The 60,948-nt window shown below is 40.3% G+C and overlaps 5 protein-coding genes, 1 non-coding gene and 1 pseudogene across 7 annotated transcripts; 4 read left to right on the top strand and 3 right to left on the bottom strand.

The window, feature by feature from the left end:
* Positions 1-2,940: 2,940 nt before the first annotated feature.
* LOC126796037 (probable serine/threonine-protein kinase At1g54610) lies at positions 2,941-6,713 on the top strand. Its single transcript, XM_050522800.1, has 8 exons — positions 2,941-3,393; positions 3,950-4,234; positions 4,601-4,918; positions 5,255-5,482; positions 5,808-5,905; positions 6,023-6,131; positions 6,217-6,495; positions 6,585-6,713. The coding sequence occupies exons 1-8, from the start codon at positions 2,941-2,943 to the stop codon at positions 6,711-6,713; spliced, it is 1,899 nt and encodes a 632-aa protein (XP_050378757.1).
* Positions 6,714-10,711: 3,998 nt separating this feature from the next.
* Positions 10,712-13,604, top strand: LOC126796047 (F-box/kelch-repeat protein At3g06240-like). The gene is made up of 2 exons (XM_050522814.1): positions 10,712-12,119; positions 13,273-13,604. Exon 1 carries the CDS (start codon positions 10,866-10,868, stop codon positions 12,075-12,077), a length of 1,212 nt encoding a protein of 403 aa, XP_050378771.1. The 5' UTR covers positions 10,712-10,865; the 3' UTR covers positions 12,078-12,119; positions 13,273-13,604.
* Positions 13,605-16,002: 2,398 nt separating this feature from the next.
* LOC126795785 (F-box/kelch-repeat protein At3g06240-like) lies at positions 16,003-38,777 on the top strand (annotated as a pseudogene).
* A 1,320-nt stretch (positions 38,778-40,097) lies between these two features.
* Positions 40,098-43,841, bottom strand: LOC126796039 (pentatricopeptide repeat-containing protein At1g66345, mitochondrial). Of its 2 annotated transcripts, XM_050522803.1 has the most exons (3): positions 41,809-43,841; positions 41,180-41,305; positions 40,098-40,597 (listed from the first exon to the last, which is right to left on the bottom strand). In XM_050522803.1, exon 1 carries the CDS (start codon positions 43,722-43,724, stop codon positions 42,159-42,161), a length of 1,566 nt encoding a protein of 521 aa, XP_050378760.1. In that variant the 5' UTR covers positions 43,725-43,841; the 3' UTR covers positions 40,098-40,597; positions 41,180-41,305; positions 41,809-42,158. The 2 variants fall into 2 exon arrangements, with proteins under 2 accessions (XP_050378760.1, XP_050378759.1); XM_050522802.1 differs by having other exon boundaries at positions 40,098-41,305.
* On the top strand, positions 41,249-41,350 carry LOC126796531 (U6 spliceosomal RNA). Its single transcript, XR_007672375.1, has one exon. It is a non-coding gene; the product is annotated as a U6 spliceosomal RNA (small nuclear RNA).
* A 177-nt stretch (positions 43,842-44,018) lies between the features above and the next one.
* On the bottom strand, positions 44,019-47,572 carry LOC126796056 (uncharacterized). Its single transcript, XM_050522822.1, has 3 exons — positions 47,165-47,572; positions 45,774-45,916; positions 44,019-44,803 (listed from the first exon to the last, which is right to left on the bottom strand). Exons 1-3 carry the CDS (start codon positions 47,421-47,423, stop codon positions 44,165-44,167), a joined length of 1,041 nt encoding a protein of 346 aa, XP_050378779.1. The 5' UTR covers positions 47,424-47,572; the 3' UTR covers positions 44,019-44,164.
* A 1,926-nt stretch (positions 47,573-49,498) lies between these two features.
* On the bottom strand, positions 49,499-51,347 carry LOC126796061 (60S ribosomal protein L13a-4). Its single transcript, XM_050522826.1, has 4 exons — positions 51,019-51,347; positions 50,583-50,699; positions 50,379-50,466; positions 49,499-49,750 (listed from the first exon to the last, which is right to left on the bottom strand). The coding sequence occupies exons 1-4, from the start codon at positions 51,288-51,290 to the stop codon at positions 49,607-49,609; spliced, it is 621 nt and encodes a 206-aa protein (XP_050378783.1). The 5' UTR covers positions 51,291-51,347; the 3' UTR covers positions 49,499-49,606.
* Positions 51,348-60,948: the final 9,601 nt, after the last annotated feature.

The raw sequence follows: 60,948 nt of genomic DNA, 5'->3' as shown, positions 1-60,948 counted from the left end.
GATTTTTATATAATATATGTGTGGATTTTGGACAATGAAGAGCCATGATTTTGTGAGAAAGAGAGAAAAATAATGTAGTTAAATCTCAACTAAAAAAAATGAGATCTAATTGTGATATAACAATGTGTTGCTCCTTCCTTGCTCCTCCATAAAATTAGACCGAAAATGTATGGCACCACCAAAAGTGGTGGTGCTCAGAAAATTGCCGGAATTTCACATTTTTATTTTCTTGTCAAGATATTCGAGTTAGGAATTGGATTTCCCTATATTTCTTCTCTCTTCTTCTTTATTCCACTTCAAAATACCTAAAAACAAATAAAGGTAATTAAAAATATAAAAGTATTATAAAATAGCTAAGTAAAATGAATAATTAACACAATAACAGTCACATAAATATGTGATTATCAAAATGCAAAAAAATTGACTAAGCAATAAACAAAAAAAAAATTTAATTTAGTCTAAATCTAACCCTAGGGGGCGCTCTAAACAACCCTAGCCTCCAAGGTAACAATTTGTAGACGAGAGCCTCCCACTGTTCCGTCACTGTCGTCGGCTTCTCCACCACCAAATTTACTACCGCAATACCCCCATCATCATCTCCTTCGCCTGAATAAAGAAACCAAAAGGCCGGGGAGAGCTGTTTGCACACCGGTCTCAAAGTAACTAGGTCCAACGGTGTTGGACTTTTCGACAATTTTTTCTAGTCCAAAATATATTTGTTTTTAATGGAGTGACGTTCTTATCTCAATATATAATGATATATATATATATGTGGATTAATATTTCAATACATGTCTCAGTGTAAATTTGTAATAGTTATTCTGAAAAGAGTATTTTTTACCAACAGTCCCTCAACTATGGTGTACCTACCAATGTGATACCTCAACTCTTAATCGTACCAATGTGATACCCAGACTCTAGTATTGCTATCATTGAAGTACTTCCGTCAGTTTTTTTTCAACTTCTCCGTCATCTTGGTGACGTGGTAAGTACGTGAGGCCCACAAAGAGGGTTAAAAGACAAAATTAACCCCATCTGAGAGAAACAATATTTTTTCGGCCCTTTACCTTGAGAAAGACACCCAACAATTCCAATTTTGGCGCCAATTTTCCCTCCCTACTCCTTAATTTGTGTCTCTTATCTAAACTAAAGAACTACCGCCAACCAGTCGACCACAATCTGATAAAACCTAGATCAATCTCATTTTCTATTTTTACCCTAGCACTTGTTAAACTAACAGAATAAATATAGAATTTTATATGGAACATCTCATTTCCACAATCTCATAAGAATATAGAAACACATAATTTAACGAAATTCAACTACATGTTTAAGTACCATTAGTTCTTACAAGCAAAAATCATGGCAGATCAACATAAAAGGTGGCAACTAATGGTACTTAACACATGTATTTGAATTTCGTTAAGTTATGTGTTTCTATATTCTTATGAGATTGTGGAAATGAGATGTTCCATATAAATTTCTATATTTATTCTGTTAGTTTAACAAGTGCTAGGGTAAAAATAGAAAATAAGATTGATCTAGGTTTTATCAGATTGTGGTCGACTGGTTGGCGGTAGTTCTTTAGTTTAGATAAGAGACACAAATTAAGGAGTATGGAGGGAAAATTGGCGCCAAAATTGGAATTGTTGGGTGTCTTTCTCAAGGTAAAGGGCCGGAAAAATATTATTTCTCTTAGATGAGGTTAATTTTGTCTTTTAACCCTCTTTGTGGGCCTCACGTACTTGCCACATCACCAAGATGACGGAGAAGTTGAAAAAAAACTGACGGAAGTACTTCAATGATAGCAATACTAGAGTCTGGGTATCACATTGGTACGATTAAGAGTTGAGGTATCACATTGGTAAGTACACCATAATTAAGGGACTGTTGGTGATAAATACTTCTGAAAATGAAAACGATATTAATCATATGATATATGATGTATGTCATTGGAGGGAGTAGTGGTGGTCGGGAGAGAAACTGCATGGCACGTCTGTCTTTATTTAGAGACTAGAGAGCTCCGCAAGCAAGCTCTCCCTTCTCGACTCTCTCTCTCTCTCTGGCAACAAAATATTGCATCGCTGGAGAGAAAGAGATAGAGTCAAAGAGAAGGATCTTGGTGTTGTTGGGGGGTCAACTGCCTCAGCCACCTTTCCGTTCCTGTCATCTCCCAAAAACCGTCGGCCTCTCGCATTTTCCGGGGACAAGTACGCCCGAAAATCTCTATCTCTCACTGCCCACCCCCAAATCACAACCCACACTTTCATTACCCTCTATTCTGTTTTCTTTCCCTTTTTTTTTTGATTTTTTGGAAATTTCCATTCATGTCCTCCTTCCTTTCTCCTGAGATAGTCTCTCTTGAAATCAAAGAAAATATTGTATGTTGGCGTGTAATTATTTGCGATATTGTCAATAATTAGGGGAAAAAAAGATTAGGGTGAATTTCTGCAACCCAGAACCGCCAGCCAGAACTCCTGCATTCCAAGACAAGAACTTCATTTCTCCCCCTGTTTTCTCCTGGTGCAGGAATCTCTGGTCTGGGTTTTGAGTCTCCTAGTTTTCTCTCATATCTCTATCCTATCCTATTCAAGTCTTGCTTGCACAACAAGTATTGAGGTTACGCCCAAATCCATAAAGTTGTATTCTTGTCTTCCTTGTTTTCCTTGCACATTGTGGAGAATTCTGTATTGTTAGGGACTTTTGGGACATGTGGGCAGAGCTACATTGATCATCATGAGGCTTTAAACATGTGACTCAGGTTGTTTCTTGTGGGGGTTCTAAGAGACCCAGATTGAGAATTTGAGGAGGGGTGATGGATTGAAAGGGAAACTCTTGGGTTTCCCAGGAATGCAGATTACATTATTTGTTTAGTGCTCTCATATAGTTGCAGATAAAGGTGTGAATTGGGAATCTATAGGGGATTTCTGGGGTGACAATATGGGCTGCATTTGCTCAAAAGGAACCTCAGAACCAGATCATATACAGGATTCTAAGAAAGTGGAAGATAATTTGAAGGATTCGGTTCAATTGGTTGCTCCAACTCCTTCATTAAGAGAGGACTTTGTAGTAGATGCTCGTGGTGATGCATCAATGCGTTTGTTATCGAGAAATGCTTCCAGGGCACACGGCAGAATTAGCAATGTGTCTAAAGATCTTGAAGATAAATCAAAGGTCGAGAAACCTGGGATTGCTAATCATCAGAGATGGGCAACAGTGGAAATGGCAGCCAATGAAAAAAAAGCGGCAATGTCTAGGTTAGTGAGCTTGCCGCTCGGTGCAGAAGCCGAATACGCAGCTGCAGGATGGCCTTCGTGGCTAACTTCAGTTGCCGGAGATGCCATCCAAGGGTGGGTTCCTCGCCGGGCAGACACCTTTGAGAAGTTGGACAAAGTAAGTTCTAACTGCTAATTAATTGCTTCCTTCATTGCATTTCAAATATTGCTAGATATACATGCACGATACAAAATTGTTCTGGTTTGTGCTTCATGGACTTGTTGTGTGATTGTTAGATGCCTGAAACTCTTATGTTTATGTTGTGTGTATATGGATGACTCGTAAATGGATTTCACTAGCATTTGCATGTTCATGTGTGTATTTGTATATGCTTATTGTATGTGGAAATAAAAGCAATATGAGAGTATGATGTACACAATCAACAATTGGTTAAAACAGTATCTTAAATTATATGAATCATAAGATTGTTTTCCCATCTGCCTAAAAGTAATTATCATGCTTGGATTTCTTCAAAAAAAAAAAAAAGGATATAAGAACGGACTAGTTCATGAAGACAACACTATTAGATGATAAGGATATAAGAATCCAAGCATTGTTTTGGTTGGTAAACATATCGGTGTTTGATGTATTCTAGAGTTGTTGAACGAGTGTCTATCTTATGGTAATTTAGCCAAATCATACAGAAAATCTCTAATTCATTATGTCTTCGCAGATTGGACAAGGAACTTATAGCAGTGTATACAAGGCTCGTGATCTTGAAACTGGTAAAATAGTTGCATTGAAGAAAGTACGGTTTGTAAATATGGATCCAGAAAGTGTGCGCTTCATGGCTAGAGAAATTTATATTTTACGCAAACTTGACCATCCAAATGTAATGAAGCTCGAGGGTTTAGTTGCTTCAAAAACGTCATGCAGCTTATATCTTGTGTTCGAGTATATGGATCATGACCTTGCAGGTCTTGCAGCAACACGTGGCATCAAGTTTACTGAACCACAGGTACACATTACTTTGCTGTCAAGGATATATCTATCATTTTTACTATGAATCTGTTTTGAATCAGGTCCTATTGTTTTACTTGTACCATCTATGAATTATACAGCGATTGTTTTAGAACATTAGTGTAGAGCTCTTTCGTATCTTGTTTAATTTGCCTCCTTTCTGTACTCCTTCTAGAACAGAGGGAATGTGTATTCTAGCTATACTGATTTGTGAACTGTCTTACAACTTATGACCTGTTCTCTACTCTTCTTTGCTTCTATGGAAATCATTGTTTTTTTATCCCTTTTTCTCTATCATTCCAGTTGGACCTTGAATGGTTGCAAGAATAAAAATAATAATAACAATGCTTGTGTGCTGCTGCAGATAAAATGTTTAGCACAACAATTGCTTAGCGGCCTTGAACATTGCCACAGTCAAGGTGTCCTGCACCGTGACATAAAGGGTTCTAATCTTTTGATTAATAATGATGGAGTTCTCAAGATTGGTGATTTTGGTTTAGCTACGTATTATGAGCCTGATCAGAAGCAGCCATTAACTAGTCGCGTTGTAACTCTGTGGTACAGGGCACCTGAGCTTCTGCTTGGTGCCACACAGTATGGCCCGGCAATAGATCTGTGGAGCACAGGCTGTATCCTTGCGGAATTGTTTGCTGGAAAGCCTATCATGCCTGGTAGAACAGAGGTAAACGAGTTATTCCAATTATATTGATAATCTGTATAAGTTATCTTTATGTCCCTTGGTTTCATCAGTTAATAATTTGCTGTAATCAAGTGCCTCCTGCGAGAAGTAATTACTTATATGAGCAATAAATTTATGCTGTATGTCAGCAAAACAGATTAAGCTATCAATACGTCTCTCAGCCTTTAATTTTCATATATAGGCATCCAAGCAGCCAAAGTATCTATAACTTTGTTGCACCAACTGATCACTTATATTAGGTTTTTAAAGCTTCATTGACATGAGCTAAAAATTGTACCTTAACTTTTTAGGTGACAGTAATAACACCATTATTTTCAGGTGGAACAGATGCATAAGATTTTCAAGCTCTGCGGTTCACCATCTGAGGACTTCTGGAAGAAAACAAAATTACCACATGCAACCAGTTTCAAGCCTCAACAACCTTACATGCGCCGCCTTGCTGACACCTTCAAAGACTTCCCTGCTACAGCATTTGCTCTTGTCGATAAACTCCTCGCCATAGAAGCAGAAAATCGAGGATCTGCAGGTTCAGCCCTTCGAAGTCAAGTAAGTTTGTGGTCTCATTTCAGCCAAACAGTCTTGAGTCTAGTAGAACTTTTTCAGACTTGCTACTTATTATATCGTGTCATTTAATATCCATATATCTTCAGAAACATGCTTTGATATAAAAATGGGGGGGGGGGGGGGGGTATGGTTATAGACTCTCACTCTCAATGAGTGATTTTGAATAAACGTTACGAAGACAATAAAAAAAGGATTCAATAAGTGCTGTGTTGAGTTATTGCTGACAATAATAGAAGAATTTGGCTTATGAATATGGTCCTTGGGTAAATATTACATATTTATCTCTAATTTGTTGTTTATATTTCAGTTCTTCACCACGCCACCCGTAGCTTGTCATCCATCAGCTTTACCACAATATCCTCCAAGCAAGGAGTTCGATGCGAAGCTTCGGGATGAAGAAAAAAGGTATTTCTTGTTCTGGTAATTGATTCTTGATGAGGAAGGAACCTTCCTTAACATATTTGAAATGGTATGTATTTTACTGTAAATATTTATAAAATTAACCTATTGTTTGTATTTCAGGAAAAGAGAGGATCCTGTTAAAGGGCGTGGTCCTGAATCTGTTAGAAGGGTATCAAGAGTTGCCAAGGTAGCGCCAACACCAGATTATAATGCCCAAGGAATTATCCAGGTACATGAGTGGCTTGACACATCTAATTAACCATTGCCTCATTCTTGTACTACTTGTCACATACTTGTTTCTAACATAAAAACAGCAGGGTAAAAACCCGAAATCCATGGGTTACAAGTACATGCCTCACCAGCAAGATAGTGTCTCTGGCTTTGCAATGGAAGCACACAGAGGAGCTAGACAGAAAGGTTATTCCCATTGTAGTTCAGTGGTACATCCTAGTAGCGCAGTAGGATCATCATTGAATAAGACGACAGCTTCTACAAAAAATAAGCCAGAACTAAGAGCGCAGATATCTCACAAGCCTCAAACGGCAACAGACTTGTTTAAGAATGACAGATTGTTTGTCAAAGAATCAGGAATGGTGAGGAACTCAACTTCACCATAACTTTGTTTTTCAAGAAAAACATGAGAACTTTTTATATCAGAAACTGAACTATTCGTATATCTCAGGGCTACGTAACAAAGAGCAGAATCCATTGCTCTGGACCGTTGGTACCTCCAGGGGGCAACATTGAAGACATGCTCAAAGAGCATGAGAGACACATTCAACAGGCAGTACGTAAAGCTCGTGCACGCTGACAAGACTAGTACCAATAAAGTGCTTGGATGCATGATATCGGTGATTCTGTTCCACACCAATCCTGCTACAGAAAAACCGGTTTGCAGCCAACCGAAGACCTTCGCTAGTTCAGTACTAAAGCCAAGGGGTAATGCTAGCATGGTGTCTTATGAAGGGTGGTTCATACCAAACGAAGAACAAAATGTAAGGTGATTTGGACTAAAAGGAAACAAAACCAAGGTGTTATATGGTCGAACTAAAAAGCAATGGATGGGGTAGATGATAAATCCTTTTGTACTGTAAAGTGTGAAAACTGAGAAGGATAAATGTGTGGAGCTATATATTGGTTACACAACAAGTATAGATTTGGGGCTTTCCATTTGTATAGAAGATGCAGGACGGATGTTCTTTATGTACATTGTAAAATATTCATTTTATCTTGCTACATGATTCATTTTTGTACCGAATACACTAGATGAATCGTGCAATAATTGTTTGTGTATTAGGCTACTTGACTGGTAACGGAGAGAACATGATTAACTGCAATGCTGCATAAAAGCCTAAAATCATTGTCAATGATACGTTCCTATTTTCCTCCGTTTGTTTTAGGAGTCCTTCAAATCACAAGGCACTTGGCTGTGTAGAGCATTCCCTACTATCCACAAAAATGCTGGCTAGACATACAGAAAGCTTGAATCAAACAGTGACGCATTATCGAACATGCCTCATTTGTGCACAAGGAATAAGATTGCATGTACACCCACCTTTGAGCTATGTTTTTGTTTCCTTCCCAGCAACTTCCATCGAGAAGCAATTCTGTAGGATAGACCCCAGTATGCTGAGAAAAACTTGGTATCATATACAAGTATTTCTCTGTCAATTCCATTTTCTCCCTCATAGTTATTCATACTGTCAATATCCATGTACCAGTTTTGTTAGATGCAAGGCTGATTAGCGCAAGGTGCAATGACATCTAGCAGGACTGGCGTCCATTTTCTGGAAAAACAGAATAACTCCTCAGGCAAATCCGATTCGTTCACTCAAAGGAAAAGGCCTAATAAATTGCAGATAGTGGACCAACGATCTTTTTCATTGCTTTTATAATTTTTTAGAGAAAATTAGAGATAAACTTAATATTGGAGTGCCCCTTTAAAATTAAACCCATTCCCAAATGTTTTTCAATCTACACCCAAATTTTTTTTATACAACAATCTTTTTCATTGCTTTTAAAATTTTTTAGAGAAAATTAGAGATAAACTTAATATTGGAGTCCTCCTTTAAAATTAAACCCATTCCCAAATGTTTTTTCAATCTACACCCAATTTTTTTATACAAGTCTATTTTGCCCTTTTGATTATTTTAATTTGCTTAATCTTAGCATCTATTTATAAATTTTCATTTTACATGTCTAATTCAAACTCTTCAATAATTTTTCATTACATTAAATTGCTGATATAAAAGTTTCTTTGAGAAAAACTTCTTTATATAGCTAATATCAATGTTTCAAATCACAAACACTAGTCCAACTTTTATAGATCCTATGAGAGAATTCCAAGCTAGCTTGTTGTGTATTTGTATCATTTGTTCGTTTCAATTTTTTGAATATACCAATAAAGTACGTATGTCGGTATCCATGCAATATGTATGTATATATACTTTCTCAAATCTTTTCTTTTCGTATCATTGTACATGAACTTTGTATGACAATAAACATTTGTTCTAGGTTCAACTTTTCATTTTTTTTTTCACTTTTTACTGATACCTAATAGATATAAGTATGCATATCAGTATAAATTGCAAATTCAACCTATGAAAAAGATCTTTGGAATGATAGATACCTAACAAAAAGGTTGATATAAAAATTCCTAGAAAATATGTAAACATCCATATAGATACAAACCTAATCATTAGGTTGTAATTAAAAATAAAAAAAACCTACTAGATAGGGAAAAAACTTATATATATACTTCAAACGTAGGTTGCATTGTTGTTCATATGAAATCTACCTATGAAATAGAATATTTACATTATTCAAAAAAATGGAAAGTTTGTGTCACCATTAAGTGATTTCGATATTGAATTGATTTAAATTTGAAAAGCTTATGTAATCTAGTTATGTAATTAATGAATGTTCCATTATTTCTAAATTTATTATTAGTAAAAAAATTAATTATTAAGGGACTATGAAAATCTATAATTAAGGTAGTAAATGAGAGCATAATTTGTTTATTAACTAATCAGCTTTTAATAGTGACATTTTGTAATTAAAATTTAAGAGAGTGTCAATAATTCAGTATATAATGAAGAAAAAACTATGTGAATTTCTTTTAAAAGAGATTTCAAAATTGGGTGTATAGTGAAATACCCCAAATTTTTAATGGCCTTCTTCGCCAATCACCATCATCCAATGGTCTTGCAATCTAATGCAGATGGGGGATGATACAGATGGAAGATGAACACACAACTACCAATCTTAGTATAGTTTCTATCACCAATAGCCTCGGCACGAGCAGGATCCTTTCTTGAAATGATGGAAGCGACTTGGATCTCTCAATATGATTTCATGCTCAATAATCATGGAGATGTACTTCATTGCAGTGTGGCAATCACCACAAACACGCAAGTTCTTGGTAATTCTGATAGGCGCGCCTGGTGGGGTTGTTGTATTGCGTAGGCCAGAGCTAACTTCTCACTGTGTTAAGAAAGAAGATCTCCTTTCTCCTCGTCATCAACATCATGAAGTGCAAAGCTTGTTTCAGGAACGTAACCCATGCCTTTGATGCGTTTTATCAAATCTGCAAGGAGCTCATATATTTTCTCAGACTATGAGTCCTATCACCCACAAAAAAAAGTTGTTGTGCCTTTCTTTCCTTGCACCCAACTGCATCCTGGCCTCTTTGGATGCCTGCATGTTTCAACAACAATCTAATCCTGGAAACATCCTTCCAACGCTTGGCATTGGCATATATGTTTGAGAGCAATGTATATGAACCGAATTCTCTGAGTCCAACTCTGTCAACCGATCTGCAGCATATTCCCCAAGTTCTACATTTCCATGGAGCCTGCAAGCAATGAGTAAGGCCACCCATACAATTGGGGTCGGTTCCATAGGCATGCTCTTGATCAGGTTCATAGCATCATCTAATCGACCCGCACGCCCCAACAGGCCAACCATGCAAGCATAGTGCTTTGGCCAAGGAAAAATGATTTCACACACTTGGTCAATGTGATTAGAGAACTTGTCAGGTGTATGATGAATTAACTAAAACGTGATGCGCATCATTTGTGATTAGCTACACTAGTAGTATCATGTTAGTTATTCAAGTGTTTGTGTTTATTCTAGGTCATTACAAAATGTTTATTGGGCTAATCTATCATATTGTTCTTCTATAATGTTTTAGTAATTAATTTGTTATTTTATATAATATATTTTTAGATATAAATATATATTATTTTATTATGACGCTTCCAAAACGTAACAGTTTCAAAAAAAATTCAAAAAATTCGTTTCTACGCTTCCACGTACACGTACCTAATTTCATACAGTTTAGTTCTGCACTTGCCTTTGATTGCGTTTGAAGTTTATATTGTTCTGCAATTTTCATTATTCGTTGTTCATATTTCGTTCATAATCATGTAGTTTCAACTTAATAGGTGTGATCAACACATTAGATTAACGTGTCAGTTACTTTTAATTCAAGACTACGACGATTAATATCATCACACGCACAAAAAAAATGGCCTCACATGTTTCTTGTAATAAAGATGGTAAAGTATGGTGTCAAGTTGAAACATGATCATCTTCTGAATGAATCATTTATAAAGACATTTTAATAAGTTTAGGAATGGCAGTGTGATATCTACTTTGGAGAAATAAATGAGAAATATTTTGAGTGACGATAGCTTTAGAAAAAGAGAAGAGTCATCCATGTCTTGAGCCAATAAGTGACCTTGTTAGTTGTTAATCGACCACTTATCATGTTTAGCACAAAGGTCGAGGTAAGTGATAAGTCGGGAACGAAGGTGCGACATCTTTACTTGACACGACCCCACTTGTGTGGTCATCTGCTCTCTTCACTCTTGAGAGTTCAGTCCCCATTACTTGCCTCGACATAAACCCTAGCCACCACTCTCCTCCGCTTGATTTGTTGCTGTCCTCCACGCGAAGGGCCATGTCAGACGAGCCGACAAGGGTCTGCAGTAGCTTCTCGTCGGATATCATATCCGACATTCTCTCGCGGTTGCCAGTCAAGGACTTATGTCGCTTCAGGTGTGTTTCCAAGTCTTGGCTTTCGCTAATCTTAGACCCCCAATTTGTGAAGATGCATTCCAAAAAAACCATTGAAAATGAGGATCTGATGTACCAGAGAAGAAAACTCTTATTTACTGATGACAAATACGATTCACTTTACTCTTTCAACCTTGATCAGTTTCTGGATCATTACAAGGATCATCCCTTTCTGAACGGTACTGTTAACTGTAGTGGTGATGATGATGCTATAGGTGATGATTATGATGGTGATCTAGTTGTTACTAGAATCAAACTGCCTGGTTGTTTCGGGGATGCTGAATATTGGCGGGTTGTGTCTTACTGTTGTGGCCTAGTGTTGCTGTTAGATCAGTTGACAGAGGAGTTTGTTGTGGCTAACCCAGCAACTAGGAAATATAAGAAATTGCCATCTGTGTCTGCACAGTTTGGTGGTAAAACCCTCATGTGTGACGATGGGTTCTGTTATGATCAATCTGCTGATGATTTCAAAGTGGTTAATTGGACGTCCTCGGATGATGGAATGGATGTATTTGTCTTTGCATTGAAAACTGGTTCTTGGACTAGAATGATGCGATTACCCTTCAGAACTGGTGGTTTTAAAAGCACTGGGATCCTGCTTAATGGATCACTTCATTGGGTGATGAAAAGACTGGATGATAACACACGGGTGATTGTGTCTCTCAATGTAGCGGAAGCAGTGGTTCGGGAAATTCCACTGCCGCCTGATTTTGATGTAGGACAAAGGGATTTACTGAAATTAGTACTGTTCTTCAATGACAGCCTTGGTTTCACTACTTTATATGGTACTGGAACGGTAGATGAGATCAATCTAACAATACATAGTGAATTTTGGGTTATGAAGGAATACGGGGTGGCAGAGTCTTTGACTAAAATAGAATTCTCCTCGGACTTGGAATGTTTTATCTTGCCTTTCGGTTACTGGAAAGAAAATCATGCTCTCTTCTGCTCCCAGGAAGGTGAGCAGTTGGTAATGTACAATTCTAATGATTTGAGCGGTCATGGTCTATCAATTCCTGGATATCCAACCATTACTGGGGCTGGTTTCTACGTTGAAAGCCTTGTATCACTGGATGATAATCGTGATTTTAATTAGCATTTCCAGCTTGAGAGGAATCTTAGCTGAAAACTGGAGGAGGTAAAGATGCTGAACTTAACTCTGTTTCTTGTTTGCTTACAAGTGTTTTTTTTTGGTTGTTTCGAAATTTCTTTCAGTCACCGTTTATGCTTGTTTCCCCAATTCTATTTTCTGTTAGCATCTGCTTTTCTACTGTTACATTTTTGCTGGTTGCAGATAGCAGAACCTCTTTCATTGATGCAAAAAGTTATAAATCTTATTTTCTAGCATGTTAATGAGGATCCTTCAATATTCTAAAGCTAATTTTATGTCTCTTGTTGGAGCATAAACAGTAGAAGAATATGTTTTGACAATCTCAAGCTAGTTGGTTGTCTATGATTGAAAAATAAGCAGCAGCGTTTGTCAAACTTCAGGTTTTCTGATAACTCCATAGGCTTATGAAATTGAGATGTAGAAAAAGCACCAGGATAATCATGAGAAATATTTCTGAATTCTACTTTTATCAGTGGCACTATGTGTATCAGTAGATATATTACATGAGTGGTCTGTGTTTTGTAAAAAGGATTTTGGTCCGGTAGAAATGCAGAGTCTATTGTTCTATGACATATATAGAGGATAGGCATGTTTTCTTCTCATGTGGTGACTCTAAATTTACAACAAAACAGGTTGTGTTTCAAATAGGTTTGCCAGTTATTTGATAATTATAATTTCACAAATATTAGCAAACGTTTATTGGTGTTTTTTTTTTACCAAGTGAGCTATTCTGATAGTCTGCAATAGATATTTGACATTCAAAGGGCATTGAGCATCTGAGGTGAATTTTTGTAGGTCCAGAACTTTGTAATTTAGTATAGTCTGTAGTGGTGGTAAGTGTTGATTTTCCAATATAGCAATCGGAACCAAGAAATTTATCCATGAATAAGTTTTCAGACTTCTTTGCTCTAGTTTCCTAGCATACTTAGGCATGCAGCACATTTAGAATCTTTTTGATTGTCAATACAAAGTGATGAATAAAATGGACGTGATCCCTTAAAATGCATATTTTCCTCATCAGTTTTACATATATAAGTAAATTTTTCTCATCAGTTTTACATGAGAGATGCTCGGAACATGTTTGTTCATTATGAGCAAGCACTCGTTGCTGCTTTTATAATGGGAATGAGATTGTGTTTGATGAACTTTGACATTTTTTCTATATTTCTTTGTGGTTCAGGTGCACTTTCGCATATCAGATGCTGAGTTTTGTGACACCTGATCAGAGTTTATGTTTGGTGTAGCTTTGAGGAATGCTAGTTTCTGTAGAAGAATGATGAACATGAAATTGACATTTGAATGCTCTGGTCTTTGAAACATGACATTTTTATCTCATGTGACTCGTGTCTTTGGGGGTTGTCTTGTGTACTATATTGCACTATTTATGTGTGCTCTACTGCACAGAATGGGATAGCTATTTTCGATCTGATTCCCTTTGAAGTATGTAATTGTAGTTGGCCAAAAAAAAAACCTTATATTCTAAGACCAAGTAATGCAGGACTTTTAATTTCTGGTTATTTTATAAATTGCTATTTACAAAGTTTTCAACAAGATTGTAGATTAACCCAACGGGAATGATGAGCTTGACAGGTCTCGCGAATGATGATTGTTCAATTTTCTTTGATTTATTAGTCGATCATTGTATCGGGGGCCAAATAATTTAGTAAAACAATATTAAGGCTAGACAGTCTAAATGATGGTCTCATTAGTGATTTAGTAGTAAAATTACCCCCTTTTCCATCATCAATCATCACGAGTAAGTCAGTTTTATTTTTCCGATACAAACAAAAGAATAACAAAACTAGGGGTGTGATATGCCCTGAATCTTTTACCCTTCCATCAAGTTTTATCCTTATCTTATACTCATATCAAGAGTTGTATTAAGTGTACCGACTGCTGCCATTGACGTCGAAGTTGCAAGCTTCTCTGGTGCATTTGAGGCTCATGGCTCACACTCCTCGACCAATCTTTCCTCTCTAAGCTTGATTCTTCTAGCCTTGGACCCTGTTTTTGGCTACATCGCGATTTTCATTCTTAGGGTACTATTCCGAGTTGGAGTAACACTTTCCGGCCACTTCCCGGCTGATTTGGGCTTCGCTATAGGACGACGTCCGGATACATGTTTTGACGAGAATCTGTACATGGGGCATTTCTAGTTATACATTTGCAAGAAAAGCTTGAGGAGGTCGAGAGTACCTGAAGTGAGGCAAAATCATCCTTACAGCTTCCGCTAAATTTAGCTGTGAGATTTTAGTACTGCCATGAGAACCTTAAGTTATTTAGTATCGTGAATTGAGATTATTGGTTGTGGTTGTGGAGTTTGGGGATTTATAGGGAGCATGGTGGCTCCAGGAGTAGAGGTTGGACTTGAGATTATAGAAGTGTCATTTTTGTGCATGTAAGATTGACTACTTTCAAGAGAGGCTATGCCGAAATTTTGGTATACTTACTGAGATAGTGGTCACCGCACGACTTACCCTAAATATTAGGTTGTTATTTTGGATGGGTCATGTTAGGGTGGGTATAAATTCTCGTAATCTCAAACCCGTTCCGAAATTTACTCGGATGAGATGGGATAGAACTAGGAAAATGTCAATCCCATTCTGATCTTGTCCCATTTGATTACGGTGGGATGAGTTGCGGGACTAATAGTTCAAGTTCGGTCCCACTTTTAATAAAAACTTTAAAATCATTATATATTAGTGCCAAAATGAAAATAATTCATGTTCTTAATAACTTTGTAGTTAAACCATCTATATAATGATGGTAGTTGGTAGTACTTTAGAATATTATGTGCATTTTTTTATTAAAATTTCATTGTTGAATGTTAAATTTGTTGATGAAAAATAAAGATATAGGTTTTTATTCAAATTCCTATGATGGTGGAATTGAGCTTGTCCCGTCCCGATCCCGGTGGGATAAAATTTAAAAAAATGCAAGGCCCGTCCTGAGTTTAAATAGTAGAACATGCCATAGGATTATCACAATCTCATCCCATGCCCACCCCTAAACAACACTATAAAACGAAACCTCTATCTACTCCTTTTCCAACAGATCCAATTAGAACATTGGAATATAGAGTGGGACAAAGAAACCATATAATCTCAGTTGCATGATTGATGAACGAAATCCACTAATCGATCCGCTACAAAGTTAGTCTCAAGGTAAAGTTAGAGAAGCAAATGGAGTACGTAGCATATAGATTAGCCATTGCTAGTAGAAGTAATATAGATGATTATTGGATGGGTAAATTACTTTTTTCACCTTCAATTAAAGGTTAAAATTAATTCATGTTTATTTTTTCGCAAACGATACAAAGTGATGAATTGGTACGTGATAGAAATTAGTCTTGAACCCATAAAATTCTATTTGTATTTTTATTTTGATAAATAATATGTAAATGCCATTTTTACCCTCTATATTTAACAAAGAAGTCAACATAAAGTACCAAATTGTCCTATTAAACCTAACTTCAAGTACCAAACCATTCTCTTTGAAACATTAGGTACTAAATTGTCTGATTTGTCATATTTCAGGTAAAAAGGAATTTACCCTTATTGGAGAGATGATACACCAGATGTTATTCGAGATGTCCTCTTGGAGGATGATTGTACGACATTGCGAGATTTAGGCAATATGTCCCTCTCGGTGTCCTAACCCGATATTATTAATAATATGGTTGAGAATGATCCTCTTACCTAACGGGTCTTCCCGTTTTCAGAAAAAAAAAAAAAGTTAGTGTCGCGGTAAATATATGCAAAGATAACATAATCAAACTAAGAGCGGAGTCTTCGTATTAGACCACATTGACTTATTTTGTGCAAAATATATACCACTCGTCAAATTGACTTTCGTCAGTCTTCATCTCACTTGTTTACCCTAACAGAAACCCAGTGTTGTCTCGAAGGCCATGGCGGACGAGCCGACAAGGGTCTGTCATAGCTTGCCGTCGGAGATCATACCTGAAATTCTCTCGCGGTTGCTAGTCAAGTCTTTATGTCACTTCAGGTGTGTATCCAAGTCTTGGCTCTCTCTAATCGTAGACCCCCAATTCGTGAAGATGCATTTTAACAAAGCCACTGAAGATGAGCATCTGTTTCACCAGAGAAGAAAACTCGTATTTATTGTTTACCAACACGATGCATTCTACTCTTTCGACCTTGATGAGTTTCTCATTCATTATAAGGATCATCCCTTTCTGAATGGTGTTGATAATAATAATAATAATAATAATAATAGCAATGTTGGTGTTATTGGTGATGATTACTATTACGAGTGTTAAATCTGGGGGACCTAACTTCTCGTGGCTTTGTATTCTAATGTGTCAGCCCAGTGAGACCTGCACACAACATGTGTCAAGTCAAAGGACTAGCGGTGCGCCAACCTTCAACCCTCTGAAACTTAAGTTAGAATTCATAACAGATTTTATGTTCGAGAGTTAAAGACTTAGAAATATGTTACCATTTTTAGGTGATCTATGTGGACCTTTTATATGCACATTGAGAGAAGTGTTGGGCTCTTCCTTCAATGTGGGAATGTGGACTAACACAAGATCCATTTATTGTTCAGGCGACCGACCTTGGGTGGTGTCAATGACGAGGTTCAGATCAGAGATGTTGCTACATTGCTAGTTGTCATAACACCCGGCGTTACCAGGTTGCCGGTCACTGGTTCGGCGACCGAAATCAGAAGAGATTTGGCCGGAAATTACCCCGTTCAGGGGAAGATATTAACAAGTCCCCTAGTCTCCAGTCGAGGATATTTCTTGGGTGGGGAGTTTCATATTTTTATTTTCGGCGCAAATTTCTAAGTTCAAATCGCTCGAGACCCGGGCTGACCAGTTGTGTGGCGTCGAAGCTCGATGTCAGGCTCATGGGTTAACTAACACTCAGAGCGTCCATATTCGGAGAGTAACCTAGGACCTCAGGGGCTAACCTTGGGTGTTATCTATCATCTGGAGCATCCATGGATCCGAAGTGTGACCTAGGATGTCGGGGCTAGGGACGATGGTTAACTATCCCCCGGACATCCATTGATCGAGTGGTCAAAGACTTTTATATCAGTCATATGGGTTAACTGAATGCTCGAGCATCCTCACAGCTGGAGTGTGGCCTAGGACCTGGAGAGTGGCCTAGGGTCTCAGTGTTAGACACACGGGTTAACTAACAGTCGGAGTTAGACATGCGGGTTAGCTAGCCTCCGGAGCACCCATAGACCTGGAGTGACCTAGGATCTTAGGACTAGGCACGTGGGTTAACTAGCCGGGTCGGTGATTTAATTCAATTCGGCGTATGGTGGTCAACCCCCAAAGTTCCCAGTCAAGGGATGTATGTGACACCCTGACCCGAATTAATAGAGATTAATTGGAATCAAGATGTTCTAATGTACCACTATCATTAATCTCACACAATTTATTTTTAGAAAGATTCCTCAACGATTTAAAGTCCCACACAGAACGCTAAAAGACATGACCAAAGCTAAGAAAGGCCGCAAGGGTCGATTCCATCGAAAAACAACGATGAACAAGAACCCAGAAAAGCAATAATTGAATTAGTTTAAAATTTGATTAATTTACAAAACTAAAACCACCAGAATGGTAAGGACGACAAGAGGACTGATTTTCATACCCAAAGCTATCGAATTGGCGATTGGAAATGCATGTGTCACTTTAAAGTTTGTCACTGTAATTCTTTCTTCACGGTCACCCATCGGAGAAGCCAAATCTTAGAGGGTATTGGCAACGCCGAGGTGGTCCAGAAAGAGACGTTGCGCGACCGGAGGTGGCCTGACGGCGGCGCGAGGTCGTCAGATTCCTAGGTCGGCGAAGCTGCAGTCGAGTCGGTTTACTGAGAGAGTGAAGCGTGTTTCTCCCCCGACATGAGATATGGACTCTTTTCCTTAATTTGGATATATATCCCTCTACCACCGTCCTCCTGGGATTTTCTTCTTTATCCTCGATATATTGCTATAGACATATTTCCTAAATGACAACAACTAGTTATTAAATTGTAATAGGTGAACCCAATATAATGTCACCCATTACACTACATTCACATTTCTAATACAAACCAATCTCAATTTTATTTCGTATCTAAGTTGTCCTCTTCATGACCTTTAATTCCACAAATATTATGTACATTTATCTACGTTTTACCGTATGCGAACTATTACTTGATACCACTATAAAAACTAGCAAATTTGATTGTTACTAATATCCACCACGTATGAATATATTTCCAATCCATTATATTTTATTCAAAACATAAACAATAGCCATTACTTTACCCTTGAAATATTCAAGATATTACAATGTCCCAAGTAAAACATACCAAGCTTCCTGGAGCAAGTGGTCAGCCCGCCCTGGGGGCCTAGCATTTAATGCGAGGGACATGAGTGGGAACCATACTGGGAACGAGGCGTAGGCAGGCATGATGACGCTAGGGGAAGTGAGGCGAGTGGGGTCAGTTATGGTTGTATGAGGTTATATGCACGCGTGGGGCGTATCGGTTTGGGAACCAAGGTGTTCTGTGGGTAGTAGGGCATGTGTCGGTCATCCGATGGGTGCTGACTTTTGGGTTCGACGGCCTAGATGAATTGAAACGCGTATAAATAGAGGGAGAGAAGACTGGGTTTCTTTTCGTTGTTGTTTGAGAGTGGAAATATAAAACGAAAATTGAAAGCAGAAGAGAAAGAGGATAGAGAGAGAGAGATTTCCGGCGGTTTTATTCAGAATACTGCAAAGAAATCGGCGTTTGCAACCATCGAAGTCAACTACAACTCCGAAACCAACCATCAGAGGTATGCTCTCGAACTAAATTTTGGTTGTTTTGTGTTTGGGGTAGATATTTAGAGCTCTGGGATAATGTGTATTGATCTGGGGGTTATAGCAAATGGGGAAGTCGACCAGAGTGATTTGGAGTGGGGACGATGTTTCATCGAGCGTTCCCGCTTCAAACATGCTGGAGCAGACTGTGAGTTGGGGAGAAGGCCACACCAGGAGTATGTCATTTGAGAGTGATGTGAGGTCGTCGAGTAACCTGTTCGGTCTTTTGTTTCAGGTAACTAAGAAATGGCAGAAAGGAGACACACTGAGGCGGGTTCCAGTGGGGCACGAGAGGAAGTGTTTTGGTTGGGGGACCAATGTGTAAACCACCCCGGGAGAAGCGCCATGAAGTAGGGGATAGCGGCGATGCGGGCGCTGTTAAAGATTCTGGAGGAGGTCGTTCTGAGACCCCTGCCAGAGGGGGAACTGGCACACGATTCGCCCACGGGCACGTGTTGTGTGTCGAAGCATGCCCTAGTATGCATATTATCTTTCCCATTACCTCAGTGTGTGCAGTACACACTGTCGTGCCTCAATATTGCCCAGAGATAGGTGACCCCAACATGTGGAAGCAGTTGCTGGGGACCATGGTCATCTTCCGGGCTCTGAGGAAACATAAGCCGTGTTGTAGGGAGTTTCAGAAAATCTAAGGGCTCAAGTACTCCGACAAGGCGGGGAGAGAGGGCTGCATGAGGTTAGCCACTCGCGGTCAGAAGTACTCCCCGTTAGTGAATAACCTGCCGAGTGGCACCCCTGGCCATTGGCGAAAACAGGTGTTCATCATGGACGAGGCGTGGCAGAATTTGGATACGCATTTTATTATGCCCAGGTCATTTTAGCCGATAAGTAAGTGTATCCCCCTATCCGTGGTATTGTGCATTGTAAAGTAACACGTATTTTAACACTTGGTTGTTTTTGCAATTTCGATAAAGACCAATCTCACCCCGCGGATGGAGAAGGGGCTGACTAGGTGCATTATAACGTTTCCACCGACGGACCGGTCGACCTTCTGGTTGTGCCGGCCGAGGGTTTACAAGTTCTACTGTATCGAGAAATAGCCTGATAATTCAACACTCCGCAGTCTGGCGTGATTGCTCGGTTTTTGTGATTTGTGCTGATAAGTTATTGTTTTTGCAAAGGTGTCAGTGGAGGCCGCGATGCCCCGAAGGAAGAACCCCGGTCCCTATGACCTTCTAACAGACGATAAGGTCCATGTGGCCCTGGAGAAGCAAATTCGATGTGGACGTGAAAACCTTACAAACATTTCCCGCAGCGCCACATTTGTTTGACGACAAGGTGTTCTACCAGATACTACTGTTGGTGGAGGAGTACTTGGAATTTTCGGAGGAGGTGGTGACGTAATGGGGATTGGCGATTACCAGAGAACCATTTATGGGTCCGGAAGGTGTGGTGGAGCCGGCTCAGGTCCGAGGGTTGTGTAGGGACCTGTGTCGGGTCACTAGGCGAGAAGGGAAGTGGTGGAGTTGGAGTTTGAGTCGGAGGGGGAGAGAGAGATCTTTGGGGAGTCATCCATATAAGAGGTTGTGCCGGAGGAAGCATTGTCTTAGCACAGTTGGAGGGGGATGAGCGGGCGGCTGATGCAACGTGGGAGGAATTGGGAAGGAACATGGATGGTGTGGAGGAATATGAGGCGGTTATTGATGCCCCGGAGGCCTCGTCAAAAGAGGTGACGTGGCGAGGGGTTGGACCAAGGGGTAGGAGAGCCAAAAATCAATGTCCTCCAGTGGGGAGATCCGGTCCAATGTCATGGCGAGTCTGGCCGGGGCCGGGGAGCTAGCACCCCACATGCACCGCATGGTAAACACATGGGGAATATGTGCCAGGGGCCCACCCTTCGGCATAGCGAGGACCCAGCGGAGAACATCCCGAAGGTTGAGAAAAATTTGGTCCAGGTACGTCCCTGTTCCCTCCCTGGTTCTTGTCCCCAGTTTTTTTTTTTGTTCTAAAGGTTGTCATTTTCGACTGGCTGGTTGTGGTCCTTAGGTGGTGGAGTCGCATGCCCGGGGCAAGGTGGAGGAGAAAGAGAGGACCATCAAGGAGTATGTGGCGGCGAACCAATGACTCCTGATAAGGGTGAAAGAGCATGAAGATCAGCAAGCGGTGTACTCGATGTAGTTAGCCAAGGCGAACTTTGCGGTGGAGGAACTAAGGGTGGATCTCCAGAAAAGTAAGGAGTCTGTCACTGCTAGCGATACTAGGGTGGCAGACCTGGTCGGGGAGCTGGCGAAAGTGGAGGAAGAGTTAGCGACCATGAAGGTGGAGAGTGACATAAGGCAAAAGTCGGTCGCCACGATGGAGGCCCGGTTGAGAGCTTAGGAGCAGAAAAGGACGCAATGGGAAGAGGTGAAGAAGGTCTTTGAGGGGAAGCATGCGGCGGCTTTGAACAAGGAGATCAATGGGCTGAGAAGGCAACTGCAAGCTGTCGCGACTGCCTAGCTAAACATAAGGCCAAAGGTGGAGCAAGAGCGTGTGAGGAAGTTGTGGGATACCTGGGAGGATGAGTTCTTGAAGCGGGTCAAGGAGGAGAGGTCAAGGTGGGATCTGTCGATTTTGACAAGGCACAGATCTACCTCGAGGAGATTAATGCCCATGCGGCCAAGATGGAAGAGTTGCAGAAAGGTGTTGAAGGAGAGAGACCGGAGAGCAACAATCTTCCGGCGCCGAGCCTCTGGCTCGTGGAGGTGCGAAGAGACAAAGAAAATGAGAAAGCGTCCAACTCTGGAGCCAAATCTGGGCAGTGCCAAGCTCCCGGTCCCAAGTCCCTGGGCCAATGCTTCAGTTCCCTTTCCCTCCGGGGGTTTGGGGCATGGGGTCATGCAAAGAGTGGTCACTTCCTTCTCCGGGGTCCAGATTCGGGCGAGTCTTCATCCGAAGGGCGGCCGGCCTATGATGGGGCAAGGTCGAGACCGCGCGAGGGGTTAAGCGGCCGAGGTGGAGACTTGTTTGCTTTCCCCCTTTTTGTATTTTACTTTTTTTTTTTTTGCACAAGTGTAACTACCGCCGGCTCGGCCGGATCATTTGAATGAAATAGTTGTTTTTGCCATATGACTTGTTCTTTTATGATTGACCTGATGCAATATGTGTAAGTAGAACTTGAATAGGCGGCAAAATCTGTAAGACAAATAGCCTAATAATGATATGGAGATCAATGAAAATTGAGAATAAAATGGAGATACTAAAGGCAAATACTGTCTGAAAATAACTTTTTTGTTTGACCACATCCATATGACAAATAGTACAATAGTAAATCATTGGAGAAAAATAAACTTGGCAAAACAAACTTGGAAACGGGAGATAATATACCGGGCCACTGTTGCTTCCGGGCGACTTGTTGACCTGTCGCAAACTACTTGGGGAAATAATAGAGATGCTGGGCGTTCCATGGGTGTGATCACTTTCGGCCAAATGTGTCCCGGAGGTAGAACTTAGCTAGGGCAACAGCTTCAATAATTTCCATGGGACCTTTCCACTTGGGGTTTAAACCTAGAGGTCGGGGTATAACTTCCTTCATGACCCAATCACCGATCGACAGTGGTCAGGTGTACCCTCTTGTTGTAGTGTTTGGCGATGCGTTGTTTATTATTAACGTCCAAGGGTTAGAATTTTCTCGACAGTTGGAGTGGTTCGGAGTGCCCACAATACCTCCGAGAACTTCAGGGCCCAAAGTCTTGTAGCCTCATCGAGTTGCTTCTTCAGGTTTTGCTTGATGAGTTTGTTTATAGCCTTGACCTGACCATTGGTCTGAGGGTGCGTTGGCGAAGCGTAAGAAACGGTGGTGTCGTTCTTGTGAGCAAACTTTCGGAATTTATTGTTATCAAACTGGGTGTCATTATCTATCTCAAATGCCTTGAGGATCCCGAAACAACAATAAATACACCGCCATAAGAAACTTGTCACCTGGTCTGTGGTGATCTTGGACATTGGCTCGGCTTCTATCTACTTACTGTGGTAATTGACCGCCACAATGACTTATTTGAATTGTCTCAGGGCGGTTGGTAGTTCTCTAATCAGATCAAGTCCCCACTGTGCAAATAAGACGGGAGACACAATGACAGAAAGCGGGACCGAAAGGTAGTGGGAGTAGTTAGCGTATTGGTGGCATTATACGCACGCCTCGACTATAGCCTTTGAGTCTGCTTCCATGGTGGGCCAGTATTAACCGGTCCGGAAGGCCATCTAAGAAGACGATGGGAGTTGTTCAATGAAGAAAATCTTCAAATAAGTCCTGGAGATACATGGTCGGTCCAAGGTTTCTACATGAACCCCTGGCGTTGTCGTTCTGGGCTCGGTGGTGGCTAGCCATGCTAGGGCATCCGCCCTATATTCTTGGCTCTGGGTTTCCGCTTCATTTCAAAAGAGTCAAATTTTTGCAGTAACGACCCGGCCAGATTCTGAAACGAGATGAGCCGGGGTGGTGGGATTGGTAGTTGCCATCAACTTGGTTGACCAACAGCTGAGAGTCTCTGATAACTCGAGTTCTAGTGGCCTCTAACTCTCAACATAGTTGTATCTCGGTGATCAAGGCTTATTGGAGGGCGTAAGGGTACTCATTCCCTTCCGGATCAATGATAATTATTCATGCTCCACTGAAGTTCTTGTTGGCAGAACTATCCATATAGAAATCTCACGCTAGTACCGATTCAATGGCCTCAGTGGTATTTTCATCTATGGTTCCCTATGGTGGAATTAACTTTGCATAAAATCAGTGAAGGCTTGACCCTTCAGCGTTGTCCTAGACTTGAAGTGGATGTCAAATGATAGGAGCACTTTGTGCTGCGTTTTAATATGTTTTTACCTCCATTTATACTTTGCTTAGCCCTTATTGTTGTAATATTGAGTCATTGAGTCACAATAGGTCTAGAGTCCTACTTTGAGTATGAATCCTTATAGGACTAGGAAATCTAGTTGGATTAGAAGTCGTCATCTTTCTACGTTTTGGTCGCATTGGCGATATCTTGAGAGTCATGTTTGCATTAGGAATCCTTGTTAGACTAGGAAACGTACCATTTTGGAAAGTCCTACTTGAACTCAAACTCTTATAACAAAACTTTCCTAAATGAACTTTCATGTTCTAGTAACTACTTATTCTAGTAAGTTTTCTTTTTGCAAATTAGAAACTTTCCTAATCTAGTTGAGCTCATCTATTACATGTGTCTTTTTAAGACAACAAATGTCTAGATTAAGATATAATTTTCGAAAGAATTATCTCTTACTTATGTTTTCTTTTCTTATTTTCAGATTTAAGAGATAATTGGATGGGAAAAAGAATCCATGCCGTGCAAGAGGAGAATAGATTAGATAATGCACGAATTAGAGAAGAAAAAGGAGTCCATCCCATGCCGTGTAACCCTAGAAGAAATAGGAGATAAGAGCTTGTTTTACAAGGAAGACAAGGAGAGCCATTCGATCAAATTAAAGAGAAAAGATCACAGCCGTGTAATCTCCTTGATCCAGCCCATAAAAAACCCTAGCAACCTCTCCTCTCCTCCTTCCTCTATATAAGGCACGGTCTCCCTTCATAAAAATCATCACCATTCTCTCATAAACACAGCTGAATTGCTGCCCAAAAATACCCAGAAAATTCGAGCCAAAAACTTCATCCATTCTCCACTTTGCCGTGCCATCCTCTTGCCTCTTCCACCACCGAATTCATCTTCCTCCATCCTTCAAGGTTTCTAATGTGTAATTCATCCATGGCTTATAAATTTTCTTTTGGTTTTCTGCAAATTTCGAATTTATTGTATGAATCATTGGATGTTATTTTCGGTTTTATATATGAAGAACATAAATTTAGACTTATTTGGTTTTATGTTTTGATTGTATAAACTCATGAAAGATGTATGAATCCGTGTATAATAGCTATGGGCAGTAGGGTTTCGAAATTAATTTAGGTTTTATTTCAATTAATTCCTTGAACTTGTGCATCTAAATCAATGCTTGAGGAAGCCAAGGTCATGGTTCTCCTAAGGTTGCGATTTCATTCACCAAAGTGTTATTTGATTGAATATGCACTTCGTGTTTCAATTATTGATACTTGTTTAGGGTTGTGATAGTTCTAAGAATTTGCATGCTTAATCAAGATGAGTGACGCCATGCTTGCTTACATGTCTCCAATTCGACTTAATGTGCTTATGTGCTACTTTGTTGTTTAACTAGAACGCTTCGTTATGTTGAACTCTTTTTAGCATATGTTTAGGATTGAACGCTTCGTTGATTCTAAATAAATAAGAAGTCTTAACGATTAGATGAACCGCTTCGGACTCTAATTAGAATTGGAATTGAAATTGAAATGGACTTAGAGATAATCGAAATACTTGTTGCCTATATGTTGTTCTATACGTGTCATACATGTTTCTTGAGTAGAATTCGTGTTTTGGTTATGTGATGAATGGTTGATCAATTGTATATAAGTAATTTAGGATTTATTTACGTTGTAGTTTTAGAATCCAAATCAAATCCCCCAATAACATGATAAGTGTTAAGGCCCTTTTGATTCCCCGGACTGAACGATCCCTGCTTATTCTATACTAACGATGATGTTTTTCAGGATATTTTATAGACGTTCTAACAAAACGCTCTATCATCAAATTCCCCAAGCTCAATAGCTCACCTTACTAGTCGCCCCGAGGTCTCTGGCTAGCACCGCCCAGTGGCGGTTTGCCATCGAGATAAGAAGTCTCGGAGACTTTCATCTCTCCCCTGTTGTATTTTGAACAGGGAGTTAGTATCATGGTGCACATTGGCTTGCAGGATAAAGCGGTTGAAAAACTTCTCTGTAAGCTGAGTGAAACTGTCTACTGAACCCAGGGGCAGACTGAGAAACTAGCTCAGGGCCTCATCCGTTAGTATTTCTTAGAAGGCATGGCACGACTGGGCGTCTGTGTAGTGTGTACTTGCCAATGTCGACTAGAAGTTTTCTAAGTGCGTGTATGGGTCAGAATGCCCGTTATACTTGGTGACCTTGAGCGGCTTGTCCCCCGACGGGCGTTGCTTCGCGTGTACCTACGGGGTAAACGGGCCAGCACGGCCTCCATACCCCCCATGCAGCGGACGAGGCACATTTCCGGTATCAATTTCATCTACTTTGGTGGTTAAACGTTCCAATGTCTCATTCATCTGGAGCAAGAGTCGAGTTTGGAGTTCCTGTACTGGCTGAGGCTCCGCCGGGGCCTCCTGGCCGTTCTCATTCATCCCGGGATCCTCCAGGTCCATGTACATCACATACTGGGGGGCGGCCTATCAAAATGCAAAGAGCATCAATTACGTGACTTGCTGTTCTGCGTTGTTGCCCCAACGGTAGCGGCGCCTCAGAAGTTTTCGTCACAGGCGAAATCCATGGCATCGGGTTGAGATACCGTTGACGTGCTATTTCCAAAGCTTTGTCCATCCCGATCCAGCTTTCGAGAGCCTCCCGGAGGAGTTGCTCTTCCTTCTCTTTTTCGGCTTGAACCCTTGCAGCATCCTAGAGCGCCATCTCTAACGTCGTTTAGGGGTCAGTGAATGGGATCCAGGACAGCCCTCCAGTCGTTGGTTCTGAATCGGGAAACAACCATAGCGAGAGCGAGAGCAGGATGTCCACCTCCTGGGGAGGGAATCGGCGAGGGGATGGATTTTTATTAAGGATGGTCATTTGTTGTTCAACCTAGAAGGACCGTGCTGACAAGGACCCTCTTTCTAGCGCCAAATGTTACGAATGCTAAATCCGAATGACCTAACTTCTCATGGCCTTGTATTCTGATGTGTTAGCTCAGTAGGACCTGCACACAACCCGTGTCAAGTCAAAGGGCCAACGGTGCGCCGGTCTTTGACCCTTTGAAGCTTAAGTTATAATCTGGAACGATGTTTAAGTTCTAAATTAAATGACATATGAATACGTTACTGTTAATATATGTCTTGAATCATCCAATCTGTTCTGGCGGCTAATCTGTATATCGGGTTATACTAGGTTATGGTTTCCTATTAGGACTAGTATATCGGGTTTAGGGTTGTATATAAACAACCTATTGTGTGTTGTGTACAGTGTTCAAAATATCGGATATATCGGCCGATATATCGCCGATATTTAGAATCCGATACGATAAGGGCATATCGGTCCAAATTTATCGGTCAACGCATAAAATATAGTCAACGGCGATATATCGGTTGACCCGATATTGACCCCGATATATCGGTAGGTTATTTGTTGTGAAAACGACGTCGTTTGATGCAATTTCAGTTTTGCATAATCAAAAGTTCAAAACCCGTCGTCGCCATCTCGCATTCTCCCCTTGGACCTTCGACCTTCGACGTCGTCGATTCGATCTGGAAGACTGGATCTCTGGATCTCTGCTTCAGCCTTCAAGAAGAGCTCTCCCCGTCGATGTCGCCGTCGTCATAGCCATCGCCATCGACATCGCCTCACCTCACCTGGGGTATCCGATTCCGAGAAGAGAGCCATCGCCATCGCCATTGCCTCACCTCACGGTCCTCACCTCACCAGGGGGTATCCGATTCTGAGAAGAGAGCCGTCGCCATCTCCATCACCATCGCCATCTCCATCGCCATCGCCATCACCGTCTCCATCGCCATCGCCATCGCTGTCTCCATCGCCATCGCCATCGCCATCGTCAACGCCGTCTCCATCGCCATCGCGGTTTCGCAATAGGCCAACAAGTAATTTTTCTTCATTTTCTTGTTAATTTATGCGGTTGGAACCCCTTACATGCTTGTGTATTCTGTTTTTGTGTGAATTTTATCTTTGATTCTTGGATTAGTTGGATATAAGGAACTCGGATGTGTAGGCTGTGTAGCCAAATGTATGATTATTGAGACTAGTTAACGTGAACCAGTGTAATTTCAGTACTTGTAGCAAGAATGTCCAGTTTGAAGAGAAAGACTGCATGTATGTACCTCTCTGTTTCTACTGCAAGCAAGAGTCTATGTATGTAAATTAGTGCTCGTGTGATTCCAGTTCACAGTTTTCATTTGTGCTTAAAGTATGAGTTACAAAAGGTTTTATTAGTTTGAAGTAAATTGCTAGAGTGTCATTGTACCTAGAGTCAGTAGAGTGTAATTAGTTTTGCTTACACTGTGTAACTATGTTACCTGTCTCCTGGTTGATTCCAAATTTCTTCTTCCTTGTTGATTTCTGCTCTATAGTATTTGCTTTTTCCAGAGCCTATATTGCTGGTGGTATTGGTGTGGCCGTGTGGGAATGCTTTACAATTACTTTAGCATAGGTATGTACAGTTATTGTAGGATGGCTGAGATCCATCCATGGTTTTAACTTGCTGTATGTGGAGTTGTGGACATATGGTTGGATATTGATAGTATGTTGCAGCCTGCGTGCACATGGATACTGAACCCTTTTGCTGTGTTGTGTACATCTTGGTGCTTTTTCCTTTTCTGGCAACAAATATATTGACATGTACAAGCTTATATAGCATCTTTCTGCCCTGTACCAGCTTGCAGTGACCACAGTATCCGATAATGCTTTCCCTAATCTGTTTTTTTTGTGTGTGTCTATCTTGTGGTACTTGCAGCAGCAGCACTTTCCTACCTGTGTTTCTACTGCTCCTAATTGCTGTATACTTATTTCCTTTGTTGGTTTAGGTTTTTAGTTTTTCCAAGTAGTGATTGCTTAAATTGTCTAGTTTTTTTAGTTAAGTTTGCTGATGTTGCTGTAGTGTGGTTTGCTGTCTAGACTCTAGAGTATCAGGGGAGTACTGCAAGGCAGATTATGGTTCTGTTTCTTGTTGGTTTAGGTTAGATTCTGGCCTGTTTCTTGTTGGTTTAGATTCTGGTCCTGAACTTCCTTGTTGGTTTAGGTTAGATTATGGTCCTGTTTCTTGTTGGTTTAGGTTTTTGGGTTCAAATATAGTGCAGTTTCAGTTTCATTTCAGTTCTGAATTTCTGGAAAAAGACCATAGTTTTGTTGCAGTTTCAGTTTCATTTCAGTTCTGAATTTCTGGGTTGTCTTTGTGGTATTTGAGCTTCTAATGTTGGTCCATCATTGTTTGGTTTTGAAGGTTTAAACTTGTGAACTTGTTATGGCTGAAAGTGTTGGTACTAGTTCTTCAAGAGCTTCTAATGCAACCGGTTCTATTCCAATGACCACTACGTCTACCCCTTCACAAGTAAATTCCGAATCATTATGGAGACCGGCTTCGAATGATGTTGGTTGGGAGTATGGGTATTGTGAGGATATTACTAAGAGGAATGTGGTTACTTGCACATTGTGTCACACGAGAGTTAGTACTTGTGGAATAACTCGATTGAAAGAGCACGTAGCCGGTATAAAGGGTAATGTTGCCCCATGTAAGAAAGCAAATGATGAAGCCAAAGCCAAGTGTAAAAAGGCTCTCTTGGAAGGGAAAGAAAAGAAAATTGCTTTGAGTGTCCATGATATAAAAGTGAGGGAAGAAGTGCACTTGACATCCCAAGATGAGGAAGAGGAAGATGATATCGGTAATGGTGGTGGTGATGAGGAGGAGGAGGAGGAGGAGGTTAAAATTACCGGAGCAAAAAAAAGAAAAAATATTAGAGGGCCTATGGATAGATTTGCATCTTCTATTCATCCTCCAACCGATGTAGGCAAGAAAAGAAAACAACAAGTTATCAATGACGCATTTGGTAAAGAAAGAACACAAAGTGTGCATGAATATTTGGCACGATGGGTGTATGAAAATGGTATTCCTTTCCATGCTCTTGACAATGATAGTTTTAGAAGATTTTGTGAAGCGGTTGGACAATATGGTCCGGGCTACAAACCTCCAAGCCAATATGAATTAAGAGAACCATTGTTGAACAAGGAAGTTGAGAGAACAAAGAATGCACTTAAGAATCAAGAAAATGAGTGGGCAAAGACCGGCTGCTCAATCATGACGGATGCTTGGAGTGATGGAAAAAGAAGAAGCATCATGAATTTATGTGTGAATTGTAAAGAGGGCACAACTTTCCTATCTTCCAAGGAAGCTTCCAATGACTCACATACCGGTGAATACATTTTTACTTATATTGAGAATTGTATTCAAGAAGTTGGACCACAGAATGTGATACAAGTGGTGACGGACAATGCTTCCAACAACATGGCGGCGGCAAAGAAGTTGCAAGAAACAAGGCCTCACATTTTTTGGACTTCATGTGCCACTCATACCATCAATCTCATGCTTCAAGGAATAGGTAGCATACCTAAGTTCCAAGTAATAATTGAGAAAGCCAAAGCATTCACCGTCTTCATTTATTCACATCACAAGACATTGGCCATGATGAGGAATTGTACAAAGAAAAAAGACTTAGTGCGGCCGGGAGTTACTAGGTTTGCTACTTCTTTCCTTACTTTACAAAGTTTGAATAACAAAAAGCATTTGTTGAGATTATTGTTTGCAAGTAAAGAATGGGAAGAAAGCAAGTATTCAAAGACTTCAAAAGGAAAAGCGGTATTTGCTACCATAATGAGCATGTCATTTTGGAATGGGGTTTCACTTTGCTTGCAAGTATTTGAACCTTTAGTTAAGGTGCTTCGCCTTGTTGATGGAGATAAAAGACCTTCAATGGGTTTCCTATATGGAGAGCTACAAGAAGCAAGGAAGGAGATCAAAGAAGTATACAACAATCAAGAGGTAAATTATGCTCAAATCTTAGAGATTATGGATTTAAAAGCTCGTGATCGACTTGATGGTCCATTGCACTTGGCGGCTTACTTCTTCAACCCTTATTACTTCTTCAAAGATGAAGGCATATGATTGAATGGGGATGTCATGCAAGGTTGTATTTGTTGTACTGAGCACTTCTTTCCCGATGATGACCAATCTCAAGAAACCCTCATGAACGTTGAGTTGCCTAAGTATAGAAACAAAGAAGGTGTGTTTGGGAGAAATTTGGCTAAATCGGGATGTGCCAAGAAAGACTTTGATCCGGGTATGTTTTTTGTTTAAACTCTATGTTATATACTTATATTGTTTAAATTCCAACTTGAATTATATTTTTTGTTTTTCCATTAGAAATGTTTTATTTCCATTAAAGCTATATATATAGATGTCCTAAGCTATTTTCATTTTATTATAGTTGCATGGTGGTACACTTATGGAAATGGTGTGCCACATTTACAAAAAATGGCAATAAGGATTCTTTCCTTGACTACAAGCTCATCCGGGTGTGAGAGAAATTGGAGCACATTTCAAGGGATACACACAAAGAAAAGAAATAGACTAGATGCCACAAGGATGAGCAAGTTGGTCTATGTTCAATTCAATTCCAAAATTATTAACAAAAACCAAAGGAAGAATATAGGAAAAGAGGTTTTACTTGCTAGAGAAGCTAGAGAAGCACAAGAATGGCTTGTTGAAAATAATGGTAATGAAGATATGGAAATGCAACAAGAAGCATCCGAAGTGGATAGTGAACTTCGAGAAGTACGGGAGCTTTATGAAGATGATTTTGCATCGGAAGATGAGGATGAAGGTAATGGAGATGATGAGTTTCAGTTCGAGTCTGATGATGAGAAAATTTATGATCCATGTCCATCTCAATCAATCATTTAGACATCTATGTTTATTCTAGTATTATTTTGTCTATCTATGTATTTCATTGTCAAAACATCTAAATATTTTTATTTGCCCAACTTTGTTTAGTACAATCCCGAAATATATTGATATTAACTAAAAATTAGCAAATCCGATATATCCGATATATCCCGATATATCCCCGATATATCTCCGATATATCCTTTTGTCCCTCAACCGATACAACCCCGATAACCGATATTTAGACCCTTGGTTGTGTATATGTCGTTCTGTATTTTTCCTCAACCTAATAAAACTGTTCTTCTTCTGTCCGTGGACGTAGCTAACACATCGTTAGTGAACCACGTAAATCTGTGTTCTTTCTTGCACTAGTTATAACAAACTGGTATCAGAGCCAGCTGGTCTGGTTGTGATTTCCGCCAAGAAAGATGTCTGGTTTGAATGTGAAGATTGATAAATTCACAGGGAGGAACGGCTTCAGTTTATGGCAGATCAAGATGCGAGCCTTGTTAAAACAACAAGGGATGTGGGCGCCGCTGGTTAAGAAGTCAGGGGATCAAGAAATCGCTGAGATGGCCAGTCTGGAGGAGAAGGCACACTCGACAATTCTGTTGTGCCTTGCAGATGATATAATCACCGAAGTCGCAGAGGAGGAATCTGCGGCTGGTCTGTGGTTGAAGCTTGAGAGTCTATACATGACGAAGTCTTTAACCAACAAGTTGCTTCTAAAGCGACGTCTGTTCGGTCTGCGTATGGAAGAAGGTACATCTCTAAGAGATCAGTTAAACACTGTTCTATTAGATTTGCGTAATATCGATGTTAAAATTGATGATGAGGATGCTGCTCTAATTCTGTTGGTATCTCTACCTTCGTCGTATGAGAATTTTGTGGATTCTTTTATTGGTGGGAGAGATACTCTGACTCTGGAGGATGTTAGATCATCTTTACATACTAGAGATATGCGTCATAAGGCGACCGGTACTAGTTCAGACAGTCAGGCTGCAGGGTTGGTAGCCAGTGGAAGTTTGGGACAGAAAGGTTAGAGGAAGAAGAAATATAAGAATCCAGTTTCAAAGGGTTCCAAATCCAATGACGTCTGTAACTACTGTAAAGAGAAGGGACATTGGAAAAACGAATGTCCAAAGAAGAAGAAGCAGTCTGAGAAAGCATCAGGTACTGTTGTTGTAGCAGAAGTTGACACCACTTCGGAAGAAGATCTGGCCTTGGTTGCAGATGCACACATACATCACAGGGATGTGTGGATTTTGGATACCGGGGCGTCTTATCATATATGTCCACGCAGAGAGTGGTTTTCAACCTATGAGCAGATAGATGGAGGCAATATTTCTATGGCAAACAGTTCTGCAAGTAAGGTGGTTGGAATTGGCTCAATAAAAATACGGACACATGATGGTAAATTCTGTACATTGAATGATGTTAGGCATGCTCCACACATGACGAAAAACCTGATTTCTTTGGGTCTTCTAGATAGCAAAGGTTTCAAGTACAAAGGCTCATGTGGAATTTTAAATGTCTACAAATGTACCAATGTGGTTCTAAAAGGTGTCAAGCGAGGTACTTTATATATTCTGCAAGGTTCAACGTTGTCAGGCTCGGCTGCTGTTGCATCATCAGAGGTTCACAAGGATGATATGACCAAGCTATGGCACATGAGGCTTGGTCATATGAGTGAAAGAGGGATGCAAATTCTGTCAAAGAATGATCTTCTTGGTGGCCACAAGGTCAAGGATTTTAGTTTCTGTGAACATTGTATCTTTGGGAAGCTACATCGCAGAAAATTTCCTAAAGCGATTCATAGAACTAAAGGCACGCTTGATTATATCCATTCTGATTGTTGGGGTCCCTCTCGCGTTGACTCTTTGGGAGGTCACAGATATTTTGTGTCTATGATTGATGACTACTCAAGAATGACTTGGGTGTTCATGATGAAGCATAAAAGTGACGCCTTCAAGAATTTCAAGCAGTGGAAGGCATTAGTTGAAAATCAAACAGGGAAGAAGATCAAGAGGCTGCGAACTGATAATGGTTTGGAATTCTGTTCTGCTGAATTTGATGATTTCTGCAAGACTGAAGGTATTGCAAGGCACCATACAGTCCGGAATACACCACAGCAAAATGGTGTAGCAGAACGTATGAATCAGACACTTCTGGGGAGAGCTAGGTGCATGCTCTCTAATGCTGGATTAGAAAGAAGGTTCTGGGCAGAAGCGGTGAATATTGCTTGTTATCTGATAAATCGTGGACCACACACAGGTATACATCTCAAAACACCTTATGAGATGTGGTCTGGTAAGTCTGCTGATTACTCCAATCTGAGGGTTTTTGGGTGCTCTGCTTACTATCATGTAAGTGAGGGTAAGTTAGAACAAAGAGCTAAAAAAGGAGTGTTTGTAGGCTATGGAGATGGGGTTAAAGGTTTCAGAATCTGGTCTCCATCTGAAAGGAGGGTTATATTGAGTAGGAATGTAATATTTGATGAAAATTCTATGTTTAACCCTACTATGAAGTCTGTGGTTGTATCAGAAAATTGTAGTGTTGAGAAACAGGTGGAGCAACAAGTCACTGAAGATGTGAGTGAACCACAACAAGAAGATCAACACCTACATTCAGAATCAGAACAAATGGTTGCTAATCAGCATGGTTTGGCTCATGAGCGATCTAGGAGACCAAACTTTGGGAAACCACCTACAAGGTATGGTTTTGAGGACATGGTGGCTTATGCACTACAGGTTGCTGAAGAGGTGGATCCTTATGAGCCGTCCACCTACAAGGAAGCAGTTACAAGTACAGAGTCAGCTCAATGGCTTGCTGCAATGGGAGATGAAATGGAATCACTTCAGAAAAATCAGACTTGGGAATTGACCAAACGACCTGATCAGGGGAGAAAGGTTATTACTTGCAAATGGGTTTTCAAGAAGCAAGAAGGGTTGTCATCTGCTGAGGGCATCAAGTATAAAGCTCGAGTAGTTGCAAGAGGGTTCCATCAGAAAGAGGGAGTTGACTACAATGAGATTTTCTCACCTGTGGTCAGACATACTTCTATCAGGGTGCTACTAGCCATAGTTGCACATCAGAATCTGGAGCTTGAGCAATTAGATGTGAAGACAGCGTTCTTACATGGAGAATTGGAAGAAGAGATTTACATGACTCAGCCAGATGGTTTTCAAGTCCCCGGAAAGGAAGACTATGTTTGCAAGTTGAAGAAGTCCTTGTATGGACTAAAGCAGTCCCCTAGATAGTGGTACAAGAGGTTTGATAGCTATATGATAGAGATCGGCTACATCAGGAGTCCGTATGATTGTTGTGTCTACTACAACAAGTTAACAAATGGTTCGCTCATTTATCTGGTCCTGTATGTAGATGATATGTTGATAGCTGCAAAAGACAAGTCTGATATTCAGAAGTTGAAGGGTCTCCTCAGTGCAGAGTTTGAGATGAAGGATTTGGGAGCAGCCCGAAAAATTTTGGGAATGGAGATTTACAGGGATAGAAGTCAGAAGAAGCTTTTCTTATCACAGAAAGGCTACATCCAGAAAATATTATCCATGTTTGGTATGTCTACATCCAGATCTTTGGATACTCCAAGTGCTGCAAATATTCATCTGTCTACTGCGTTTGCACCTAAATCTGCTGAGGAGAAGGAATACATGTCTCGAGTTCCTTATGCTAGTACAGTAGGAAGCTTGATGTATGCTATGGTTTGCACTAGGCCTGATCTTGCACACGTTGTTAGTGTTGTAAGCAGATTTATGGGCGATCCTGGGAATGAGCATTGGCAGGCTGTGAAGAGAATTTTTTGGTATCTCAAAGGTACGTCTGATGTTGGTCTCATTTATGGAGGTAATACAAATGATACAGACTGTTTGGTAACGGGCTATTCAGATAGCGATTATGCTGGAGATGTTGACACTAGGAGATCTATGACTGGTTATGTCTTTACTCTTGGTGGCTCTGTTGTTAGCTGGAAAGCTACTTTGCAGCCTACAGTGACTTTGTCTACTACTGAAGCAGAGTACATGGCTCTGACAGCCGCTGCAAAGGAAGGCATATGGTTGAGGGGACTGGTCAATAGTCTTGGTTTGCATCATGATCAGGCTATAGTATATTGCGACAGTTTGAGTGCAATATGTTTAGCTAAGGATCAAGTTCATCATGAGAGGACTAAGCACATTGATGTCAGGTATCATTTTCTGAGAGATGAGAACAGAATTAAGGTGAAGAAGGTGGGCACTGCTGACAATCCCGCTGATATGTTCACCAAGTTGGTTCCACACAGCAAGTTCCAACATTGTTTGGATTTGCTAAATGTTACAAGCTGTTAGTTGCCCTTTGGGGGCGACGTCTGGGGCAGAAGGAGTTATCTGTACATCTGGCATCACTATGGTGCGTCTGGTACATCTGTTATTTGTGAGAGGATTCAAGTCAAGGTGAAGATTTGTTAATATATGTCTTGAATCATCCAATCTGTTCTGGCGGCTAATCTGTATATCGGGTTATACTAGGTTATGGTTTCCTATTAGGACTAGTATATCGGGTTATACTAGGTTATGGTTTCCTATTAGGACTAGTATATCGGGTTTAGGGTTGTATATAAACAACCTATTGTGTGTTGTGTATATGTCGTTCTGTATTTTTCCTCAACCTAATAAAACTTTTCTTCTTCTGTCCGTGGACGTAGCTAACACATCGTTAGTGAACCACGTAAATCTGTGTTCTTTCTTGCACTAGTTATAACCCTTTGAAGCTTAAGTTATAATCTGGAACGATGTTTAAGTTCTAAATTAAATGACATATGAATACGTTACTATGTTTAGGTAATCTACGTAGACCTTTTATAAGCGCATTGTGAGAAGTGTTGGGCTCTTCATTCAATGTGGGAATGTGGACCAGCACAAGATGCATTTATTGTTCAAGCGAGCCATCTTGGACAATGTCAATGGTGAGGTTCAGATCGGAGATGTTGCTAACTTGCTAGCTGTCATGAGAGCCGACATTACCAAGTTGCCGGTCACCAGTCCGGCATCCAGAATCAGAGGAGATTTGGCCGGGAATTATCTCGTTCAGGGGTAGGTGTTAACAATTATGATGGCGATCTAGTTGTGACTGAACTCAAACTGCCCAGTGGTGTACAGGTCTCTAATTATAGAACTGACTATTGGTGCTTGGTATCTTTCTGCTGTGGCCTTGTGTTGTTTAGGTTTGGTCCTTCCGAGTATTATGTGGGTAATGCAGCAACAAGGAAGTATAAGAAACTGGCAGCTCCACCTGCAGAGTTGGATGGCAGACTCTTCATGTTTTATGATGGGTTTGGTTTTGATCACTCCAGTGATGACTATAAAGTGATTTATCCGAGGCTCTCAGATGATGGAATGGATTTTATTGTCTATGCATTGAAAACTGGTTCATGGCGCCGAATTGAAAGGCGATTTCCCTACAAACATGTTGGTGTGTCTCCTAATGGGATCCTTCTTATGGGAAGACTTCGTTGAGGAGCAGACTGGAAGATGACTCGAGGCTCGTGGGTGATTGTCTTCCTCTGTTTAGAAGAGGAGGTTATGGAGATTCCGCTGCCGCTTGATTCTGGTGTTGGAGGCTGGCATTCACGCCAATTGGGACTATTTTTCTGTGAAACCCTCTGCATAGCTCATTCATTTATCACTGAAATTATAGATGCAACTCATGTAACTCCTATTAATGAGTTTTGGGTTATGAAACAGTATGGGGTCGCAGAGTCGCAGAGTCTTGGACTAAAATAAAATAAAATTCTCCTCTGGCATGACATGTTCTTTACTGCCTTCCGGTTCTTGGGGGGGGGGGGGGGGGGGAGGATCAGACTCTCTTCCAGTCCAGCAGAAGTAAGGGGTTGGTAATGTACAATTCTAATGATTTATGCTGTCAAGGAATATTGATTCCTGGATATCCTACCATTATTGAGGCCGGTCTCTGCGTGGAAAGCCTTGTATCACTGGATGATCATCACGATTTTAACGAGTGATCCAGCTTGAGAGGAATCTTGGGTCAATACTGGAGGAGGTAATGAGATGAAACTTACTTGCTTCCAATTAGTTTCTTTTTGTTTCAGAATTTCTATCAATTACCTTATGCTTCCCAGTTCTATTTTGTGTTAGCCTTTGCTTTTCTACTGTTACAATCTCGCTAGAATAATTTCTTTCATAGATCCAAAGTCATAAATTTTACTAGTTAGCTTACTCATTAGTCATAACATCATATCATATTAGAAGGCTAAATGGTTGTCATCGATTAAGATTAGTCATAGCATCATATCATATTAGAAGGCTGAATGGTTGTCATCGATTGAGACAGAAGCCAAAGTATATATAGGCTTCAGGATTTCACATAACTCCATCAGCAGAGGCATATGGACAATTTATTTGAGCTTATGGAATTTGGGATGTAGGAAAAGCACCAGAAATCATGAGAAATATGTATGAATTATACTTCTTTAACCATGAAGTTTAGTATACAACCCCTTAAACCTGGCCCCAATGGTGCTATATGTATCAGTATATAATAAATCTCATTGGTCATTGTTATATCCAAAGGATTCTGGTCATTAGAAATGTAGAGACTATGCAGGCTGTGACATATGTAGAAGGTAGGCCTGTGTCTTTTTATGTGGTGATTCTTTAAAGTTGCAATATATACAGATTTATCTTTCTTGTCAGTTTGAAATTTTAGCAAACATTTATTATGTATTTCAAGTGAGCCATTCTGATAGTCCTACAATATTTTGAAGAGAAATGGAGCTTCTGAGTAGAGGATTTGTAGGTCCAAGACGTTTTGATTTAGTATAGTCTCTATGGTGGTGGTACTGTTGATTTACAGTAAAAAAAATCTAGAACCAAGATTATCCACAAATATATGTTGAAAGAATTTTTTAGACTCTTTTTCTCGTGGTGACTAGCATACTTAATTTGGCATGCAACTTGGAACTTTCTTGAGTGTCAATATAAGTTGGTAAATCTAGTGGTAGTAATTCCTTAAATTCATTTTATTGTCATTAATTTTACGTTATCAAGTTCAGTTGGGACTCGTGAGTCTTTTTAGGTGAAGGATGCATGGAACGTGTTAGTTCATTATGAGAACTGAGCAGTCTTTGTTGCTTTCCTATTTGGCATGGGATTGTGTAAACTAAACTTGACGTAATTGCTAAGTTTCTTATTGTTGTTCAGGTACACACTTGTCTTTCAGTTGCTGAATTTTGTGATGCATGATCATTCTTTATGGTTGGTTCATCTTTGGGGAATGTTTCAGTTTCTGCAGAATGGCGAACATGGAATTGAGAGATTTCAATGAATCTCATCTCATGTGATTCATGTTTCATTAATTGCTAGGCTAATTCATGTGTACTCTGATGCATTCATTCATACGTGCGTCTTAAGCACAGGATGGGCCGATGGGGTTGCTCTCTTCAATCTGATTCCCCTTGAACTATTGAAGTATGTGACTGATGTTCATTTAGATACTTATTCTAAGACCAAACATTGCCTATCACGCGCTTTTAATTTCGGTTATAAATGTACATCTGCAAAGTTTTCAGCAAACTTGTCAACTGGAATGAGCATAAGAATATCTCCAAAAGTTTTGACAAAATTTCTTTAAAATGGAAAAACAAATGTCAAAATCTCCAAAATTTTATGCTCAAATTCCAATAGTTTCTTCATTTTGCATATTTATGCATTTATTGCAAGTGAATAAAATATTTTATAATCATATTTTTATAACCATAAATTATTTTATATATTTAATTTGCTAGTTTGAAATAAATGATTCAAATTTTTTATTGTTTTAATTAGTTGTTATAAAAATTGAGTTATTAGAGAAAATGTAGCATTTAATGCTCTTGCTTCTACAAAAATTTGCAGATTGCTATAAATTTGGAGAATTTCTCATTCTCTCTTTATCAATTTCTCTATTTTAAAGAATGAGATGCATAATCTGTTAGAGTGTAAAAAATCAAATATTCTTTAAAATTTCTCTTTTTTCTAAAATGTCAAATCTGTTGGAGATGCTCTAATAGGTCTCGTGAATGTTGTTGCTGCCAGAATTTTTCAATCAATGCTTGGATTTCTGCTCGGGTTTGTACTTTGAAGTTTGAACCAAATAAAAAAGATAGTGACGCTAGACAGTCCAAATTATGGTCTTGGTGAGAGACATTAAAAGATGCCTTTTGATGCAACAATAATGCTCAATGAAGGTTCATGAAAAAAAATGAATATGTGCAGTTTTTCAAACTGACCCTTCTCCTTGTTACTCCAAACTCGAGCTGGATTGCTTCAATCTTAAATTAAACTGTTGAAATAATTTGGCCAGCATTTCCCAGCAATTTTTTGCCCGGTGCACTAAATTTTTTGCATTTCTTCACAGGGCTTTTGCTGGCCGACTCCTGAAGCTCCAGGCATTCAGGTTCCATCTTCATGGTGTAAGTAGCAAGGGTGTATCCTAAAAGGTCGTCTAGAATAGAAGGTAACGCTGTCGAGAGTTGTGGGAAAATATTCATCCTTCATTGAGATTCCAATTTCAATTAGCCTTGGTGAGATTAGAACCCCGGTATGGAGGTTCTACTTCTACACCTACAGGCCTTTTCCGACTCTTAAAGAATAGGTCTTGTGTAACCATAAGTCATCAATAAAAGTTCTAATAATGTCGTGTTACTTTGTGGGATACATGATTTGTTTCCTAATTATTCCGACACATTTGTATCGAATCCATAGCTTTTAACATAGGTTCTACACTTGGTGGCAATATACTCCAAAGCAGCCTTACAGGCTAGCAGTAGTGGACGTTCTGCTGAGAGCAGATGAGCTAAAGGCCTCCCAACTGTATAGTAAAAGCTGCCTGAAGAATTTCTGACTAGAAATCCAAGTCTACCCTCAGAATGATTAACAAAAGCACCATCAATGCTTAATTTTAACCAACCTGGAGGGGAGCTGACAATTTAGTAACTCTTCTGATATGTCGAACTCCTTGAACTTTTGTGTGGTAGAAGTGGCCTGTGGACTATGGAAATATTTGTAAAACAACAAACCTCAGGGGATATAACTTAACAGCAGACGAAATGACTGTAGGTCACATCGGGACTTCCATCTTTTTCATGCAACAAAGAGCTTCAGCTCCTAAGGCAAGAAAACCAAATGCATAGTGACTTAGATTTCGACTTTTGAAACAATAGAATGCAATAACTACCAAGTGTGCAATCAAGCGTCTACTGCTACATAAGTACATATGCAAATACTTCAGATACAGATGCCAAACTAATAGCCTAGTCATGCCAATATATGAAAGTAATCCAGCATCCATTATACCAGTGTAGCTTTGTTTTCTTGCAGCAAAGACAGAACCTGCAGCAAAACAAGATACACAGGTGGTCCTGGAAGGCTAACCTTCCTTGAGATTGAAATCAGAGAGGTAGGGGGCCTAGAAGCCTACCATTAACAAATGGTTTTAAATTAGAAGCCCGGCATTAATATAAGACATGATTTGAATTCTACTCTGTGTTTCTAGCACAATAATTGTATTCTCTTATTAGATGCAAGTGACATTCATGTTAATTCTTACTGGCATGCTCATTTTATGCTTTCTGTGAATCTAAATTGGTTGTAGGAACAGGTTTTCATCCTTTTGATAGTCAGTTTTCAAGTAGTTTCAAGTGCATTTATGTACCCAAATATAAATATATAGCTTCCATGATTACGTACTCTAGCTTACACAAATCAGTTACCTGTGTGTCATCTGATTTGGCTTCAGACAAGTGGCTCTGATTTCACTGTCCCTTCGGTACATCCATTAAATTGAAAGAATACAGAGAAAAATCAGCACGATCCCTGCGCAAGAATGACAAACATATATCAAAAAGTAACTTGGTTTTAATATATAAGAACAAGCAATGCAGCAGACCATTTAAACCCTTTTGTTCTGGTGTGAAGATGATAATGAAATATAAAGTAGATTCCCATCCTGAGCCAACAGTAGTAAGGGTAACTGCCAACTTGAGCTGGAGAGGCAAATGGGTATACCTTCTCTATATGTATGCTCGTGACAGAGTTGTTTGTAGTTATAGACCCTTTCGTTATTTTATGGTTTGAATCAAGATCCATTATGCATTCTCAACAGCAGTCATTTCAACTATTAACAACATGGCGAACATATGGACAGTTCGATACAACTCCAGCAATATTATCTATTGCATCACAACATTCAACAAAAATTCAATGACCACACAGCTTCTGTCAAGCAGGCAATCCTACTTGGATCAAAAAATTCTACTTTCCCTTTCAAAAAAAAAAAGAATTCTACTTCAAAATGTTACAGACTCAGCAAATTCTACCTGGGAGGCTGGCAGTACAGTTGCGCAGATATTTGCTAGCTTTCCCTGATATCCAGATTCTTGAAGCTTTGATGTGTGTGCGTAAGATTCAGCATCAGAAATTTCAATGCAAAGATTGCCAACAGTTGGCACATTCAGGACATCGTAATCGCTGCTTAAACGGAGTGGCTTAGGATTTAATTATGTGAAGTTATACTCCCCACCACATCCCAAGTCCACATTGAAAACCTTCTTCACCGTTTGTTCTTTGAATAGGCTACCCTTCTGCATCCCATAACCAGCACTACTAGTGAGTGAAATATCAAACACGTTTGGCCGTGTAAAACCATTTCAAATTGCAAAGGCAGCAATCAGCCCTGTTCTTTATTTCCCTGTTTACAGAGGTTTGCAATGAATGTCTCATATGTAGATAACCCTGGGGCTAATGATCGGTCTTTCATGATTCTGAAATACGTTTTTGCTTCCTCTGATTTTCCGCATTGGAAAAAGCTCTTTATCAAGGATGTAAAAACCGATATTCCAGGAGAAAGTGACTTGGACTCCATCTCATAATAGAGCTTGAGAACTTCATCATTCTCCCCATTTCTCATATACCCGTCAATCAGAAGAGAGTACGTATCGTCATTCGGTGGGAACCCTTTATCTAACAGTATAGTTAACAACGCATTAGCTTGGTCGGCATCCCCAATTTCAGATAGCTTTCCAACCAACTCATTGAAAGCCCCAAGTCTGGGGATGAACCTGCGCTCCATCATCTGCTTCAAGTAACTCACACTTTCTTCCACTCTACCAGCTTTAGCACATCCCTCAATAAGAAAATTATAGCTCTCATCATATGCCTTCAAATCCATATTTTCCATATCATCCATCATTGATCTTGCTTCATCAATCCGTCCCGCTTTACAATGAGCCTCAATGAACAAGGTATAGACAAAAGGGTTTGCACGAAAACCTCTCTTAAGCATTTCTTCATACACCTGCAGTGCAGACCCCAAATCTCCTATTTTAACTTTAGCATAAACAATCAATGAGTAAGCAATTGTATCAAGGACCATATTCTTTTGCAACATTCTCTTCAATAACACCATTCCTTCTTCAACTCTACCCTCCTCCAAAATCCTAAACACCAAACTCGAATTCACAATCACAGAAGGAGAACACTTCCTTCCATGAATCCTGTCCAACATGTCAGCATACTTCCGCAACTCCCCTTCCTTGCACAAAGCATCAATCAAGATTCTAACCGTCTCTTCATTCGGATAACTCCTCATTTCCACCATATGCTCATAAATCTTCCAAACCAGAGCATTCCCCTCCGATTTCTCCACAACACGAAGCAAAGTGTTGTAACTTATAAGACTTAAAGGCATCCCACGCTCCCTCAGATAGCAACAAACATCAAAACCAGTCTCAAACATTCTCATCTTAGCATAACTCTGCACCAGCAAATCAAATACAAAAGGGTTTGAAGCAGTAACCTCATAACTACCCAGTAACGAATCCACAACCGAGAACTTCAAAGAATCTCCATCATTCTTCTTCAAAACCGATTCAATCAAAGCTCTAGCATCCATCACCATCTTGGCTCTCACCAAAATGTGAATGGTGATGGAGTAGGACCAGACCCCATGATCAAACTCCTTCCTTTTTGATACCCAATGAAAGAAACCAAGAGCACGTTTTGCATCATTTGGCTCCTTCAATTCTAACAATACACTCTCAACAAGTTTTGCATCTACTTTTACAGAATCAAACTTTGAAGTCAGAGCATCCCAACTCCAACCGGATTTGAAGGAATCACAGATGGCTCTGACAACGTTGTTGGGAACTGAGTTTGTATGCATGAGCTGAGCTGTCGGATTGATGGGTTTTAAGGATACTAAAGAGTGTGCAACTCGACGCAGCAAAGAACCCATCAAACTATAGATGAAGAAGTGAGAAAAAGTTATTTAATTTGGAGAATGTAAAGTTATCTGACCTCTCTGATGTGAGATTGGGAGCCTTTTGTGTTCCGAGTTGAGAGCTGAAATCGACGAAGGTGTCATGAGCTCGCTCGTATTGCTTCTCTTAAACCCTAACTTATGTCTTTAAATAGGTACGTAGATATTTGGCGACCCAATTCGTGACACTAATCAAATTCAATGAGATTCATATTTGCATCTAAGAAGATTCATATTCGCATCTAATATGAAGAAGTGGGGGAAAGGAAATGAAGAAGTGAAACAAGATCTACTACTTTGAAAAGCCAGAGAGAACTTGCTGTACAAATTGGCTTCACATGTACATTGATTACAAGACTCGCTTGAACTACAGAGCTAGTTTTTATTTTCAGAGCACCAACAGGCTCATAATTTAACTACATATCTTGCTTAGGCTTTCGACTCAATTCAGAATACTGGCCGCCCATTAGCTGCAATATTTCTTCCCACAAATTTTCTGATGAAGCACCATATATCAAACTAGGGCTGCAAGCAGCCACATGCCAGTAATTGGATTCAATCTCCTCTGCCAACTGGTCCAGCTGCCACCCAGCATAGCCGACAAAAAATCTGAAATCTTGAGGATTAAGAACTCCCTTCTTCACCAGACCAGCAGCTTCGTCCAAACTGTTACGAGCACCAAAACAAAGACCAGGCATCACCTCTTCAAACCCGGGAAGCTTACCCTTTCCCCCTGTTTTCAACAAGAACATGCTTGCCTCGAGAGGCCCACCAAAATGCAGGAAGCAATCAGAGAATGTGGTTGCAAGATCAATATTTGTGGGTCTCATGTGTTTAATTTTTTTCTGTAACGGCCTGTTGATAACAACTCCAAAAGGTCCCTCTTCTGGGTGTCTATTCCCTGATCGGAGGAGGAGAACAACAGTTCTTTCAAAGGTGCGAACCCCATCAAGCTTTTCTGTTGCAACAAGGATACAACCTGTCTCAGGTACTGCAATGGGATGAGCCCACTTCTCACCAAGAGGTTTCGACTGGTACTGAAGATCAGTTTCAGCCTGTTGAAAGATTCCAATTTAAATTTAAAATAACCAAGTATTAAGCTCCATCATTGTTAGATCTGCTGTCAATGATAAAAGTACCACATCCAATTCAGACCATTATAACTAACAAGTATAATTTGGATAGGACCATTGGTTCTGGAATAATACTAGAGATAACAAGACTATGACAACATTTGGGAAATTTCTGTACCTAGCCAAATTGCAATAATGCTAGTTGTGGAGTACGTAGAGAAAATCTATAACTTTTCCCTTTCAGGAATCAAACTCCCACTATAGAAGTAAATAAATCTATCAAAGAACATGAACTTTCATAGGAAACTCTTAATCACTATCAACTAAAAGCAGGAAAGAAAATGTACTTATGGGTGAGACCAGACTCACATAGTCAAATATGGTCATATGACGGTTTTGACTTGCACAAATTTCAAAATTGCTAGACATGGTTGATTTTAGGACATGAATTATCCTTCAAGAAATTCCTATACTCGATTGTAAATGGACTGACAAAAAGAGGTCTAGGGCTCAATAGCAAAAAACCAAGCAGAAAATACATTATAGGTTGGTTCAGGCAATCATGAAATACATCTGTGATTATAAAGAACCACTGGTTTGGATAGATTATTAGCTTCTAGTTTTAGAAGCCCAACGTGAAAACTTTTCAATTACACGCACCTGATAATTTGGTTAGGTCGGTTTAGTATGCTACCTAAGATCACTAGGTTATATGTATATATATAAACTAAAAAAGGACTCATAACAACAACTATTGGTCTACCAGAGATCAATACAAACTTCTTATTTGCCATTTGCATTATTACCTTGACTAAATATATCCGATAAATAAGAAAACAGGAGAAATCAATTCTTTGTCTTTACACATATTAGTTCTCAGTTTCTTTCATAAAAATTTCCCCTCGTAAGAATTTTTCAAGCATACTGGCCATTTAGAAAAGTAAAACATTACCTGCTCCCCACGAATAAACTGTGCCCTGACCTCTCTCCAATCTGAATTTATATGATAACTTTTCTCGGAAGAAGTGTCTTTAATATTTTCGGAGTTATTTCCGTTTGCACCATATCCTTCTGGAACAAGGTGGTCATCGTTTCCTGTTTGAAATATGACACCATTAAGTCAAAGGATAACTAGTACTTTTGATGTAGGACTGAGTGTTGCGGTATTTAAAAAGTTATTAGAGCTTATCACTTTGAAATCACCCCACACACACACACCAAAACCTGTTTCACTACCATAACTTTAGTATTATTTAAACTTATCTTGTACCCCAACAAATCCCATACCATATCATGTTTCACTATTTACAACCATAACTTCATTATTATCTACAAACTCCTTTTTCTTCTAAACTTCATAGGAGGACATCTAATCATACCAGGGAAAAGGAAACAAAGAGGGGAAAAAATTAAAAAAATTGCAAGATCAGACATCAATTGAGCCATTTGATGATAACGATCCTGTCAAAATAAAAAGGAAAACAACATTTTTAGAACTTGGTCCAAATTCAGTGGCCAAATGGTTCGTGTTTGGTTAAGAGAACCAAAACAGATGGTTTGTCGGTTCAACCCTCAATGCAATCTGATGATCAGGACCATCCATTCACTCCTTCTCCATTCAAGAATGAGTGAATGGATGGTCTCAATCATCAGATTGCAGTGACGGTTGAACCCACAAGCCCTCTGTTTTGCTTCTTGCAAAAGGGATTTCTCTTTAGAAATTCACCAATGGTACCTCTGGAACAAGCATTGGGTCTAAATAGGAGGGTTTTTGGCCCGTACTACTTGTTATAGAGCATACAAGTAGACTATTCATTTAGAGAAAATAGCGTGCAGTATCGACTGCGCTTATAATAGCCTAAATTCAATAGAATCATTGTCATCTCATACTAATCAGTTTCCGAAAGCGGTATGTACAGAAACCTCAAAAACAAAATATAACTTATTACATTATCTAAAAGATTATTTTAGATAATGTGACTTATGATCAGGTCAGTACTCGGGCAAAGCATTGTCAAATTAAAAACAGCAAAAATCATTCATTTGGCTGTAAAAGAGCTGTAACTGGAGCCGCTGATGATTCATAATCAAAGGCTGATGGCAAGTCTAGCCCCATTTCTAGGCTCTAAATTTTAAACCCTAAACACTAAAGCATCCACTTCTCTTCAGTATTCCAATCCTAATTACCAGCAGAGGTCAACTCCCAAGAAAAATGTAAGTGATCACAAACCCACACGCACACAAATTGAACCCAAATCAAAATCAAAATCAAAACCAAAACCCACCACGTAATCAAACCTTAACAACACAAAATGAACAGCTGAAAACAAAAATACAACACACCGGAAGAAGAGGAGGAGGAGTTTCCCGGATTGTTGTTCTTCTTGCCGGTGGCCCTGACGACGAAGCGCGGCGGCTTGAGATTGAAACTCAAGTCACGAGCATCAAACACCCTCCCACCACCACCACCACCACCACAGTCGTCGAGTCCTCCGCCGCCGCCGAGCCAGGAGGGGCGGGGCTTTCCGGAGTTCCAGGAGTGTCGGAGGAGGAAGGGGGTTCGGGTGACGTTGTTGGTGACGTGAACGGACCACAGATCCATGGCCGGATCACCTCTTCGACTCTCAGTGACGTGGGAAACGATGAGAGGGAGAGAGAGAGAGAGTGAAGCAAAGGGAGTCAGTCAGTGAACGATAGATAGTAATAGCAAAAGCGAACAAACCAATAGGAGGGAAGAGAGAGAGAGAGAGAGAGAGAGAGAGAGAGGGACAGCGACGGTGATGGGTTTGGGAAAGAAGGAAGAGGAGAGAATATGCTTTGTTTTTAAAGAATTTAACCGAAATGGGTGTGGGAGTGTGTGAGTGGGTCAGTGCTGGCGGGTAAACTGCCGCACATTCTCTAACTGCCCTTTTTTTCTTTCTTTTTTTGTTTTCGTCTCTTGGCTACCCTTCATCATTTGCTCTGTAGTGGGTTTGTGATTTCGTGCGGGGTGAACACGGGCCACTACGGTTTGGTTCGGGACAAAATTTATAATTTAACTTAAATTTTAAATTCGGTTTGGTTCGGTTCGGTTTTTCTCATTTTATAAACTGTGACCCACATCCGACCCAACTCACACGGTTTGGTTCGATTTTTTTCGGTTTTACCCGTATGTAGATTACGTAATATTAGACATTAATTTTAAAGTAAAAAATTTAACATAAAGATGAAAAACAAAAGATCTAATTGATTATTTCATACCTAATTGACTCGAACATCTTCACAGTGTCTATATTTAACTCAAGTACAAAAAAACTCTATTACATTAAAATCATAGAGGAATAAAAATGTTCGCACTCCTTGTGGGTTTAAGTAATTGAACCTCGCTAAGTCTGTCGTGTAGGTTGTTTGGTTTGTCCAAGCCATCTTTCACGTCTCATATGAGTCGTTATTAATACTTATTCGCTGAAGATATGAAACATTAATATAATTATTGATTAAAGAATTCAATTTTTAGAGTCACGGTACAAAGAGAGGCAACATGAAATGGAGATTGAGCGAGGAGGGAGGGGAGAAGAGGGAGGAATGAAGAGTTATGTAGATTGGTATTGCGAAATGAAGTGAAATTTTAATATAGCGCTAAAGTAAGAAGTGAGGATTTAGAAAGAGAGATGACCGTAAGTTTTTTTTTGTCTGAGATATGAGAGAGACCACAAGATTAATTAGGCCAATTAGGTTTATGTTGACTTTAGTTTTACTTTTTTTTAATAATAAAAGTAAAAATATACCAAAATGATGACGTTGACTGTTGATTTCGAGTTATTTGGATCGGTTCAGTTTCATTCGGTTTATAAGGGACTAAATCCAAAACTCAACCCAAACATAATCGGTTCGATTCGGTTTTCTTATTTTCAGTTTGGTTTTTTTCAGTTTTCAGTTTTTTCGGATTCAATTTAGATTCGGCTATGGTTTTTTTTCAGTTTTTGGGTCTGCGTATCCACCCCTAATTTTGTGGCCGTCATTGGGCGGCCGGGGTGGTGGTTTGGTGGCGATCGTAGGTTATGTTTAGGTTTACGGCTAGTTTAGTTGACACGACTCATAGGAGCGTGCTTGTTGATGAACCAAGTTCAATGCAAGTTTGTTGTATTTTTACATGCCACACATCAGTGTTATTAGTTTCGAGGTTGTTTCCAGTAAACGTTACGGACTTTAATGTTTCACTTCGGAATGTACTGGAAAACGATAGTTGAAAAGAAATAGAAAATTAGAGATAGTACCAAAACACTATTTTGTCTTTATTTGAGCTATACAACATCGCAACCATCGTCTCTAATGTGTGGCAAGAAAGTTATCGTGTTCCTTTTATGATCTGCAATTTTCTTCCCCTTTTTGGTGTATACGCATGCCGTCGACCCATCCTTAATCATCCCAGCTAAGGGCGCTATGAAGGTTACCGGACTCTCGCTTCCAACCCGCCCGCATGTTCAAATCCATGTTAGGATTGCCTCCAAGTATGTTCAGGGGCATGTGAAACAATTTTTATCTTCTTGCAGATACCAACTTGGAAGACTTTAAAACAAAACAAACACACTAGTTTGGGGCGAAATTCGTTTCACCATCAATAGCGGTAAATACTGATCTCAGACAAATGTACTCGGCCATGTATCAAAAAGATGGGAGGAACTACGCGAACTCATAACCATCAAAAGTAAAGGTCTAGTATCATAATCAAAACCAAAACTGAACACTGCCAGTGAAAAGTCATCGAACCTCCACAACATTTTCATCTTAAAAGACGCCTAACAATCAATATTTGATAGGAGCAATGATCTCTAGATGGGAACCTAGTTTCTCCTCAGCAACCTTTTCAGCTTTCACCCTCAGTTTGTTCAACTGCTTCTTCCTCTCATATGCAAGTTGTGCCCTCTCTTTTCTCTTCTTCTCAAGCTCCTGTGCAAATGTAGCAATAAAAGATTCATTTAACAGTCATAAGTACATCCGTTTGAATAGATATTAAACACCAGAATAAATAGGCATTCTCAAAAGTCCATAACCCTCAAAGCTTGGGCAGTCAAATCTAAGAAATCTGAAACACCCATCTTCAAAAGCAAGGTCATAAACTGATCGATAACAAATTATACAATTTCACTCTTTGCCCAAGGACCTTAGGTTGTATGGTAACATCAATACGAGGTTATGGCAGACATGACATGGACTACGTAATCACAAGAAGCAAGTGATAAACAGCTAAGGAATTTGAAAAAAAAAACAATGGTCTCCAAACAAAGGGAATCAACTCATAACACTAGTTTGAGATATAATTTTCACCGACAACTACTCTTTTAATACAAGATCAAACCAGGATGTATGATACCGACACTCGAGCATCAGCACTTAAAGCTAGATGTATAAATCTTTTAACTCGGGTGAAATAAAAGGCCCCATTGGATTGTGATTAATTCAATTAACAACACAAATGCATTAATTGACTCCACTGTAACATTCAAACTGAAAATTAAGGGCATGCAACACCAGAGTAGAACAAGAGCAGAAAACAATACAAATAGCCAAGTCTAACCTTGATGGTGTCATAGTGGTTCCATCCAACCTCAGATGAGAGCTTGCCCAATAGACAGTACTTATGTCCAGCTTGAAGCCTCAAGACCCTGATAATTTTCAAAACCAAGAAACAATAAGCCTTTACTTGAAGATTACACACTGAAACAAATTCCACCGAAATAAAGATCTCACATAAAAAAGCTACTACCAAAAAGAAACTCACTTGAGAGCATCAGGAATAACCATCCTCTTAATCTTATCATAAGGAGGGGGAACTCCTTCATAAGCCTTCAACCGAGCTAGCGCAGCAGCTCCTCGCTTTGTCTTGTGCGGAATCATCCTAACAGAACCAAAAACAACACAAAAGTTACAACATTCAGAAAAAACTTCCCACCTCCTATGGAATATACAGAACTGACAATCTGTGTTCTAGTTTCAATGACACATTATAACCAAACAACCCCATAACAACATCAGATAAAAAAAACTGTGCCTTTGAAACTCTAATTCAATTCCAACAGCAAAAGCTAACAACTTTGATGTGCAATAACAAAACTAATCTCAACCCAGAAAAGAAAAACCAACTGGGTACTACACATTATGCTTATAACTTCCATAAACCCTACTAAACTCATCAATCAAACTCCTCGAAAACGTACCCACGAATGGTGCGCCAGAGAATCTTAGCAGGAGCGCGAAAGTGAATAGGACCATGAGAAGGCTTGGTGTTCATACGCTTACGCAAGAAGCGCATGTACTTCATCTTCTGCCTCACAAGCCCACCGGAGATACAGATCTCCTCGCACCGAACCACCACCACCTTCTGGCCGTTCAGAAGCTCTTTGGCGATTATAGACGACAACCGGCCGAGCATGTGGTGGCGCGCGTCCACTACCACGCGCTTGGCGCAGATCCCTGAACCGGAAACCATTCTTCTTCGGTCTCTCTCTGTGAAGAGGCTTAGGCTCTGCGGCAAGTGAGAAATGGTAGAGGCGTTAGGGTTTTAGGGGGTATTTATAGTTAACTGGATCCTGACCTTTTTATCACACGATTTTATGTTAGATCCTTGAACATTTCATTACTTGCGATATTCCCCCTTAATTGTTTTTTCTTTTTTTTTTTTCTCTTTTCTCCAATGAAAATAAGAAAGATTACAGAATTTTTCACCGTTAAAGAACCAAAAATAAAACCGTAATCATGATCAATCCGGCTTTTATAATCTTCTCCACAACACCCATAAACTTTAAGGAGCAATAACCGGAATGTCTAAGCTAATCCGGTTACAAAACTTGCAACAAAACAACATTCATTTAAGATACACAAGGCCGTCAAATTTCAGCTTCCAATTATGGGTTCTAAAAAGATTTCAACTTAATGATTAAAAAATTAGAACAATGTGTATGATAAACAGATGGAAAATTGAGGAAGTCTGTCAAAGATGGAAAATAAAGTGAGTCGTTTTAAGAGGATAAAAAATCCCTCTAAAAATTAGATTATTATCACTTGCATGCTAAATATAGAGTTTAACCATGTTATGAGTTTCTTTCTTAATTGAAATTTCATTTATCAGATGCAAAACTCAGGCCAAGAAAGTCATTACATATCCACCCGCTATCACTTATTTCAAGATGGGCAGAGCTTCATGACATAACACCAAACTGATACATAGGATAGACCCTCTATCTAAACACCTTCGCCCAATGCAAAAGAACTAAGACTGATGCCAACATCGGTAAAAAAGGCAACAAACAGAGCAAACAAAGCAAAGTGTAGAACGCGAATCTGAAAACAAATAAGAATGCAGACACGTGTACAAATAAAATGTAATTTATTGAATATCAAGCGCGGGGTTACAATCTTTGGTGAACTCCTCTGATTCTATCTCCGTATGTGATTTGTCTCAAGGGTGACATGCACTTGATCTTGAGGATTTGAGTTTGATTTGGATTTGACTTGATGAAGAACGAGCGATTTGGCCGCTTGATGATTCTTCGTGGACTTGAGTTTGGATTGGATTTGGATTTGATGAAGAACGAGCGATTTGGCCGCTTGATGATTCTTCGTGGACTTGAGGTTGAATTTGGATTTGATGAAGAATGAGCGATTTGGTGGCTTGACGATTCTTCGTGGATTTGATGATCTTCGTGGACTTGAGAGACTTCGGGATTTGTCGAGAGTGATTCTTGCTCAAGTGATTTCTCTCCTTCTTCTCCAAGTCTCAAAATCCCCTCCTCTCTTTATGTTGAAAATGGTATTTATAGTGTCAAGAATATTCTATTTATAGAATATTTTAATGATACTAAAATAATAATATTTTTTTAGTTGTATAATTAAATCAATATGTATTTTCTGATTAATTTAAATAATCAAGATTCAAATAATTGATTTAATTATAACCGTAAAGAAATTTATTAATTTAATTAAACGCCTGATTACCATTTTGATCGTCAATGACATTTAATTTCCAATTAAAGTCGGAATCACGTAGCTTTGATTACGATCATCCGTTTATGTGCTGACGCGAATTTTATTCGGGTCCGTACTGACTTTGTTGACTTTTGGGCCACGTGTGCAATTTTGTCGGGTTCTTGGTCGATTTAATCATTTAATGAAAAATGATTTACTTCATTAAATTTCTTGTGTCTACAAATGCCCCCACTTCAAGTCGTGCTGCAGACATGTCGTCATCACGTGCCGAAAGTGCAGCTTGAAGTATGTACTTTAATTTGGAGAATTTGTGGAGCTAGCATTAATTGATTGAGAGTGTTGGCATTTATTGATGATCATTGACAAATTTCTTCTCTAGCATTAATTGCTTGGGAGTGTTGGCATTGCAATTAATTTAGGGTGTTAGCATTAATTTCTGGAAGTCCATTACCGAGCCAACTTCCTCACCTGCAAGGATGTCCATAATGAGATTTTCCAACTGTGATATAAGTTGCATGGGATCAATCCTTAATCTCATCAACTCCCTGGCCCTTCAAGTAATTCATCATCAGAAACAGCTCCAATAAGTGAACCATGGCCCTTCTAGAAGTGTCAGATGAAAATGCCTGATCTAGCCATTCAAGTAATTTTTTTTTACCAAGCAAACTTAGCTGATCAAGCATCATCTCTGCATCCTTAAGTGAACCCTATTTGATTTAGCAGCGACGAATTTTAAAGCAACCTGATCAAAGTCAAGCCCCTCTTCAAAACATATTTTCCCTAGCTTGCTTGCCTATTTAAATCCTGCAATCTTCTTCATAAACTCTTCCCCTTTTATTCTCCCCCTCTCCTCTGTCCTGAGCTTGAGCTCTTATCTCTTAGCTGCTGCTTCTTCCATCTACTCCCTCCAATGATGTTTTGGAACCGGTTTCTGGATTTTGTGAGGATAGGTTCAGTGATTAATAATGCCGCTGAGTCATTTTTTTTCAAGAGTGAGATTAGGAGGAGGTTGTGTGTGGCAGCAGCGCTGATTGTCGTGTGGGTTATTTCATTCCTCTACCAGGGTTTGATAGGAGGTTGATACCGCAAGATTATCTCAACTTTGCCTCTGGATCAGTTGGTGAGTACTGAGTAATTGATGCTTGTAGTATAGTCGGACTTTCGTTTCTGATATCTTATACATGTTGACTAGTTCTTACTGCTAAGTATATTTCCTGTGTTCCTTTCTTGCAGATGAGCATGGTGATTTTTCAGCAGAGCTTAAAATGTCCTTGTTCCAGCTTGGGATCAGCCCTCAAATTATAGCTTCGATTATTATGCAGGTTTGCTGTTTTTCTTCAGCTAGTATAGTTTAATTTATGTTGACTTGGTGATTGAGAGCGTACGGATTCTCTTGATGTGCAGCAGTGCAGGTACTTTGTTATCTCATTCCCTCCTTGGTGAAGTTTAGCTCAACTTGGCTGCAACTCGGCTTCAACTCGGCTGCGACTTGGCTTCAACTTGGCTGCCACTCGGCTGCCACTCGGCTGCCACTCGGCTGCCACTCGGCTTCAACTCGGCTGCGACTCGACTGCGACTTGGTTGTAGCTCGGCTGCGACTCGGCTGCGACTCGACTGCAACTTGGCTCCACTATGCGATCCTATTTCTGTTTTTTTTTGTAGGATTTTGACAACAAATTCAAGAGTCGCGGTCAATCTATCCATTCGACTTCTTTTGAAACGCGTTGGTTTCTGACGGATTTGAAGAACGTAAACGACCTAATCGCTTGACTGCTCTCAATTCATAGACTTGACGGCAATCAACAAAAGCGGATTAGGCTTTACGCATCACATTCAACATGACGGCTTTCAAAAGTTTCAAGGATGGGACGATTACTATCCTCGAGGATGTTACAGATGAGCAACCTGATGGCACCACCTTGATTGTATATCCCTCTCTTACTGGGCCATTTGCTTTTAAAACTCCATTTTATGGCAGCTCCACTCCTGTCTCACAGTGGACTCATGCAATGAACCGTCAAGTAGCCAGCTTTCGACCGTCTAAGTCAGGCAATGAGGATTTAAGTTCAGACGTTTTGATGCTGAAGTCTGCACACCGTGATGAAGATGCTCCCGCGATGTCATTCAAGCTTCTCAGGGACTCTATATCCGACAACTCTGCACGATGGGGTGTGTTTCGAACTACCGGCGGTTTTACCTACACAGAGTGCTACTGGGAGTGGGTAGAAGATGTTTTAAGCCGAAACAAAGACCATATCAAGAAGACGGGCCTCTATCGAGCAGTGTTCGCATTATTATTCAGCTATGATCGTTTTCCTTCCGTTGTGCGAGCCTTTTGTGAGTAGTGGTGCCCTACTACAAACACTCTGCACACATCGCAAGGTGAGATGTCTATATCCCTTTTGGACCTTTTGCATATTGGAGGCTTGCCCATCATCGGGAGGTTTTATGACGAAGTTGTTCCACCCATTGCCGAGTTTTCTGCAAAGAGTAAAGAAGGGGAGCTTCTTATCCCCAAAAGTTGTCGTTATTTGTTTCTTGCTTACCATAGATTGTGCAAGAGGGATCGTGGCAACGTGAAGGTAGCTACATGGATACGGTATTGGTACAAAGGCCAGATGAGATACAAGAGGCCTATTACCAAGAGTACGCGGAATAAGAGGGATGCGCCCACTAATACTCACGATCCATCGGGCGCCATTCCAGGGATTCGCCAACGAACTCCGGAGGATCTTTCACCATTCGAGGATTTAGGCGTGGAAGAAGCAAATATGGAATCTGTTTACCTCTCTGCCTTTTATGTGTGCTGGCTTTGTTTATTCGTATTCCCGAAGAATGATCCATGTTTTATTCGTCCGGGTGTTTTTAAGATCGCTCATAGGATGGCCCGAGGTCAAAACTACAGTCTGGCGGTTCCTGTATTGGCGAATATATATCAGGGTTTAAATGCCATATCTGTCTCAAGTGATCCAGGAAGCTGTCCAGCTGCGCTTCCTTTTCATTATTTGTACGGGTGGTTGGGCGAGTATTTCGGCACTCATTTCTTCTCCCGACATCCAGAAAGCTTCAGGCCTTTAATGGTTCATATTTCAGGGGAATTGTCAGCAAGGAATTTCGAGGATGGACAGGCCCGTGCCTTGTTCACAGCTTGTGATAATGTTCGGATGAAACGATTTGCCAAAGTTCCAAGTACGCGCAAACTGATCGTTGACACCCACGGAGCCCTTCCTGCAGATTCCGCCTATCTCATTAGCCTTCGCTCCGGATTTGTGTCTCTACGGCAAGATAGTTGGCGAGTAGTCAAACCATATAACCCTCAGCGATTCAGCCGACAATTCGGATATGTTCAGGGTGTCCCCGGAGGTTCCCAAAGAGATAGTCGACCCGTACCTTTAGCTCGGACATACTCAGTTTGGGATAATTTGACAAAGCTTGGCACCAAAGGTGAGGTAATTTTGCCTATGAAAAGTGACATCACCCAGTTTATGGTTACTCAAGACTACATCGAATGGTGGTCCAAAGTTCATCACCCTGCGTTGAAGAGGCCTATGAAGATAACCATTGTAAATTTGCCACAACAAGAGCCTCTGAAAGCTAAAGGAGACGACCGTGCGACAACTCCTCTCCCAATTTTGGTCTCCGCCGAAGCTTTGCCCCCGGTTGACAACTATCAGATTCCACCTACTCCAGCTTTGGAAGGAATTGGAGATTTAGCAGATTTCCGCCCCAAGTCGAATGAAAAGGTTGCTACATGCAGGATGCGTAGTAGAAGCAGCAATAGTACTCATAGTGACGTGCACTTCAAACGCCAAAAGAGGGATGATGGTGGTCTTGGACCTATTTACTTCAATCCCAATGCCGACTTTGATCTTGGCGGCAATTTTCTTAGGGGCGTTCCTGGTCCTTCAAAACTCTGAGGTATTCATATAAACCATTTTTTTTTGCTATATTTGCTTTTGTGCTCGTCCCCTTTAGCTACGTATCATATTCAACAGTTTTTGCCAACTTGATCCAATTTTGTTCCTCCCAACTTGAAGATATCGGTTATTTTGATGAAGTCTGCTCAGGTGACGGCGTTCAATTTCCTTTCGAGGAGTGCGCAGCTAGCATTTTCCCAGAAAAGAACGTATGTCGGAAGGAGAGTGAATCACAGCCAGTTGACCAGAGAGGTATACACGAATTCATTTATATATTATTTTCCCGCACTTCTTCAATAATGTATGCTCATTTTCACTCTCATATACACAGGTTTGTCCACGGCGACGGGAAGTACGAAGCCTTCAGAAAAAGCAATATTTCCTGAAGCTTCTGTGTGCGATATCGAGGTAGTGGATACAAGTCAAAGGCTCCGCGATATCCGCATGCGAGCAGCTGCAGAAGTTTGTGCAAAGATAGAAGGCGTGATAGCGACGTATTCTCTGAAGATGATTATTGCTGGGAGGAATGAGCTTGATATGTTGACGAATGAACTTATCAAATATGAAGTCGACCCATCAACAATAAAAAAAAGATTGGAGCAGTTGATGACAAGCGCTACCCTATATGACTCTGCAAGGCTTGCATGCTCTCACAAATGCGCCATGGGCACCAGCGCCCAAAAATTGGCAGAGACAGAGTCTGAAATCACAACAGCCCAAGAAATTCGACAAAATAGTTTTAATCAGCGTAAGTCTACACTTGAGTCCCTTGAGAACTGGAAGAAAGAACAACAGAAGCTAGAGCAGACGTTGGACTCGCTGGATGCGGACTTGTTTCGTCATGATGCAAGACTTGCTGATCTAGAACAGAAGAAGTGCCAAATTCGAGAGATTCCAGAACTGACGGCAACAGAGATTGAAGAGGCAAAGAAGTTGCGAGCCAATTTTGAAGAACATCGTAGCAGCTTCAAGGGTTTGACCTGGATGTGATATCTGACTTGAATGATCAGGACTTGCTCATCTTTTTTTTTAATCATCTTGTAATCAATTGATTTTGAAATTCAACTTACTATCAGTGAAATAAGAATTTGCTTTATGGTTGGCAGACAAACCCTTATTTTTATTTTGATGTGACTGAACTTAAGATTGTTATTCTCAAGCTGCCTACGTATCATTCTAAAGAAAGAATCAAGTCATCACGTAGTTCAAGTGTTTTTTTTTGTTTTTTTTTTCTTATGCAGTTTAGGCTCGTGCAGACTTGGATCATTTTTTTGTGTCTTGCGTAGTTTAAGCTCATGCAGACTTGGAGCATATTGTTTTTTTGGTGTCTTGTGCAGTTTAGGCTCGTGCGGACTTAGAGCATTTTCTTTTGTTTTCAAGCATAATACTTCTTCAAGAACTTGCCGTTGATGGGACCGATTCTCAAACCGTCTTCCGCCACAATTTTGTAAGCTCCATTGGTGTAAACTTCTCTGACGACGTAAGGACCATCCCACTTTGACTTGAATTTGGAGCCAGACTTGTGCGTCATAATGATGGGTCTTCGAACAGCAAGGACTAAATCATCAACTTGACATGACCGTGGTCGAACACCTTTGTTGAAGGCGTGTGTCATCCGAGCTTGGTAGCATTCAAGGTGTTGTTGTGCGTCAAGCCTCTTCTCGTCCAAAGCTTCTAACTCTTGCAGGCGCAACTTGACATTTTCTTCATTTGTGAGACCTTCTTCCAAAGCGATTCTCAATGATGGGATTTCTTTCTCTAATGGTAACACGGCTTCGACACCATATACGAGAGAATAAGGTGTAGCATTTGTGGCAGTCCGATACGTCGTTCTGTAAGCCCAGAGAGCTTCGCCCAATTTCTCATGCCAATCCCTCTGCTTCTTGCTGACAGTTTTCTTCAAAATGTTACATAGCGTTTTATTGAATGCTTCTGCCAATCCATTTGCCGGAGCGTTATACATCGAAGAGAAGTGAAGCCTGAAGTGAAATTTCTTGCTCAAATTTTCTGTTGCGGTATTCGAGAAGTACTTGGCGTTGTCTGTGATGATGCATCGCGGTATACCATAGCGTTGTATAATGCTTCCAGTAATGAAGTCCACAACATTTTCTTTCTTTATTTCTTTCAGCGGTATCGCTTCTGCCCACTTTGAGAAGGAATCCGTGGCTGCCAGAATGTACATATGACCAGCCGATGATTTCGGAGTGATGGGTCCGATTGCATCCATTCCCCAGACATCGAACGGGTGCGAAGCAATTGGCGGATGCAACGGCTCAGGTGGCTGATGAATGAAGTTGGCATGAAACTGACAAGCTTGGCACTTTTGTGCATACTCCATAGAATCCTTGACCATGGCAGGCCAATAATACCCTAGTCGTCTTACTTGGAAATGTAACTTTGGTCCTGACTGATGTGCTTCACACACTCCAGAATGAACCTCTTCCATGGCTTTGACCGCTTCATCTTTTCCCAAGCATCGAAGGAGTACTCCGTCAAACGACCTCCGATATAAAGTTTCTTTGTAGTAGAGGAAGCGCGGTGCTCGTCGCTTGATGCTCCACCTTTGCTTCGGATCTTCGGGAAGCTTGTTGTGCTCAAGATAGTTGATAAAAAGATGTCTCCAATCTTCAACATCAATGGTGTAAACTGACACTACATGAGAAATAGCACACTGGAGTGAAGGCTTTGTTGTGATGACCCACCTTTGGCAAATTGGGATGTCCAAAATTTCATCTCTAGACAATGCCAAAGTTGCCGCCAAGTTTGCCAATGCATCCGCCATTTGATTTTCTTTCCGTGGCACATGTATGAGTGTAACATTATCAAAGCCCTTTAAGAGTTGTGTGGCGAGTAGGAAATAAGGTACCAAATCTTCCTTCTTGACCTCGTAATTAGTGAGCAGTTGATCAATCACCAACTTCGAGTCTCCATATACTTCGAGACTTTGGATTTCAATTTCTAACGCTGTTTGCAATCCCATGATCAACGCTTGGTACTCTGCGACATTGTTGGAGCACAATTCCCCAAGAGTGAAAGAATAAGGCAATATCTGCTTTTGTGGAGAGACAAAGATAACACCAGCCCCTGCTCCGTCTGCCCTAGATGAGCCATCGAAAAACATCTTCCAAGTAGGGAGGACCTCTGCAAGGAAGACTTCTTCGTCCGGGAATTCATCTGAGATTTCCCAATCCGCTGGAATAGGGTGGTCTGCCAGGAAGTCGGCCATTGCCTGTCCTTTCACGGCTTTGGCGGGCATATATACGATGTCGTATTGGTTCAATAGTAACGCCCACTTAGCCATGCGCCCGGTTAGAACTGGTTTAGATAATATGAACTTAACTGGATCGGCTCGCGCCACCAAGTGCATTGTGTAAGCTTGCATGTAATGCCTCAACTTTTGAATGGCGAAGACGAGTGCAAGACACATCTTCTCTATCGGTGGATAATTTAGCTCAGGTCCGGTGAGGGTCCGACTCAAGTAATACAAGGCTTTCTCTTTTTTAGCTTCATTTTCTTGGGCAAGAAGGGCCCCAAGTGATCTCTCTTAAGCCGCGATGTAAAGGATAAGAGGTTTCCTGACGATAGGTGCACCCAACACCGGAGGATTCGCCAGGTATTTCTTTATGCTCTCAAAGGCATTGCGACAAGCTTCATCCCATACAAATGGAACATCTTTCTTCATGAGTCGACTGAATGGTTGGCAACGGCCAGCCAAGTTTGATATGAACCGTCTGATGAAAGCAAGCCGTCCTTGGAGACTTTTCAACTCGCGCAAATTTCTTGGCTCTGGCATTTCCTGGATGGCTTTAATTTTAGATTGGTTTACTTTGATGCCTCAGTGCTTCACGATGAATCCAAGAAACTTTCCAGAACTGACGCCGAAGGCACACTTCAAAGGATTTATTTTTAACTGGTATTTGCGTAACCTGTCGAACACTTTTCGTAGATCTTGCAGGTGATCACTTCTTTTCTTTGTTTTGACAACCAAATCATCAACATAGCATTCTACATACTTGTGTAGCATGTCACCGAAAATTTTCTGCATAGCACGTTGGTACGTTGCACCGGCATTTTTTAACCCGAATGACATGACCTTATAGCAATAAATTCCTTTGAGAGTTCGAAATGCAGTTTGTTCTTCGTCCTCCAAGGCCATCCTTATCTGATTGTAACCTGATGATCCGTCCATGAATGACAAAGCCTCATGCCCGGTTGTCGCATCCACCATGAGCTCTATGATTGGAA

Source organism: Argentina anserina, chromosome 5 (assembly GCF_933775445.1).
Source record: "Argentina anserina chromosome 5, drPotAnse1.1, whole genome shotgun sequence".
Taxonomy (NCBI): Eukaryota; Viridiplantae; Streptophyta; class Magnoliopsida; order Rosales; family Rosaceae; genus Argentina; species Argentina anserina.
Note: the sequence above shows the minus strand (reverse complement) of the source record. Positions and strands in the feature narration are given on the sequence as shown.

Excerpts from the sequence above, each read along its gene's own strand:
- LOC126796037 (XM_050522800.1), top strand. The coding sequence starts at position 2,941 with ATGGGCTGCATTTGCTCAAAAGGAACCTCAGAACCAGATCATATACAG. Across the intron at positions 5,906-6,022 it reads CTTCGGGATGAAGAAAAAAG|GAAAAGAGAGGATCCTGTTA; the intron begins GTATTTCTTGTT and ends TTTGTATTTCAG. Across the intron at positions 6,496-6,584 it reads TTGTCAAAGAATCAGGAATG|GGCTACGTAACAAAGAGCAG; the intron begins GTGAGGAACTCA and ends CGTATATCTCAG.
- LOC126796047 (XM_050522814.1), top strand. The coding sequence starts at position 10,866 with ATGTCAGACGAGCCGACAAGGGTCTGCAGTAGCTTCTCGTCGGATATC.
- LOC126796039 (XM_050522802.1), bottom strand. The coding sequence starts at position 43,724 with ATGGGTTCTTTGCTGCGTCGAGTTGCACACTCTTTAGTATCCTTAAAA.
- LOC126796056 (XM_050522822.1), bottom strand. The coding sequence starts at position 47,423 with ATGGATCTGTGGTCCGTTCACGTCACCAACAACGTCACCCGAACCCCC. Across the intron at positions 45,917-47,164 it reads CTCCTCCTCCTCTTCTTCCG|GAAACGATGACCACCTTGTT; the intron begins GTGTGTTGTATT and ends TATTTCAAACAG. Across the intron at positions 44,804-45,773 it reads AGTTTATTCGTGGGGAGCAG|GCTGAAACTGATCTTCAGTA; the intron begins GTAATGTTTTAC and ends ATCTTTCAACAG.
- LOC126796061 (XM_050522826.1), bottom strand. The coding sequence starts at position 51,290 with ATGGTTTCCGGTTCAGGGATCTGCGCCAAGCGCGTGGTAGTGGACGCG. Across the intron at positions 50,700-51,018 it reads CTCTGGCGCACCATTCGTGG|GATGATTCCGCACAAGACAA; the intron begins GTACGTTTTCGA and ends TGGTTCTGTTAG. Across the intron at positions 49,751-50,378 it reads ACCACTATGACACCATCAAG|GAGCTTGAGAAGAAGAGAAA; the intron begins GTTAGACTTGGC and ends ACATTTGCACAG.